This window comes from Grammomys surdaster, unplaced genomic scaffold, assembly GCF_004785775.1.
Source record: "Grammomys surdaster isolate TR1022 unplaced genomic scaffold, NIH_TR_1.0 205, whole genome shotgun sequence".
Classification (NCBI taxonomy): Eukaryota; Metazoa; Chordata; class Mammalia; order Rodentia; family Muridae; genus Grammomys; species Grammomys surdaster.
The window spans coordinates 6,297,981-6,362,842 of NW_021604650.1; the positions used below are offsets into that span (position 1 = coordinate 6,297,981).

Here is a 64,862-nt window from a genome sequence, read left to right on the forward strand (position 1 = left end):
AATATTAAACTTTGAGCCTTGATCGGAAAACTTTGTCTTAGCTTCATATTTTTTCTAGCCCTTCAGTCTCTTTTTCATTTCAGCCCTCCTTTCAGGTGAACCCAGTTCGTCCATGGCCACTGGTGGCTATAGGTGGTGCCCAAATGATGGGCCCGTTGTGATGGCAGCTGTTGCAGTGAACCTTGTCCTGGCCTCTGCTGAGGACAGAGCGACACAGCACGGGTCAGAGCCAGACCGGGATGAACAGTGGGGCCAAATCGGGAATGGGCGAGAGTGTCAATTATGAGCTGGCAAAAGCTGGTGAGGCTGGGCTTCAATGAAGCCTTGGCCAAGGGGACCTTCGGGACATTAGTATTAAGGGTACTTAGAAATCAAATTCTGAGGATGAAGTGGTGGTGGGGGAGGGGGGAGGAGCTTGGGCCGGCAGGAGAGAGGGAACGCGGAGGTGCTAAGTGAATGAATCTCACTCAACCTTTGGGGAAGAGGCAGGCCTGAGTGGGGCAGTCAGCCGCCTGAGGACAAAATAGGGTTTGTGGTAGAGGTGGGGCATGAAGGCAATGGCCATGGGAGTCAGGGGGCTGCATTGTTTGGGGAGGGGGTGAGAGGGGACTGTGTCTTGGAACCAGGAGCCTGGAAAGGAGGCTGGCTCCATACTTAACGCAGGGGTGTGGCATGTGTTACTAAACGTTGCATCAGTTGCAAGAAACAGCCTACCAGTACCTGTGAACCCAACAAGCTTGGTATTTTTTTGTTTTTGTTTTTGTTTTGTTTGTTTGTTTGTTTTCCTCCTCTAGCTAAGGTCACCTTCCTAGCAGGAAAAAAGTGCAAGTGGTTTACAAAAGGTTATTTGGGAATTTTTTTTCTATGTGATAATATTTTGTAATCAGTAGAAATGGCTATTTAAAAAGAATTCATAGCTTTTGACAAATTGTCTAATTAGACAAATCTAAAAAAAAATGCTAATCAGTACCTCATAAAATTTACTGCTTTCTGGGTTCCTATTTCTTTCTGAGTTGCTTCTCTTTTTTTTAAATTGTGAAAATAGTAAGATCTGCAAAGATTATAGTATAAACCGTTTTACATAAATTGATGGACATCCTGCTGAAAGAAATGGTTTGTATACTTCAAAAATGGCAAGGTCATGAAAGACATATGCTGAAGAACTGTTCCAGATCGAAGGAATTAATGCAGTTTAACAAGTCTATGTGACACGTGATCCTCATTTGGAACCTAGAATGGAAAAATAAATTATTTTTTAAAATGAAAAAAAAAGAAAAAAAATGGAAGAAGAGTATCCCTCACATGGTAAGCAACGAACAGCATTGATGCTAGTGAAGACCTCCGCAGAGGGGAGACCCTCTCTCAAGTCTCAGAAAGTCGCGACCACCCAGTAATCTGCTCGAGACACCGTGTACCGGAGCAATTGCGAGGTTGTTTATTAGGGCGTGACAACTAGCTGCCGGTCAATTCGTATGCCCACGCAGGAGCTGGCTGAATTGACCCCGACAGACAGTTTGAGAAGGGTTTTTAAGGGGAAAAACCACAAACCAAGGAACGGGGAGGGGGTGAGAGGTTGCTAGGGTGGTGTAACATGAAAATAGTGGAACATTCCAAAGGAACCCAACCTACGGGAGTCAGGGTCAGGTGAAAACTCTCTGTACGCTTATCTTTCTCAAGAATGTGGTCCTGCCCTGTTACTTCGGCCTTGCCCTGTCACTATGGTTCTCAGCTTGGTTCCACCTGGCTAAATTGCATTCTAGCCAGTCTGTCCACATTCTTAACTTGCTTCATGCCTCCATGTCTTTGTAAAGAAAGCCTAAAGAATATTTTATGTCTAAAAAGGATTCTATATACCCAGTATCTATAATTCTTCACTCTACACTAGCACTAGTTACCTTTTGGAGGCTGTATTGCAGGAAGTACATAAGGATACAGGCTAGGCTGAATAGGTGTTGACCCAATGCCAACTTCACCTAGGGGATGACAGCGAAATTTCGAGTGGGGGGAATCATAGGCTGTAAGACTCTTATGAGCCTCAGCTCACCAGAAACCCCGAGTGAACCACGTGCAGACATGAATTGATGCAAAAAGCAAGAGGAATTTTAATGATCCAATGCTTTGGGATCGTCCTGCACCCAAGGGAGGGGCAATGACCCCAGGCAGCCCATTTGGTAAGTTTTTATACAGTTTAAGGAGTAGATAGAGAAACAGTGACTAGCAAAATATGATTGGCAGAACAGTGTGACTTTTAAACTGATTGGTCTTTAGGGAATGAGGTGGCAGGGACTTCCCTTGTCTGCAGGTGGCAAGGGTTGGTCCTTCCTGAAGAGTGTTTCTACATGCTCTGGGCCTTCCTCACCCACAGGGTGAGGAAGTTCCCTCCCCTGTGGCCTGAGGAATGTTAATCAGCCTTTCCCATCTGGCAAGTGTCCCATGACCTTTCCAAAGTTCCTGAGCTAACCAGGAATGTTAATTAGCCTCTCTATTCCTGAGGGACAAGTGTTCCAAAGTTCTTGAGCTGACTACTTCAAGGCCTTCATTCACAGCCTAAGAGCTACCTCAGGTGAGAAAAGCAGGGTTAGAAGGAATTGGAAAGTTAAGAAAGCAGGGTGCTAAAAAGTAACTATCAGTAGCTGCCGCTGCACCTCCTAAGAAGAAGATAAAAAGTTAGACCTTGAATATGAGAGAGAGAAAGGGTTTCAGAAAAGCAGTTGTCCTCTCTCCAGCTGTGTTAGCAAAAGAGAAGGGAAATAAGCTATTTCAGAGAAATCCTAGGAACAGGAGAAAATCAGAATATGTCCTGCTTTCTCTCTGGCTCCTACTGGAGAAATCCTTAGTTCTGGTTTCTCTGTCTAGTGTCTGTCCTTGGAGAGTCAATCTGTCCACTTGTATCAATTGTCTGTTTTTTGTTTCATCATTTGAATGATTGTTGTTCTATGTTTCATGTTCAAAAGAAAAAAATGGTTAAAACTTTTGTTACATAGTTGGCTTATGAGAATGCTAACTACAGTCCAAGCCATGCTTTCACAGCGCCGAGGTGATAAGGGATGTTCTAAGTATGGGTGCATAGGTCATTTTAGGAAAGATTGTCCAAAAAAAAATAGAGGCATAGGCAGACAGCAAAATCACTCCCCTAGAATCTGTCCTCAGTTCAGAAAGGATAATCATTGGTCCAGGCCTCAGGAAATAGGCCCAGATTAAGAACATTTACATTTGAGTTAAAACAAAGCTCAGAGTGGGCTCAGCAGAAGCTTGTGTGGCATTCCTTTGTTTTGGTCATCCTGACCAGCCCTAGAAAGATGTTTTCTGGAATTTGTTTATTGCCTTGCTTGTTCCTTGGAGAGGAGGGGTCAGCCTCAGACCAAAAGACATTCACAACAGACAGCTTATGGGCCAGGAGTTAGAGATAATGATTGTGCTGGAGAAATTAAAATCATGTCTGCTTCCCTCCATGGCATTATAGCAGTGCCTGCTAATAAAAGAATTACTCAAAGAGTAAGAGAGGACAAGACTGGCCTTCAACTTGGCTTTTATCTGATACTCTCACTCAGCTACAAGGAATTGGATATTCCATTAATCCAAAACAAAGTTCAAACTTAAGATTTACAAAACTTGTGAGGCATTACAGCCTAACTTGCCTACTCCAGCTGCCATACCAGGAAATGCATATAGAATTATTATGGATTTAGAAGATTGTTTTTATACCATTCTTTTACATCCTTGTGAAGGTGGGAGGGTCGCATTTAGTAAGTTTGCTTGTAATTTTGGAGAGCCGATGAAGTGATATCATTGGAAAGTTTTACCTCAAGGAATAGCTATTGTCTTACATTATGTAAAAAATTTGTTGCTGCTTCAATACAAGAAGTTAGGAGTTTAAATCTCTCAGTGTATATTATTCATTGTATGATAATGATATTTTATTAGCTAATCCCTCTGAAGGAGTTTTACTGAAAGCTTTTGCTCTCATACAACGAGCTTTAAAATTTTGGGGAATGCTTGTTGCTCCAGAAAACATTCAAAGACAATATCTTTTCAATATTTGGGACCTCAGTTATAGCCTAAGCAGATTGTGGCACAGAAGATTCCAATAAGAAAAGATAGGTGGGGGTGGAGAGATGGCTCAACTGTTAAAGGCTAGCCTCACAACCAAAAATATAAGAGTTCAATTCCCAGCAACCACATGGTGGCTCACAACCATCTGTAATGGGATCTAGTGCCCTCTTCTGGCTGGCAGGTATGCATGCAAAAAAAATGGTTTACTTTTACTGATTTTCAAAGTTATTAGGAGATATTAATTAGCTAAGACCTCACCTTAAACTCACCATAGAAGGACTTAAACCTCTGTTTGATATTCTTAAGGGGAATGCAAATCCTAATTCCCCTGGACAATTAACTGATGAGGGATAAATAGCTTTACAAAAAGTAGAGGGAGCCATTATTAGCCAACAATAGATACATTATACAGACTAATCAATTGTTGGCTGTCCCACAGCAGTTCTTTGGCAAAAGGGACCATTCTAAAACTGTTGCCATGCTAATACAGAATTGTAGGTCAGGATCACAAAAGTATTTTGAGGAAGAACTTAATGAAATATTCCTTGTTCCAAACAACAATTAAATTGGTTATTGAAGAATACTGATATTTGGCCTATTGCATGGCAAACTTTTTAGGCAAAAATTGATAATTGATAATCATTATTCAAAAGACAAGTTGTTAGAATTCTCCTCTATGCATACTTTTGTATTTCCTGAAAATCTACGCATGCAGCCCATAGAAAAGGTATTTACTGTATTTAAAAACAGCTCATCTAATGGGAAGGTAGCATATGTAATTAGACATATTTATTCTCTTGACTTCTCCCTGCTTCAGCACAGATAATTGAATTGCGTGTTTTTGCCACTGTTTTTAAAATGTTGAAAAATCAAGTTTTTAATTTGTATACTGATAACCAATATATAGCTCATGATTGCTTGAAATTGTTACTTTTTTAGATACTACTAATTCTCAAATTTTACAGTTATTTATACAATTACAGCTTAGTTTAAGAAACATATACTGTTCCTTAACTTTATAAGACATTTAAGAGGTCACACTGAATTGCCTGGACACCAGGGCAATGCCACAGCAGATTTGTATACCAGGCAGATTATAAACCTTACAGGAACAATTGGCCATATGATCTCATTCTTTTATTATCAAAAATAGTAATAGCTTGAGACAACAATTTGGTACTTCTAGAGAATGTACATGTCAATTGTAAAAACTTGTTCTCAATGTCCTCAATTTCTTCACAATGGTGTTAATCCTTTCTGATTTGGGAAAATTAAAATATGTACATGTGACTTGACACCTTTTTAGACTTTCTAGTTGCAACTGCTTTAACAGAAGCAACTAAAAGTGTAATTAGTCATTGCCTACACTATTTTTCTATGGTTGGTGTTCCATAACAGATTAAGATAGATAATGGAACTGGCTATTGCAGTCAGGCATTTGAGATGGTTTGTTGACAATTTAATATTACTCGTGTTGCTGGGACTCCTTATAATCCTCAAGAACAAAGTATTGTGAAAAAGTATTGTGGAACTTTAAAATAATATCTTCATAACTCTGTAAGTGAGGGAGGATCAGCTACTGGCGCTTCTGCCCTGGTTTTACAAGGAACTCTGAAAAATTGGCTTTTAAAAACAAAAGAGGGGGAGTTATACCCTCCAAGGTCACCAAAAGCACACCTTACTTTTGTCTTTTTTTTTTTTTCAAACTGATGCTAAAGGTCAGTCTGCAGCAGATCGCCACTGGCATCCAGTCACTTCCAGCTCATTTGCCAGGGTTAAATGGAGAGACCCCCTAACTAATACATGGAATAGTCCTGACCCTGTTTTAATTTGGAGCCATGGTTCTGTTTGCATTTTTTCACAAAAAGAAAATGGAGCCCGATAGCTGCCCAAAAGATTGGCTCGTCAAGTGGACATGGATCCTGAGCCTAATGATTATGATACCAGTGATGAAGATGACTCAAAATCCCTATCAGCCAGCTGAGTTACCCTTGAGTATAGTCTCCACTCTTACTGAAGAGTAAGTGGTTTTTGTTGTTGTTGTTTTTAGATTTACTTATTTTATTTATGAGTACACTGTAGCTGTCTTCAGACACACCAGAAGAGGGCATCGAATCTCATTATGGGTGGTCGTGAGCCGCCATGTGGTTGCTGGGATTTGAACTCAGGACCTCTGGAAGAGCAGTCAGTGCTCTTAACCACTGAGCCATTTCTCCAGCCCCGAGTAAGTGTTTTTTATCAGTACTTAAAACCACCCACCATATACCTGATAGCCAAACTTTGTGTTTGATCCTTGCCAATTAGCAACTGAATTAGATACCTGGGACAATTCCCACTTACAACTTTATTTTCTACACTGTTTGAACCATTAATTATAATCTTGTTGCTTTTAGCTTTTGGACCTTCTATCTTAAACAGATTGGTTGCCTTCACACAGGATCGCCTTCAGCAAGCTCAGCTATTCACTATGGCAGTTATCCATCACTTTGAAGAAATGCATTGAGTGCATGCTCATAGGATGCTCATAGGTCCTTTGGTCTAAATTCATATTTGGCTTTGATCTGTATGGGAATGAGTGTGCCATAGAAGGCTGGTAGTCAGAGACAGATAAGAGTGTTCTTTATGCCGGGCAGTGGTGATACACACCTTTAATCCTAGCACTTGGGAGGCAGAGGCAGATAGATTTCTGAGTTTGAGGCCAGGCTGGCCTACAGAGTGAGTTCCAGGACAGTCAGGGCTATACAGAGAAACCCTGTCTTGAAAAACAGAAAAAAAAAAAAAAAAGAATGTTCTTGAGCTCCTATAGACCTAAGACAGAGGCATATATCAATACTGCTATGTATGTTCTCCACGACTGGTAATAAGGAGCAACATGGACACTGACCTAAGGCAGGCAAGGGCGCCTGGCCACTCTACTCTAGACGGAATGACGAAAAAAACAAGTAAATCTTATGGCCCCATCCAGTTATTGGTACTGCTCATTTTTAAAAAATTAATAAGGGGGAATTGTGCCCTCCCCTAGCCTTGAGCAAGCCAGAAAGTCCTTGTTTCCACAATAGACCTATTGTAATAGGACCTAGGTGGAGTCATCCACCTTGGCTTCAGGTACAACTTCCTACAGGAACTTAGATCCACTTGAGTTCAATACAACTTAGCCTGTGCTAGTTCAAACTTCTAGAGTCTGACCCGAGCAGTTTACTTTAGCTGTATTTAAGCACAGCACAATTCTGGGTAAAATTTTTTTGATGGTAATTAATTCAATCACTTGTGTACAGTAAAGCTTCAGACATGTTTACGTTGACTCATTTTACAAAGAACTTATGACCTCTTCCATAAAGATGGGATCTGTTAGCTTGGCATAGTGATGCATGTCTTCAATCCCAGCACTCAGGAGGCAGAGACAAGAAGATTTAATGAGTTTGAGGCCAGCCTGGTCTACAGAGTAAGTTCCAGGATATCCAGGGCTACACTGAGAAAAAACAAACAAACAAACAAACAAAAATAGATCATTACTCTGCCAGCCTTGGTATTTGTAGAGAACCCCAAATATCCTGACAACAGATAAAAACAAAACAACAATCACAACATATAGAACTATTCACTTCATAAAACTCAGTTCTCCACCAGTTCAAGTACTGTGAATGCTGTCATACACCTGAAGCCATAGCTGAGATTAACACTGTGCTGGGACACTTAACTCTTCCACTAGTGTGTCTGAAGACTTTATAACTTTTTGTTCTCTTCTACAAAACTCCATGGAGCCATGAAATTGGGGTACCTAAATCTATGTTTCTAGGGCCACAGCCACTCAAATTTGAGTCCAGAATAAAGTATTTGAAAACTGTGTTTTTGCCTCAACTTCAGGACTAGGGATGGTGACAGTCCCCAAGACCTGCTTATGTGCTTTGAGCCTTTTGAAATATTAATGCTACCAAGGTGGTGCTTTTGTCCAAAGTTGTACAATATCACAGTATGTGCTTTGATCATTTCCTTTTTCTTTACATAATGTGATGGTTAATTCATTAAATTAAAAACTATTTTACTCGATATGTATGGATGTGTTTTAGTTAGGTTTCTATTGCTGTGACAGACACCAAGACCAAAAGCAGCTTGGAAAAAAAAAGTTTGTTTCGTCTTATACCTTGTAGTCTACCATGAAGTAAAGTCAGAGCAGGAACTCAAGCATCAAATTCACTTATAATTGAGGATTTTTAAAAAAGATTTATTTTATTTTATTTTATTTTATTTTATTTATGTGAGTATACTGTAGCTGTCTTCAGACACACCAGAAGAGAATATTGGATCCTATTATGAATGGTTGTGAGCCACCATGTGGTTGCTGGGACTTAAACTAGAACCTCTGGAAAGTAATCAGTGCCCTTAATCTCTGAGCTATCATCTCTCTAGCCCCAGAGGATGATTTTAAATTCCTAAGCCTCCTGTCTCAATTTCTGGGGTTACAGGTGTTCACTACCATTTTCCCTGGCAAAAGTTACAGGTTCTTTTTGTTGTTGTTGGTAGTTGTTTTCATTTTTGTTTTGTTTTTAATTTATAAAACAGGGTCCTGCTCTTAGCTGATGCTAGCCTGGAACTATGTAGCCTAGGCTGCCTTCAAATTTGTGGTAATCCTTCTTCCTCAGTTTCCCATGTGCTAGGATTGCAAGCATGTGCCACCAGCCCACTCTCTGTTGTGGGATTCACCAGAGAAGACTGCTTAGACGTGGGTTTAAGACAATAGAGAATCTTTTTTTGTTTTGTTTTGTTTTGTTTTGTTTTTCAAGACAGGGGTTCTCTTTATAGCCCGGGCTGTCCTGGAACTCACTCTATAGACCAGGCTGGCCTCGAACTCAGAAATCCGCCTGCCTCTGCCTTCCAAGTGCTGGGATTAAAGGAGTGCACCACCACTGCCCGGCCCATAGAGAATCTTTATTAGCTGGCCAGCAACTACACTGGGTGTTCAGGATCCCAATGTAGCACTGAACCTTCCTCAGGGTAAGCTTTTACGCATAAAAACCATGTTTTCAATTGACATTCTTCAGGTAACAAGAACAGTTAGACAGAAGCAGAACTACAGAAGCCATAAATGAAGGTTAGTACATTTAGAGACTTTCCCAAACTTGTATGGACTTTGAGGCATTAGGTCCTTGTTTTAGTTTTGTCAGGTGTACTGTCTACATGCTGAGTTTTACAGCCTGAATGATACTTTTATCATGGAGTCATTTGTGCTAAGGTCTGGGGCTCTGTTACACTCTGGGCTTTACTTTTTAAAGTACTGGTGTTATAGGGTTGAAGAAACAGCTTAGCAGTTAAGAGTCTGGCTACAGGTCACAACCACTGGTATCTCTAGTTTCAGGTATTGGGGATCTGTTGCCCTCTTCTGGCCTCCTTGGGCACTAAACAGATGTTCATGCCAGCAAAACATTTCTACACATAAAATAAAAATAAATAAAATCTCAAAAACTTTAAAAAGAAAATAAAAGTACTGGCAGTAAAAATAGGATTTTTTGAGAAAGTTGTAAAAATAGCAATATATATTCTGATCAACTTAATATATATCTACATCATATACATATACATGTGATGGTTTGTATATGCTTGGCCCAGGGAGTGGCACTACTAGGAGATGTGGCCTTGTTGGAGTAGATGTGTCACCGTGGGTTTGGGCTTTAATACCCTCATCCTAGCTGCCTGGAAGCAGCTTCTAGCTGTCTTCTAGCAGCCTTTAGATGAAGAGGTTGAACTCTCAGCTCCTGCCTTGATGACACTGTACAGAACCTCCAAACCTGTAAGCCAACCCCTATTAAATGTTGTCCTTATAAGAGTTGCATTGGTCATGGTGTCTGTTCACAGCAGTAAAAGCCTAAGACCTATGTGATAGGTTATTTCTCTGCTGCCCATGAAATGAGCCAATTCAAGCCAGATTAGACCACATGTAGCCAGGTTTATTAGGAAGAAATGAGCCAATTCAAGCCAGATTAGACCATACAGAGGCAGGTTTATTAGGAAGCTGCTCTCAAGTGAGAGTTCACTGGCTCCAAGGACTGAGGCCAGGGCGGTCACCATGGCGGGGTTGAAGAGAAAAAGAGAAAGGGCACTAGCACACTGGAAGAAAAGAAGGAGAGATGGGGAAAGGGCAGCACAGCCCTTGGGCTGGAAAGTTCAGGGTTGGGGCAAGGGTATGCCAGGCAGGGACTGAGGGATTCTGGGAGAACCTGGAGGTCAGGTCTGCTTTGATATATAAAACTTGCACCTCAGTCCCTTTTCCCGAGGTCCATAACCAAACAATATATATTACCGTTTATCAGATTTATTTATTTATTTATTTATTTATTTATTTATTTATTTATTTATTTTGAGACAAAGTCTCCTTACATAGCCATGGCTGACCTAGAAGTCACTGAGAACTGCCTGTTTCTTCCTCCTGAGTTCCCAGAATTAAGACCATGATTGTCAGACATATATGATTTTTTGGCTTATTTATTTTTATTTATTCACATGCATGTAAAGCCCACGAAGGCCAAAAGAGGGTTAGGATGCCCTGGAACTGGAGTTACAACCGGTTGTGAGCAGTTGTGAGTGCTAGAAATAGAACCTGCGTCCTCCAGAAGAGCAGCCATGCTCTTAAACCACCGAACAGTTTTCCAACCTCAAAACAGAACTTTTTTAAAAACAAATATTTTGAGACAGAGTCTCACTATGTAGCTGGCTATGTTTTTAAAATAATACTTTTCATTTCTTTTCACAAACCTCCTTCTGGTGGTGTGACATCATACACACAGGAAAGAAAAGATTTAGGAGAGTGTGTAAACAGGAACCGCCTTTTTCCTGGCTTGTGCCTTTTGGAAAGTTGTCTCAGACAAGGCTATCTTTCTCGCCCCTCCCATTCTCTCGTTTCATCCCGCCCCCCGTCCCGCCCCTTCCAGACTTTTTCTGCAGCCCCGGTCAGCGCTTCTCAAGTTCCGCGCCGGCAAAAACCAAAGTATTCTCCCATCATGCCCCACGCTGGCGTCAGTTCGCTGTTGCCTAGCTACAGGACGTGCCCGGAAGACGACTGGTGGGGCGGGACTTCCGGCGCCGCGGTTGCATCAGATTCTGGAAAGCGTCTGCGGCGGTAGCCGCGGGTCTTGATTCCCAGTGATGGCAGGTTCCTCCGCGGAGCAGGGTGAGGTTTGCGGGATGATTGTGGGGCTCTGGGGACAGCATGGCCCGAGTAGGCAGTACCAGGCTAGGACTGTGTGGGCAGCATGGTCCAAGGAGGCAGTGTCCAGGCCGGTGCTGTGGTGACAGCAGTGGAACGAGTGGGTAATGCCAAGCGAGGCTGGGGTGGAACATGGCCCAGGGATGCAATGCCCAGGTCGAGTCTGTGGGGACAACTGTGGACTAAGTGGGCAGTGCCCAGACCATTGATCTGAGTATAACGATGGCCCAAATGGGCAGTGGCAGGCAAAGGCTGTTGGGCAGAGGATCCCTGGGCGGGAAGTGACCAGCTAGGGCTCTAGAGTGGAGGCTGTTTGTTTGGGCAGTGCCTAGGTCAGGGCTCTAGGACCAGTGCATGCCCAGGTGAGCAGTGGCAGGCTAGAGATCTGGATTTGGCCGTGGCTGGAGTGGGCAGAGATGGATCCTCAGGTGAGTAGTATCCATTCCAGGGCTCTGGGATAAAAAGTTCTCAGGTAAGACTGTGGATGCATCTGTGGCCCAAGTGGGCAGTGCCAAACCAAAGCCCTGGAGATGGCCAGCGTCTCAGTGGATAGTGGCAAGCCTGGACCTGGGGGTGGCTGCCATGACTCCCTGAAGCTAGAGTACTGCTTGGTGGGACCTGACTCCTGTTTTGTAAGCTCTTCTCTTCCTCAGCTTCAATTTCTTGATTGGGTTAAGGCTAAAGTTTCCTTGGATACTCAGCAGTAGGAGAGATGGTCCTGTGTCAAATTGCCTGTCTCCATCTGGTGCCTGGATGAGACCTCACCACTCCCCCTCCTGCCCTGGCTGGACTTTGGGGGTGAGGCAAAGGCCCAAAGATTGTTTTGGTCTTCTGCCCAAGCAGGTGGGCGGAAGGGCACGTAAGGTTGGTACTTAGGGAAGTAGGGCAGAGGAAGCAAGGACTCCATGTACACATACATGAAAGAGGTTGGGGTTTTATGAAGGCTTTAATCTCCAGTGTGGTCATCAGTCACCACAGGGACCTGTCCAGTCAGAGCATCACTGTCAGAGCATCATTGACAATCTACTTTATTGCCAACTGGGAGACTCCCTCAGAAGGCAGTCACTTATGTCACCCCAGGATAGACCTGGGCCTTGGCAGATCTTTTCTCATTGTCTTTTTAGCAAGTGGGTTCTAGAAAGAGCAGAGGCCTTGGCCTAGATCCTGAAAGGTCAGAAGCAAGCCTTCAAAGGCAGAATGCTTGCTATAGGTTTTAGTCTCTGTGATGCAGGCAGAAATTAGATGTGAGTTCTGAGTTCTCAGTTACCGGTCTCCAGTGTAGGGTATACTAAGACCTCTCAGGCATCCTGTGGTGCTCTGTGGTTCCTGTGGCCTTACTGGGTTTTAGGTAGGTGATTCTGATCACCTGAGTACCCAGATGACAAGACTACTTAGCATGTGCCTAGTGACAGTGATACCTAGTTTTGTATTCCAACATTCCACTCAACTGACTTGCCTAGATTCTAGCTGCTTCACCACCCACTGCAGCTTTTAGAAGCCTACCTAGACTACTCTAACACAGCAGCATGGCCAGCAGCTCCACCCTGAGCTGCCCAACAGGTCTAGGATCACATCCTCACAATACAGGAAATGGTTCCTGCCTCTGAGGGTGGTGTAAGCATGAATGAGTTCATAGGAAGAACTTGGTAAAGTGCCTGGTGTGTAAGGACCAGGTCTATCAAGAATGATGCTCTGTGATTCCATCCATCCATCCATCCATCCATCCATCCATCCAATTAAGACAGGGTTTCATATAGCCCAGGCTGGAATTCCTGATCCTTCTGTCTCCTGCAGGGATGGCAGGTATCACAACACCGTGTCTAGCTTCCTCTTTGGCTTTTAAATAAAAATATATATGATGTGCAGATCACAAGGGAAATCGCAAGTCCTGCAGGAAGAAGACCTAATAGTCAGAACTTTCATGAAAATCCAGGAATGGACAGTGGTGGATGTGGTGACATGTGGCTTTCATACAGTAATTTTAGTGCTCCAGAGGCAGAAGTAAGGGGATCTCTGGGAATTCATGGCCAGCCTGGTCTAAGTAGTAGGTTCCCCCTGCCAGTCATAGATACATAATGAAACTTTGTCTCAAACAAATTAACAAAAAAAGAAATAAAGAAAAAAGAGACTCAGGGAAGATAGCCACTTCCAACAAATCCAACAAAGCTGTGTGGGTACACATCAGTAAGTCTTACACTCTGGGAGACGAGGCAGGAGGATTACCAGTTTGAGACTAGCTTAGACTGCATGGGATCCTGTCTCAAACAACATAAAACCACTCAGGAACTGGAAAGCCACAGTACAGAGATGGTCTTTAGATAAAGCTCGAGGGCATTTGGGTGACTGCTTTTTACTTCCTGTTTCCTCAGAAGATGGCCAAAGCTCTGGGTGACATGGAGCACAATGTCACCCAAAGTATGGGATAGCAGGCTTATTTCAGGCCCTTTTAAGGTGGAGCTCATCTCAGATGATAGATTTTTCCCATTGTTTAACCATACAGTCTTCATAACCATACCTAACGTGTAGTCTGTCTCAGTACAAGTCCTAGTGCAACTGTAATGATGCCTGTGTTTCTTGTGACCCTTCCTGTGCAGATGAGAAAGCACCCTGAGGACTAGAGAAGTGAAGTGATTCCATCTGCCATTACCACAGCTAGAGCCAGGGCCAGGTTCCCCTTGGCACAGGGACTTCAGCCACCATGCAGCAATTCTTTTCTCAGAATCTCTTAGAATAACCAAGTTGGTTCCAGTTGCCAGGTACAGGAAGTAGAAAACAGCAAAAGACCTTTTTGAAGGATGCAGATATTTGCTCATCTGTGTTCCTGGGATGTCATTCATGACAGTAGCCTCTGAATGTATGAGTGCTTTCTAGCATCTTGAGCAGTAACTCTTGGTGGCAGTAGAGTGGGAGCCCCATAGGCAGCCTATTGGAAAGGAGAAACAGGAGCAGCTAGAGGGCCCGAGGGGTGCTTTTGCTGGGAGCAAACAGTTTGAAGGTGTGGTTACTGTTGGGACATCTTCAAGGTGAGGGCTTTGAGGGGCCCTTAGCAATAGTGACAGTAGTAGACAGACGGCCAAGAGCAAGTGATGGCGTAGCCCCCATCAAGTCAAGGCTTACCCTCTGGGAGCTTAGGGGGCTGCTCCAAGAAATGCTTTCCCTCAGTGTACTTGAAAGGGGACAGGGACAGGTGTGAATGCTGATGGAGAGAGCCAGGCAGAATGCTGCCTTCCACATATTAGGACTATGGGTCATTGGAAGTGACTTTTGCTTCTTCATTGTGCCGAATATTAGCTCCTGTGCAATCTCAGTGGCTGTTTGGCAAGGAGTCCATAGCTGTATCAGTTACTGTCCACCTTTGGGACAGTCCCATCATCAGAGGGCTCTGCTCTTTGTATATTCAGGGGATGAGCTGCAGATCTGCCCGTCTGTGGAGGCCGAGTAGTTTGGGCATGATGTGGGAAGGGTCCTGGTGACATCAAATTTTCAGAATGGGCCTGGGAGGAATTCTTCTGTTGTCAAGAAATGAACAGTTGGAGAATGGCTTAACCAACCACCTTGAGAAAGATGACTTGTTCTAGGCATTTCCTCCAGGAGTGTGTGCTCAGCTCCAGTTGGACCGCCTTATACATTCTCAGTTCCCCTTCTCACCTGCTCAGGCCTTGCTCCCTCACAGTGGTCTGGGCTGCTCTACACAGAGCCTTTGGGATCCTGTGGTCTGGCACATTCCTCCAGGGAGCCTCTGGAGTGCTTCAGTGATTACAATCATCGTAATGCAGGAGCAATTACAGTAATGACAGCAGCAAGCCTGGCACTGGCTTTTTGCCAGAGGTTTGTAAAGCATGTTAAGTGTAATTGCACTTAGTGCTCCAAGGCTTTATGAGGCTGCTGGTGTTAAGTGTGGTTCCTTCTGAAGAGGGCAGGTGCTTGGCCTACTGGCTAGGCCCATCTCCCAGAGCGCTCTGCAGCCTAGTGCTATTTCCAACACTGGCCACTACAGTTATCATTAGGGAACCTCGTGGGTACTTAGAAAGGAAAACAGCAGCGATGAAGTAAATATTTGGAGTTTCCCTGGGCATGGCTCACTGGTGCTCAGGGACTGCTAAGCAGGGGCTGCCTTCCATCTTGGGTAGCCTCTTTATCTGGGAAGAGATGTCCTGTTAATTTCACCCAAGTGGCCTAGAGACAATGTCATGAGAATGCAGTTGGAGTGCCCTCTTTGTAGAGCAGAAAGCCCGATCTAGCCCCCTCACCTTGGCCGAGGGGCTGGAATACGGAGCTATTATTCTTCAAAGCCCACAACTGGGTCCTGAGAGCCTCTGCTTAAAGAAGGAAAGGAAACTGGGAATTGTAAAAGTAACTTTTATTCTCCTGTACTAATTGTTACTGCCTCAGTCTGCTAACCCAGGCCTAGTCCTGGAAGCTCCTAGCCTCTGTACAATCTAATTTAGGCCTAGAATGTTTTCAGTCTGAGACTTACTGCTGAATAAGCTTGCCCTTTCTAGTTCCTTCTGAACTCTAGTTGGCTGGTTCCACTCAGCTGTTCTGGCTCAAACTCCTCTCCAAGCTGACTGATTCAATCTGCCTTTGTTTTCTTGGCCTCTCCTGAATTGCTCTGCTTGGCCCCATACTAACTTTGGCAATCTGTTCTAATCTTCTGGCTCCTTCTCATTCTCTGGCTCATTCTGTCTTCACCTGTGTCTGTAAAACTCTCCCGGTAAGGCTGCCTCCTCCCTTTTTCACTCTCAGTGCTATCCTTTAAGTAGCTTCCCTTTCCTCTTTCAAAGTTCTTGTGAGAGTTGGGCATCTCCTATTCTGTCAAATCTTTGTCTGCTTCATCACTGTGTCTGCCACACAATTAGACATCACTTTCAAACATGGGTGCTTCCTTCTACAAACTAACTTGACCTTCATTGTTTAGAATTAAAGGTGTGTATTAAGGGCTGAGTACTAAGGAAAAGATATAGGGCTTGCAGTATGTCCTAGGGTTTCTACTGCTGTGATAGAATACCATGACCAAAAACCACCCGGGAAAGAAAAGGTTTATTTCTTCAACTCTCAGGTGACATTCTATATTGCTGAAGGAAGTAGGGTAGGAACTCAAAACAGGGCAGGAGCCTGGAGGCAATTGGTGATGCAGTGACCATGGAGGAGTGCTGTTAACTGGCTTGCTTCTCATGACTTGCTCAGCCTTTCTTACACATCCCAGGACCACCTCTACCCAGGGATGGCACCACAATGGGCTAGCTCTCAATTACTAATTCAGAAAATATGCCACAGGCTTGCTCCTAGGCCATTCTGGTGGCAGAATGTTCGCAGCTGAGGATCCCTCTTCCTAAATGACTAGCTTACACTAAGCTGATATAAAACTAGCCAGGGCATGATGTAAAAGTCCAGCCATGATAGAAGCGTAGAGTTCTGTCCTCCTGGAGCTCATGTAGAACATTCCCTAGAGCCTGTCCACTCTCAGGGGTGTGAGTGATGGCAGTCATAGCTGTTATACCCTTTGTAGCAGGTGCCCCAGTGGAGGGGTCAAGTGTCCTCAGAACAGTTCCTCCTGGCATCCCTGAGCACTCTTAGTGGGTTTGGAAAACCTAGGCAGGGATGTGGTATTTTGCATCTGGAAGCCATGTTTGTTCCGTGCATGGCTTATGCATGGCTCTGTCATATGCTGAGGACTCTTCAGCTGCTCCCCTCTCTGTAGCATACAAGTAGTCATTTCATTAATTGATTAGTTTATTTTGTGGTGCTGGGCCTCAAACCCAGAGCATATATTTGGTGGTAAGTACTCTGAGCTACGTCACCCAGAGATCTGTCTGCCCCTACCTTTGCTGGGATTAAAGGTATACATCAAAATGCCTGACCCAAGTTAGCCAGTTTAAAGTACACAGTCCCTGGCATTACCATCACTCATGGCACTGCAGACCACCTCAGTATACAGGTGAAACCTTTCCAGAAAGCTCTAGGAGGAAACCTGACCTGCTCCACTGTCACCCTGCCTTCCTCCTGCCAGCCACTTCTCCGCATGCCCACCCTGTGGTTCTTCCTCTTCTGGATGTCTGACATGCAGGAAAGGGCTTTGACAAACTCAGCTGTCTGACTCTTATTCCTTGGCAGCTTTCTGTGCACATGCCTGACATCCTGTGACCTCTTCGTTTTTCTATCCCATGCCCTCTTGCCTGCCTGTCTGATGTTGTATCTCCCCTACTCAGTTGCCTGACATGTGCTCTTCTGCCTGCTTGCCTGCCTGCCTGATGTCATGGGTTGCCTGCCCTCTTGCCTGACATCCTGTGCCCTCTGTCTTTGCAGCTGCCGACTACAGGTCCATTCTGAGCATTAGTGACGAGGCAGCCAGGGTGCAGGCCCTGGACCAACACCTCAGCACGCGTAGCTATATCCAGGGGTACTCCCTATCCCAGGCAGATGTGGACGTGTTCAGGCAGCTCTCGGCCCCTCCCGCTGACTCAAGGCTCTTCCACGTGGCTCGGTGGTTCAGGCACATAGAAGCGCTCCTGGGTGGCCCCCAAAGCAGAGGCGAGCCCTGCAGGCTCCAAGCAAGTGAGTAACAGCAGTGAACCTCTGCTCCAAGGTCAAGGGCATGAGGTGCTGCAGGGCAGTGGATATCCTTCAAGGGACTCACCTCCACATTTCAGTCAAGTGTTCCCACCCTTGGGGCAGAAGCCATGCTTGTTGGGTCTGGAAGGGTGAAGTCATGTACCCAATGTGTTGTGGCTCAGAGCTACTTTGGGACCACTTCAGGGCCATACTAGATGCTGCTACAGGCCTGTCTTGGAGTTCACCTAATGCTTTGCTATCAGTGACTCTTGGTTCTTGTCTTTAATCCCAGAGGTTATGTTTGTTTCTCTTCAGGTACAATGTCACTAAATATTAGAGCTGTATTCATTGACATTGAACTTTCAAAAAACATGTAAGTCTCCTGTCTATGCTTTGAGATGAAATCAGTCATGCCTGTGGGTGTTGCTGGTGTCCCTGGGCATAGTTGTTAGGATGGGGAGGCACTACTGGAGAGGCTCTGGCTTAGGACTCAAATGGTTTGTCATCTCAATCTAGCCATATGGGAATGCTACCTTCTGTGAGTGCTCGTTTCTAAAGTTGCCTAAGACCCTTGAGCCCCAGATTCCCTTGGCTGTAATACACTTCTCCTTTATGTGGAGAGGACTGAGTGCTGATTTATGGTAGTCCCTGCTGGTGGCCTCCTTGGAGCTTTGCAGGCTTGGGAACTTGGAGCATGTTGAAGGGTCTCCTAGAGTCAGGAGATGTCTTGATTTTTCTAGATTATCCCAAGTAAAACCCTGCTGCAGCCTAGGTGGGAGGTGTGGCTGCATAGATAGTCTTCCCTGGACCTCTGCTGTTCCTGTGTCCAGCACTGTGTCCCAAGTATCAACTGTGTTCCAGATGTCATATGTAGCACCAGGTGTCTTCTCCAAAGGTCTCAGGAAGTCAGATTGAAAACTGTCCCAACTCCAAGTTATGGCAGTAGGAAGGAGATCAGGGATGGGCCCTGGTCTCAACAGCCACCCATCTAGGCTTCCTTTATGGTCCTGGGAAGAACCAAACAGACACTGCTATCTGTGCCAAAGGACACAGCAGAGCATTGCTTCTCAGGGTCCTCATGACCCATGAAGAGAAGGGTCTCCCACTACAGTCAGCCACTATCTACTGAGGCTTCTCTGGGGGATGCTGTTGAGTGGAAGATGGACCAGGACAGCACTGACAGGATTGTGCTGCTGCTGCTTGCACCACAGCTGCCCACAAGGCTGACAGAGCTATATAATCTTGTGAAGAAATTTTTTTTTTTTTTTGAGACAGAGTTTCTCCATGTAGCCCTGGCTGTCCTGGAACTCACTCTGTAGACCAGGCTGGCCTCGAACTCAGAAATCCACCTGCCTCTGCCTCCCAAGTGCTGGGATTAAAGGCATGCGCCACCACTGCCCGGCATGAAGAAAATGTATTAAGTCAGATCCCTTAAGTAAATATACACAAAAGTGTGGCTGGGGAAGAAGGAGGCCAGAGCTAGGCTGCCCGTAACCGTTTACTGGCTTTTGCATGCCCAGGCTCCAGAGTCCAGTGTCTGCATCATGTCTCTGGATTGACAGTAGTTCTGTCTGCCTCCACACAGCTATGAGGATTAGAATTCTCCCTGTCCTAGGTGTCTTCTAAAGCATGCTCTCCAAATGGACACTTCCTCACTTCAAGCCCACAACATAGCCCACTGCTCTACATAAACCATATCTCATCTTGTCTTCACTACCCTCGCCTACTCAAGGCTGAGGCCTTAGCAGCAAAGTGTCCTCTCATACATGGAAAATGTCTATGTTCTTTTTAGCCTTCGTGGTTCCCTTCCCAAGGAGCCAGCCCACTTGCCACCATCCTTCTCTCTGTCACCCTTGTGGCTCAGCATGGAGGTTCACTCCATCCTAGGGCTTTGAGCTTGTTTGGGCGCTCTCACCTGGACGTGAGGCTCAAGCTACCTGCACTACCTTACACTCTTGGGGCTGGCTGTTGCTTCCCAGAAGCTTCTCCATCTTTGGACCTCCAGCCTCTTGCATCCTATTTTCAAAGTGTGGCTGTCAGTGTTACAAAGCTGCTTGTTTTATAGTCAGTGACACTTTCAGTACCAGGACCCATGCCATCACAGGTGCCTAGCCTGGAGTGGGACTGTTTAGAAGAAACCTAAACAGGCTGACAACACCTAGGAAACTGCTGTGGGTCATTGAGTTGTGGGTTCAGGGAGAGCCTAAGAACCTCACCTGTGTGCACCCTGTTGACCCAGAGAACCTGCACAAGGCAGGCTGATGTGTATCTTGCTCTGTTCCACCCTTTTTCAATCCAGAATGTTTCTCTGTCGGATGAGCTTAAAGCCTGGGCTGTGGGGCTGTGGGGCTGTGGCAGCCTTCAGTATAGCAGCCCTTGGTAGTGTCTCTTCTTGTGAGAATACAGCAGCACCTCCATTTTTGGTGTCATATCTGAGTCTTTTGAGGAAGGACAGTTTCAGAATCCTCCATCACATTGAGATACTTTCTGGTCAGGTACTAGTGTGCTCAGGGTAAGCTGAGACCGAGCTTAGTGCCTGGTGAAGGTTTAGAGTTTCCCTCCATCCCAGCTTGTGTCCACCTGTGATGGGATCCCACACTTACCTGGAGGAAGGAACTGCTTGCTGCTGACCGATATCACCTCCCTCATCTACCCCCACACAGTGATGGTCCTCCCCTTTGTTCTTAGCCTGTTAATTACCAGCCTCCTCTATTCTGTCTGGCATGATCTGGCCAAGGATGGAGCCTGGAAATGGCCTGTGCCCATAACAAATTTCTCTGTAACTCTTAAAATGGAATCAACAGGTAGACCTGCTCAGGTGTGGTGACTTAAAGGCAGTGTTCCATAGGAGTCAGAGGTGGCCAGAGGCAAGAGGAGTGTCCATGATAAGGGAAGAACAGGACCAGGTTAGCTTAAGACTTTCTGCCTTGCTTAGCAGAGGTGAGGGGGGCTGAGGGACTGGACACCAAGGTGCATTACAGTCTACCACAGGTGGCTAAGTGAGATCCATACATGTAGACCTGCATAGGGGAGCAACACAGGGCCTGGCTCTGGGCAGGACTAAGGAGGAAGGCAGGTATGCTCGACAGAGCATGGGCAGGTTGTGGATGATCACATGGTTTCCTGTTGGGCTTCAGTCAGCTTTTCTGGACTGAGATTGTGAGGCTTGAAGTATCACCCTTGTGACATATCAGAGTACCCAGGAATGCAGATTAGGGATAACTTTTCTAGAAGCAGGTCTGTCTTCAGGGAAAGACCTTCAGGCCTCAGATACATGCTAAAGATTGATTATTCAGAGAGCAGGCACTGCCTGGGAGAAAGAACCTGGGCCACCAAGTCAGTGTGAACCAGCCTGGGTCAGGGTGGGGTGCAACAGACTTGTATTCAGAGGTTAGGGTCAGTCTAGCTGTGGGGCCAAGCCAGATTTGACGCCAGAGACAAGCAGGGGCTGGAGGCCATTCTTACCTTGATCTTTGTTGCACCTGGTGACTAGGAGGTGGCCTATGTATCACAAAGTGTCCACAGACTCTTACTTTGCCCAGGCAAAGGATCCTGAGAGCTGGGGGCATCCAGGGCTGCAGTGCCACTGCCAGTCAGAGCCTGTGGAGACCCAGAGGCATGGACAGCAGTGTGTGACTAGATGGGTGCATGACCAAAGGGTGGTAGGAGGTATGGGGCATGCCACGTGGGTATTCTTTGGAAGTTTTGTTTGTTGGGATGCAGCAGCAGTATGTGAACTGAAAATCACAAACCACATGCCTTTAAGCCCAGCACTGAGGAGGCTGAGGCCAAAGAATCCTTAGTTTGAGGCCAGCCTGAACTATATGTGAAATTCTAGAACAGCCTGGTTCGGGGCTACAAAGTGAGAATCTGTCTCAAAAGCACAAGTGCCATTGTTCGACCCTGGTGTTGAGAGCCAGAGGTGACCCGCTTGTACTACAGGATGCTGCCATATGACCCTTCTGCTCTTCTGCCTCCAGGTAAAGGCCGGCGAGTGCAGCCTCAGTGGTCCCCCCCAGCAGGGACTGAGCCCTGCAGGCTCCGTCTGTATAATAGCCTCACCCGGAACAAGGTAAGAAGGCTAGGGTGCCCTGTGCCCTTATAGGACAAACCATAGTCTGTTAACCACATAGCTCCCATGTTTCCTCAGTTTAAGCTCAGAGTCCTATTACTCTAGTGCTGTACTATGGCCTCTGCATCTTCTGTTACTCCTCTGCCTTAGCAACCCAGACAGAGCTGTGCTCTGAAACTAGGGCACAGATAACTTGTACATGATGCTTTGGGGAAGTCTGCCTGCTAGCTCCCTAGTGTTGGCCAGGCCTGAGTGTTCAAGGTCATAACAGCCAAGCCAAGTGCTGACTGCTTTCAGGAGGACTCATGGCTATCATACACTGTCCTGAGCCAAGCAGATTAGGCAAAATGGCAAACCAGCCAGGTGGTGTTGGAGCCCCAGCATGTGCCAGGAAGCCAGTACAGCCTTTTGACCTGATAGGCTCATCATAGTTTGTTATGCTTAGCTCACACCCGCAGGCTTCAGAAAGCTCTCCAGTTGTGGGGTTGTTACTATTATTATTATTTTTATGTTTTACTTCTGATTATGTATATATACATGTGTCTGTGTGGAGGTATGAGCATGTATTCATTCAGTGCCCACAGGGGCCAGAGGCTTTAGGTCCCTTAGAGCTGAACTTACAGATAGCTGTTAGCCACCCAGCATGGGTTCTGGGAACTGAATTCAGGTCCGTCAGAGCAGTATGCGCTCATCTCTCCATGACCCTGGCTGAATGCTTGATCATGTGCTCGGCAAGCAGGAGACACGTCTGGGACAGGTCCCATATGCTTCTGTAACTCACTGACAGTGACACCCCCAGAGAAGTCTGTGAGTATTTGGATGCTCTCACCACTTAGCCAGGCTCCTCTGGGAAGGTCAGACCTTGGCTAGCTGCTCTCAGTCTTTTGTTCTTTATCTGAAGAAGATGGCATCAGTGCCAACCTCCCCAGGTGGTTGTCTAGAGCAGTTAGGATTCAGGCTGGTATTTGTTAGCTGCAGTTTTTGCTAAGCAAACACTTTTACAACAGCAACTTTATTCCCTTTTCCATGAGGAGGAGGGGGAAGAGGAACAGGAAGATGAAGAGGAAGAAGAGGGCTCTAGGGAGGGAAGGGGTGAGGATGCCTCACCAGACTCTCACGACACAGCTTATTGACCGCCATGACTTTTATCAGCAGAACAGGAGACAGGAGGTTCTTGCTAGTTGTGGCTCAGACTTGTCATCCAAGTATTTAGGAGGTGGAGGTAGGTGGATTGTGAATTCAAAGCCAGGTTCTGGCTCATAAATAAATGGCCCTCAGCCATCAGTTAGCATGCTGTCTGTGGCTCCTCTTGCTGTCCTGTGGAGTGTCTTGAGTTTCTGGTGATGGCAATTCCTTGTTTTTTAACAAGGATGTATTTATACCTCAAGATGGGAAGAAGGTGACGTGGTACTGTTGCGGGCCGACTGTCTATGATGCGTCTCACATGGGACATGCCAGGTGGGTCCGATGGCTTGGGATCTGTACTGCTGGAGAATTAAAGGCAGCGCAAGGGGAAGTACACAGAGCCTGTGGTTGCCATCCTGGAATCTATTCAGACACTGTCTCTACCCCAGTGGACATATGATGTGTACACGACGTGCAGACCTTAGCTGTAGTGGGCTGTGACCCCTTCCCTTACACACACAGATACACACGTTAATGGGTGTGACTTTTCAGAGTTGCTGGGTGATGGGGTAAAAACCAAGGATCCTGCCCCTAACAAGCCTGATCTCCTTAGCCCAGGTGACTGGTCCAGAAGTGCTAAGGGCCACAGGTTTTCAGACTTTGGACTATTTTCATAAAAATGGGAGGTCTTGGAGATAGAACCCATACTAAAACATAGCATTACTTATTTCATGTTCATCTTATATATATAGTCTAAAGGTAATTTTAATTCTTAACAGTTTTGTTCATGAAACATTTCATAGCATGGAGGTTTGTCTTTGTGGCATCATGTGGGTGCTCAGAAAACTTGGGATTTGGGGGTGTTTTCAGTTTTAGGGTGCTCAGTCTGTTCATGTTGTTGCAGTATCAAACTTAACAGGCACTGTGTGCCAACTGGGGAACTGTGCTTTCCACTGCTTCAGGTCCTACATCTCTTTCGACATCCTGAGAAGGGTGCTGAAGGATTACTTCCAGTATGATGTCTTTTACTGCATGAACATCACCGACATTGATGATAAGGTAGGGGTGCCTGTGTTAACATTCAGACCTGATGGGTGACCTGAGAGGAAGCAGGACTTCAGCTAGAAATCCAGCTGCTGACCATTGCTTAGGAGGCTGAAACTGGACGGTTTGAGTGTGAGCCAGGATGGATTGCATAAGGAGTTGCAGGACTGCAGGGCTACATGGATGGACAGATGGGCTGGAGGGGAGGCAGGCGCATGTCTGAGCTAATAATCACTGAGTCCCTGCTGTGAACTGATACACAGTTTATGCAGATGTAGAGTCATTTGGACAGGCGCCTAGATGCTTCGAGAAATCTGCAGATTCTGGGCATTGGCTAAGTGTCCATAACTCCTGGTTCTTTGTGGAAGCAGGTCCACTCTATATCTTGCTAGCTGAGAAAGCTGGGGCCTCAGTGACCTGCCCTTAAACATTCAGATGGTCACCTCAGCCCCACTTTGCAGGTACAGAAGGAAGGGTGGTAATGGTGTCCCACAGTGCCACAGTGTTTAGGACCTGTGGCTGTCCTCATGCCTCTTGACCCTCACTCAGTTGCAGTGTAAGAACAGTTCTGCACATGGGAGGGAGTGGACTCTGTTCATAACCAGTCTCCCACCTCTACAGATCATCAGGCGGGCGCGGCAGAACTACCTGTTTGAGCAGTATCGGGAGCAGAAACCCCCAGCTGCCCAGCTCCTGAAGGATGTTCATGATGCCATGAAGGTAGAGGCCATGGATACCATCCTTGCCTCCTCCTAGTGCCTCTTAGGCCCTTTCTAGGACTCAACCCAGCTTCATAGGGGCCCCAAAGCCACAGCAAGTGTTGCCCCTTCCAGGCCTACGGGACAGTCACCAGGACAGAGTTCTATAGGCTCTATAGTGTCACTTAGGGGAAATACCTGATGCATCTCCATCCCTCTTGCTGTCTGGTCCTCAGTGTTAAGGTCACAAGCAATCTGATGCCCCATTCTGACCACAAGGCAGACCTTTGGTCTGTACGTCCTCATGGTATTCATGGTGCTGTGACTTCTACTGAGTACGTTCTCCCCACGTCCACACCTTTGCTCTGAACGAGCCTCCTTTCACTGTGGAGTTTCTAGATGTGTCTTAGTTATTTTCCTATTACTGTGATTCAACACTGACTGAGGCAACTTGCTGTTTATTCTGGCTTATGGCTCCAGAGTCATGAGCCCATCATGGCAGGGAGGCACAGTAGCAGGTGCAGAAAGCCAGGAGCTCACATCCTCAGACAGAAGCACAGTGCAGAGGGAGCAGACTGGAAGCAGTAGGGCATGACTTTAAGGTCCCAGAGCCTGTACCCTCTAAAGCTCCCCAGACAGCACCACCACCTTGAGACCAAGTGTTTAAATACCAGAGCCTACAGGAGATAGTTCTCTTTTAAACCATCACACCTACGGTGAGGCTGGATCAGTCTGTTTCCTGTCACACACCACCTTTAGCAACTACAGTAACAATCTGGTATGCTCATGGCATTGTCCCTGGGAAGAAATTAGACCTGAAGTTAGAGCATAGCTATCTTTGGTCTGACTGGACTGGGAACTCGGGGAATGGGGCACCTTTGACATGAAGGTGAGCTCCAGCTGTTGGGGTTTGCTGGCTGTACTGTTATGCCTATTTTGCATGGGACAACTTGCTCAATAAGCTTAAGCGTCCTAACTAGCTACATATGAGGAAAGGTAGCAGATGTACCTGAACTGGGAGCTAAAGTCTGAACAGTGGGGAACACAGTATTCTAATGCCTTGAGTCAGCTTTAGGATGCAGTGCTCTGCCCAGGCCTGACAGGTTTGATGTGTTCTTGTGGTTGTAGCCATTTTCAATCAAGTTAAGTGAGACAACAGATCCCGACAAGAGGCAGATGCTGGAGCGGATCCAGAACTCTGTGAAGCTTGCCACAGAACCACTGGAACAGGCTATGCATTCCAGCCCCTCTGGAGAGGAAGTAGGCAGCCATGTACAGGTGAGCTCTTCCAGGTCCTAGACAGCCCATTTGTATAGAACGTCATACTGTGCACAAGACTGATCCACGCTCAAGGTGACCCAGGCCTGTGGCTTTGCTCTTCGATGTTTAATCAGTGCCCCATCCCATCTGGGACCCTTAGGCCCTAGTCCCATTCTCCAGGCATGGAAGCTTAGCACCATCAGGCTTGAACCTGGTCTTACTTGAGAACCCGTATTGCAGCTACCTCTCCCCCATGCTCCCTCCTACCACTTCTACTTGGAATGCAGGAGAGCAGCCATCTGTTTTCCGGATTCCACAGTTATCCACTGGCTCCTCCCCTACATTTCTTGGTAGCAGAAAGCAGAGCCAGTAATTGAAGGTGAAGTGAGCAGCAAGTCATGGTTGGTGGTGCAGCTGGGGCTGTCCCTCCCTCTTGCCAACTCTCCAACTCCTGAAAATAACATCCTTGAGACAAAAGTGAGGGCATCATCCTGCTCTGTTGTTCCCCTTCCGGCCAGCACCCCTACTGGCTACTCTTTAGCTCAAGCAACTAGACACAAAGATCATGGCTGTAGGTCATTAAGTGGATGAAGGTGTACTCTGGAGGGGTTTGGGCTTTGGTGTTATAGATTGGGTCCCACCTTGCCCTGACCTTGGGCCCCTACTTGAACTGACTATTCTACCTTTGTTGTCTTTTTCTGTTCAGTTTTCTCTCTTTTGTGTTCTTTAGAATTGTTTTTTTTTTTAAGATTTATTATTTATTATATATGAATACACTGTACTCTTCAGACACACCAGAAGAAGGCATCAGATCTCATTACAGATGGTTGTGAGCCACCATGTGGTTGCTGGGATTTGAACTCAGGACCTCTGGAAGTGCAGTCAGTGCTCTTAACCACTGAGCCATCTCCCCAGCCCTCTTTTGTGTTCTTATAGGACAGACTCTGGTGTTTATGACAAGTCCATGAGTCCATGTGTATATTCTTGAGGGCCATGTTCTTTCCCTCAGCTGTGTTTTTGAGATGGATTCACATGAGGTCATTGCCATTCTTCTGGGTTAAGAACCTCTCTAATGCTTCTGAGGTGCCCAACAATCTCACCATATGAGGCACTGGTTGTCCCACCCTTTCCCTAGACTCTTGTACCATATCCTGCCTTTGTGTGTCTGATGGTTTAGGGACCTTGAATAAGTACATTTTTAGTGCTTGTGGTTGGCTTCTCTCAGCACAGTGTTTTCCAGGTTCATCCATGTTGCAACGTAGGCCAGCATTTCTGTCCTACATAAGGCAAATGACCTTCCATTGTGAGGTGGACCCTGGCTGTCCACTCCTGAGTCTGTGTCCATTTATGTTCTACTATTTGCTGTTGCAGTGCTGAGAACATGATATACAAGTCTCTGTATAAAAGACCCTGCTTTTACAAACTTTTTGCATATGCCAGAAGTGGAGTTGCAGGCTCCCCCGTTCTTTGTTCTGCATTCTGTTTACATTCGTGGCATTCTGCTGATAGAGCACATGCGCACGTTTTCACCAGCATTTGTGAATGCCGTCCCCGTGTGTGGAAGGCAGTCCTCCTGTGGCCTATGTTTGCATTTCCCGACTGCTAGTGCTACATCCATGTGTAAGCTGTGGCGTGGCATCTGTAGTGCAAGTTTCTAGGAGTTTCTTTAGGCCATATTCTAACATGGAATTGCTGCTGAGTGTTAGACCATGTATTTGGGTGACTCTTGGGAGTCCCCAACACTCACCATACATCCTCAAGTTCTCTGAAGGACCTGGGGGACTCAGTGCAGAGTTGTATTGTTGTCTGAGATTGCTCACAGTGACACAGGTAGGACACCCATGTTGAGAACAGGCAGATGCTGCAGGATTCCACACAGCTCTGAATCGTCTACACCCAGGACAGGGCATGAGCTGCCCTGGAAAGATCAGCCGTGTAAGGAAGCTCACAGGAGCCTCAGCAGTCAGGGATGTGGTTTCCCCACTCAGCACAGTCAACAGCTTAGACTCCAAGAAGCAAGGCGAGGGCTCCTTGCCCATAGTCTACAGTGTTAGAGTAGAGCCTGTGGGGCCTGCTGCAACAGGGCAAGGCACCAGCTGCTCAGGAGAAGGAAGGTTTCAACTCCCTGAGCTCCCTTCACCGAGGCAGCCTTGTTCCTTCTCACATTGGTGCTGCGATATCAGCCAGTGACCACACCCAGCGTAGGCACCTTCACCTGGCTCTCTGGCATCCCCTTCCTTCCTTTGTCAGTCAAGTGAATGTAGCGGGGTAACACCTGTGACTTGAATACCTCACCCAAGGTCCCCTAACATTCTGCTGCCTTTTTATAGTGAGTGCCTGTCTGGATACCTGTCCTGGCCCTTCCCCTGGGTTGTGGGCTTTTTTCTGAATGGTTTGTAAGTGTTCTCCCATCTTTGCCCACTTAAGCTTTTCACTTACCGGCATTGCTAACATTCCTGTCTTACAGCCATCCTGCTGCTGCCTTTCTGTGAGCAGAGACCCTTAGTTTTCACCGATTTATCCCTGTTCTTGGTTCGAGTCTGAGGTCTCACTGTATGTTCAAGCTAGCCCCAAAACTCTGTGGCCTGGAACTCATGATCTCCATGCCTCGCTTCCCAAGTGTTGGGACTGCAGGCCTGCTCCTCATTCCCAGCCCTTTCCTTCTTTGGCATTGAACGTTAATTTGTTTCAAGAAATCTGCCCACTGTTCCTCCTGTGTTTTCTTTCAAAGATTGTAATGTTTTATGATTCCCTGGAAGTCCTGCTCTTTGCTGGCTGAGTGGCTGAACGAGGCTTCTGCTCTCCCCTAGGTAGGGATACCCTCCTTTCTCAGGGTCTACAGGGCCAGGGCTCATCTGCATGTCTTCTGTGTGGACTTTGTCAGTTCCGCTGTCTAGCTCAGCAGGAGTACTTGCTGCCAGTCTGAGAGGAAGTGGATTTTGGTGTCCTGTGGCATGTGGAACATGTCAGACCAACCTGCTTCCTCTGTTGAGTCTCCAGATCTGTCCACCATCAGTCACCCAGTCTTGGTTGCTTCTTTCCTTCATTCTTTTCTTTTTTTCTGTTTAGGATTTATTGTTGTTGTTATTATTATTTTTATGTGTATGTGTGTGTGCACCTAGGTGAGTTTATAAGCAAACAGGAGTCTATGGAGGTCGAAAGTCAGTATTGGATCTCCTGGAACTGGAGTTACAGGTTGTCTCAAGCTGCCATGTCGGTGCTGGGAATTGAACCAAGGTAGTCTGGCAGAGCAGCTAGTGCTCTTAACCACCAAGCCATCTCTCCAGCCCCGGCCTTCATTCTTTGTTCAGGTTTGCTCTGCTCTGTTTTCTCTTACTCCTTAATGGGTAGACCTCATTTTCTGGTTCAATTGGGAGGAGGGGTTGTTTGTTTGTTTGTTTGTTTGTTTGTTTTAGAGACAGGCTCTCAGTATGTAGCTCAGGCTGTCCTGAAACTCACCATGTAGACCAGGCTGTCCTCAAAGTCATGGAGGTCTGCCAGCCTCTGCCTTCCAAGTGCTGAAATTGGAGGAGTGCTGGGATTCAAGCGCACACTATCCGTCGCTCCCAGTTTTGTCTGCTGACTCTGACAGCATGTGCTTGGAGCAACTTTTGATAACCTTTCTACCCTTTTGTGAAGTTTGTTTCTGTTTCCAAGTGGATTGTACTTTTCACATCAACTTGGTTCCTACTTGGGTGAGACTTATTCTTCCTGGTAGAGTGTGTCTGTCCTGTGAGTCTGTCCTGTGCATCTGAGCAGGAGGCTGAATTCTGGTGTCAGGTTGGGGACTCATGCTAGAGAAGATTCTGTATACCCCAGTCACTGGTGCAGGATTCTTTTTGATGTGTCTTTGTGGATTGCTGTCTATATGCAGGTAAGAGCAGGCACAAGATAAGGCTAGAGCCTGTGATTGGGCAATGGATAAAGAAGGTGGGCTGAGAGTTTTAGAGACTAGTACAGATAGGGACACACAGGGAGAAGGAAAGAAGATGAAGAAGGACAGACCCAATCCCCGTGGCTTTAAATAGCCCACAGGTAGCTATGAATATCATAGAAGGAGTGGATTAATACAGGACAATTTGTTCAATCTAGGTGGGCAGCTTATATCAATTGGCTCCTGAGTTCATTGTGTGGATGTTTTGTGGGTTGAAAGTTTACTGATATAAATCTGACTGATAAATTACAAGCCTCTAGAGTTTTGGTTTTACTGGATTACAGGGATTTGTGACAGCTAACTACAGGAGGTGGATGGCTAGGAATGGGAGCAGAATCTGCAACATGAGAAACACGAGTTGGGCGGTTGCTGCATGGGGTCCATGGAGACCTTGGGGGCAGGGAAACCATGTTACTAGAGCATAGCCTGAGCTAGCATGGAATGCCTTTTTAATATTTCATGCAACATGTCTCCTGTTCCTCAGCTGTTGTTGGGATTCTGTTTGTCTTTGCTAGTTCTTTTGACAATTCAGCCTATTGACAGAGTAGTTTAAAGTCAACTGAGAGGACAGTCCTTTGTGATGCTAGATCATTTGCCTCTCCTATTCTAACCAAATCTTCTTTCCCTCTCTGTCTTTTTCTCCCTTCTTCCCATTGCTGGGACCGAAACCCAGAGCCTTGTCAATGCTAGGTAAGCACCCTATTAGCCAACACCAGCCTTTTTTCCCTCCCGTTTTTGGGGGATGAGTCTCCTTGTATTATTCAGACTAGCCTTGAATGTTGTCATGATTGTAGATCTGTGCTACCAGGCAAGGTAGAAGAACATTCCTATTTCACATTAAAAGGTGAGAGATTTCCTGCCCCTCACCCCCACATTAAACACCACCACCACCACCAGTCCTCCAGAGACACCTGCTGGACGCCCTGCAGTTCACTCTATTCTGACACTCGGTGAAGGTAGCCTCAGAGCCTGAGGTGAAGGCTTCATGAAGGCCTCACAATTTCAGCTGCCAACCTGCCACCTAACTTGAGAGTAATCAGCACTGATTCCAGGGTCCCTTCAGTCCTCCTTAGCTTCAGTCAACTTGCCAGGACCACTCACAGAACTCGGGGAAACAGCTAAGATACATGATTAGTAAGGCATGCAGAGGACAAGGTCCAGCCAGGTCACACATTCCCACACATCCAACACATGTCGTCAGTGGAATACAAATTAAAACACAGCAGAGCCAGTCACCCTTAATCCCAGCATTGATAGCAAGCTTCAGCTATCCAGAGCTTCCCAGCCATGTCCTTTGGCTTTTTTGTGTTGGTTTTGTTTGTTTGTTTATTGAGATAGGGTCTTTTCACAGACTAGTCTAGCTTCAAGCCGATTTTCCTACTGTCTCAGCTTCCTAAATGCTGGCATTACACACATGACTACCACAGCCCACTTTCTTTGAGTTCTTGTGAGCCTTTCTGACACCAGTTTGATTAGACTGTTGATGGCCATCAGCTCGGCCTTATGTCCTCTCCCTTTGTAACCTTGGCAGCTGGAACTCTGTTGACAAGCAGACCCATTCCAAGGCTGTCCCCTTATGGAACAATAAATAGGTGCTCCTTCACCCAGGAAATTCCAAACAACTTAGAGGCTTTGTGTAAGGAACCAGGTGTCTGTAATTATTTCATAGTGCCACTGCTTCTTGTAGAAATGAGTGGTTTAGGTTTCCTCCATGCCTTTCCATGGCCTGATAGTGCCTGTCTTTTAGCACTGGCTAATACTCTATATCCCATTGTCTAGATAGACACTCATTTGTTTATCTGAAGGGTATCTTGCTTCCAGGTCTGGCAGTTACCAATAAAGCTGCTATAGACAGCTGTGTGTGGGCTTTGTGTGGACATACGTTTTCAGCTCTTTTGGCTAAATAATGAATGTAATTGCCAGATCATATGGCAAACGAATGCTTATTTCTTACTAAGCTGCCAACTGTTCTCTAAAGTCTCTGCACTGTTCTGTACTTCACAGGCCTTAAAGGAGTTCCCACTGCTGTGCCATCAGCAGAGTCCTGAAGACTCTGTCACTGTCATAAGTGTGGGGCTTTTGATAATTGGGTTGCCTTTATTTATTTGTTTGGTGTGTGCATGTGTGTGCAGAGGTCGGAAGAGAGTCAAATCCTTTGGATCTGCAGCTGTAGGTGGTTGTGTGTACTAGGATCCAAATTTACATTGCCATGGTTGAACATCAAATGCACTTAACCTCTGAGCCAACTCTCCAGCCCCTTTACTGTGTTTTATTTTATTTTACTTTACTTTATTTTATTTTGAGACAGGGTCTTTCTTTTAGCCCAGGCTGGCCTGGAACTCATGTAGACCAGGCTGACCTTGACTTCACAGAGGTCCCCCTGTCTCTGTCTCCTGAGCACAAGGATTAAAGGTGTGTGCCACTGTGCCTTGCTTTGCTGTGTTTTAATTTGTATTTCATTGATGGCTTGTGGTGTCAAGCACCTTTTTGTGACTGTTTTGGAGCTACTTTAAGGAACATTTTAAAAAATGTTAATCTTCAATTGTTCATTGCAACTTGTAACAGATATGTATCTGTTCCTGTGATAAAACTCCATGAATGCTGGGCAGTGGTGGCACACGCCTTTAATCCAGCACTTGGGAGGCAGAGGCAGGTGGATTTCTGAGTTCAAGGCCAGCCTGGTCTACAGTGTGAGTTCCAGGACAGCCAGGGCGACACAGAAAAACCCTGTCTCGAAAAACCAAAAAAAAAAAAAAAAACCAAAAGCAAAAAAACCAAAAAAACAACCCTCCATGAACAAAGGCAACTTAAGGAAGAAAAGGAGTTTGAGGAGGTGACTCCAGGGGATGGCTTATGGTTCCAGAAAATTCATAATGATGGAGGAAGCATGGCAGCAGGCAGTGGAGCAGGAAGTTGAATGAGCAAACAGGAAATGAGGGAAGCTATAAACTCTCAAAGCCCACCCCCACTGATGTACTTCCACCTAAAAAGTTCTACCACCGCCTCAAATAGCACCACTATCAGGGACCAAGTCTTCAAATACCTGTGCCTGTGGGGCTATCCTCCTCCTAACCAGCACACTGCTATACCGATTCATTGAGTGATTTTTTTAAATTATATTTTTATTCATTTGTCAGGGTGGGCGCACATACCACTACATGAGCAAGGAGGTCAGAGGACAACTTGCAAGGAGTTGCTTCTCTCATTCTACCATGTGGGTCCCAGTGATTGATCAGTCATCAACCTTGGTAGCAAGTGTCCTTATGTGCTGAGCCCTCTCACCAGCTCACACTGAGTAGATTTCTTTCTCTTCTTTCCTTCCCTCCCCTCCCTTCCTCTCCCCTTCCCTTCCCTCCCTTCCTTTCCCCTCCCCTCATGCTCGAGAACGCCCTCTCTCTCTCTCTCTCTCTCTCTCTCTCTCTCTCTCTCTCTCTCTCTCTCTTTCTCTCTCAAGGTTAGTTGTTTTATGGATTAGTTTTGTGTTACTATGACAAATTCCTGAGGCAGCCAACTTACAAGGAGAAGTGTCCTATTCGGTCAGCTTCAGGGGGGTTGGGGTCTTTGTCAGCCCTGATGCTTCGGCCTGGGGTGAGACTGCAGAGCATGACAGGAAAGTGGGATGGAGTCTGCTGCTCATTTTGTGGCTGTTGGAAAGCAGAGATGGGAAGGGCCCACCCTAGTGGCCTGACTTCTGCTAGGCTCCACCTCCTCCCTTCACAGCCTGTCAACACTGAGAGGCAACCCTGGGCCTCTTCTGTGATAGCTTCTGACATCTCTGCCTATACTGTGACCCTCACAAGCGGTCCTCAGTTTCCCTGCTTATCTGGAACGAGGTGATTGGAGCTGGCCAGGGTTGACCATTCCCTTCTCCAGGTATTCTCTGCTCTGATGAAGCTCTGGCAGGTTCCTCATTGGTTAAATAGCTTTCCTTAAATCAGTGTCATAGGTCACAGAGTGTGACTATACCAGAACATTTGAGTCTTGGTAAACTAAAAATTATAGAGATCTATTTCTTATAGTTTCTGAGGCTAGGAAGTTAAGGATCAAGGGATTCTCCATCACCCACTGTCAGATGGCTCTTACACAGTGCACACTAATCCGTTCATTGAAGGGTAGTAACCTAAACACCTATTAGCCTCACCGCCTCACACAGTATCAGCATTGAGTCTGCAGCTTCTGGGGAACATGAAGCCCAGGGCAGTTGGACAGGCAGGCCTTCTTTCTGTACTTCAGAAAGGCCCCTTCTCCTGTCCCACATGTGTCAACCGTGAGAACCTGGTAAAGCATGGTGACTGGCCCTCAGAGAGTTGACCCTGGCGAGTCCATCCAGGCTCTTTTGTTGTCTGTTACATTGCTGGCTTTGATGCCCACACTGGCTCCATGAGCTGTCAGCTCCTGCATCCTCTCCTGAACTCTGCTCTCCCGGCTGCTGTCAGGTCCTTACATTCCCTTAGAGCTAAGAAGAGCCTATGCTTTGGTTTCTGCTTCACTCCTGCTGTGTGAGTGGCACAGCATCTTCTACCCTCCGTGCGTGTCCTCACTGCTGGCATTGGAACAAAAACCCAGTCTTTTTCTCTTCCGAATTTATAGATTTGGAGGCCATCTGATTAGGAGTTTCAAGTTTAAGGTTAGTTTTTTTTCTGAGGTATTTCATCTCCTGTCATGTTGAAGACAACTTAGTCCCTAGATATACTCAAGCCCACTGGCCCCTTCACTGGATGGTCAGCATGGACTTGAGGGCCAGCCTACTTCTCTATCCCTCAGTGGCCAGTTTCTGGAGCAACTGTTGAAATCCAGCCTCCTGCTTCCTGTTTGCTAAGTGATCTCGGGCAGGTTACCTTAAAATCAGTGTAGCCCAGGCTAGCCTTTCTTCACGTTCCTTAGTTTCCCATGTGCTGGTACTGCAGGTGTGAGGCCCAGTGTCTTAATTCCTTTTGGCCTCTGGTTACTGCCTTATGGGCTCCTTCACTGGAAGTAGTCCAGTGGTACACACCTGTCCTTTCCCAGCTCTAGTTTGAAGCAGTGCTCAGTGGGTGTTATCACCCAACAGCACTTCAGAGTGGTCACTTCTGAAATAGTGCTGCACATTGTAACTGAATGGCCTAAATATAGTACATGCTCCCCCTCTTTTCCAGGTAACCCCAGGAGGTCAGAACACAGCTTCCCTCACAGCTTCCAGCTGCATGTTGTAGTCTCTTGTTTCTAAAGCTTCTGTTCTGTGTCTCAGCCCTCTGCCCTTTTCACTCCAGTCTCTTCTTGCTGAGGTCAGATTCACTTTCATGACTTCCATTTTCTGCCCTGTATTTCCTGAACATCCATTGGTCCTGTCACCTGTAGCCATTACATACAGGTTTCTGGGCTGGAGAGACAGCTCAGTAGTTAGAGCGAGTGATTCAAATGACCTGTGACTCTAGCTTCAGGGGATCTGATGTCCTCTTTTAGCCCCTGTTTATACATACACTGACATGGCAGACACATATGAATACACATGAATAAAAATCCTTTAAAAAAAATGTGCAGGACTACAGAACCCCACCCCTGCTGGTGGATGCTGGCTGGGCTCTGTAGCCTACTTTTCCAGAGTTCCCAAGAACACTCACAATATAGGCTTTAGGCTACTATGGCTTTGGTGACATGACCTTTGAATGGACTAGATTTTGATGGTACCCACTTTTCCTAGGGATGGGGTGCCCATGGAGCCAGCTTTCCCCTGGACAAGACAGTTCCTATTAGTCACACCTGGATGGGGTGTGACTAGTCTGAGTCTTCTCTCTTTGGCAGCTTTGAGAAGCACTGTTGAAAGTTCTTAGTGGGAAGTCCAGCTGTTGGCTGCTTAGAACAGTGTCCATTCCAGTGAGGTCTCAGGGGTGGTTTGCAGGATGTACTGCTTGGGTACACTTTTCTCCAAGCCCTTGGGCTGCCCTGCTGACTGCCAGCTCCCATTGTCAGCAATAGCTAAGGGTAGGATGCTGTCCTGTAAATCATCTTCTGTTTCTTCTGCCTAGCTCCTTCTAAAGACTCTCTTGTGGCTTCCTGCTGTCTCATAAGATGACCAGGTAGGCATGTGCTGCCAGCCTGTAGGCTGTCACCTGAGTTCTGAGAAGTCCTTGGGCTTCCTGGGTTATTCTCCTGGGTTCCTACTGCTTCCCTGCCTCCCTCTGGAATTTTTGTCAAAGGCCCAGCTCTGTTCCACCCTTCTGGTCAAATTCCATTTTAGGTGACTTCAAGTCCCAGTCACCATTCCTCTGAGCTACCCTGCCCTGTCTGGAGTGTATAGTGGTTAGTAGACTATATCTCAAAGTTTCGTTTATTCCTCTGTTCACACTTGCCTAGACTATCTCTATATCATCTTGTGGCTTGCTGTTGCCTGTCATCTAAAGGTTACATTTTTCTAAACATGATACTTGTAGATACTCAGTACTTATCTCTACACTACTTTTTTTTTTTTTTTTTTTTTTTTTTTTGAGATAGGGTCTCTCTATGTAGTCTGGGCTGTCCTAGAACTCACTGTGTAGACCAGGCAGGCCTCAGCCTCACAGAAATCTTCCAGCTTCTTCTACCTTTGCCTTCCAGGTGCTAAGATTAAAGGCATGCCACCACACCTGGCTTCCTTATTTATAGCCCGGACTGGCCTCAAATTCATAGCAGTGCTCCTGCCTCAGCCTCCTAAATGCTTCAAGTAAAAGCATGAGCCACCACACCCAGCTTCCTTTTGCCTTTTCTGTATCCCATACCCCTTCATGTGGGGAAGAATGTGAGTGCCCTGGAGAGGTCTGCCATGCTACTTCCAGGAATACTGACAGCAGTGCAGCCTGTCAGCTTCCCTGCATCCTTTCCTGCCAGTGTGCCCGACCTCCATGGTGCCCTTGCTGTGCTAGGTCATGCCATCTGCATGTTGTCCTCAGCCCTTGCTCTTGGCTTTGTGCTCCTGTGATGGAGTACAGACTGCCTGTGTGGCCTCTCAGCCCTGTACTGCTGAAGGTAACATGCTCAAAACATTCATCCTGGACGGCGAGGACAGGCATTTTCTCAGCCAGCAAGAGTACCGTTGGAACTTGTTTCACACTGACAGAGGAGATGGCCACTCATGATGCTGCTCTGCAAGGCTGTTTGTAACCTCAGGGCACTGATTGGCTCCTGGCATCTTGCTGGTTTTGCTTGCGTGAAACCTAGCCCATGTATGGGTATCCTTTCTCTTAGGTGTTGCTGGAGGAAGCAAAGGACTTGCTCTCTGACTGGCTGGATTCTACAGGTGGCAGTGAGGTGACTGACAACTCTATTTTCTCCAAACTGCCCAAGTTCTGGGAAGAAGAGTTCCACAAAGACATGGAAGCCCTGAATGTGAGTGTTTTGTATTGCCTGGTACTTGCTTTCTTAGACCAACCCTGTGTTCCAAGTTCTTATTCTGTTAAAGCCACAAAGCCTGTGGTCTACAGTATCTTCATTTTGCAAGCTCAGTGAGTGGTTGAGTAACTTGAATGAGAATCGAGGAGATGCTTCTTCTTGTTTTTGTGTTTTCATGTGTGTTGTTCCCATGCCTGGCACTTAGGACTTTCTTGAAAAGGAGTCAGAAACCCAGGGCAGAAGCTAGCACTCAGGAGGCAGAGGCAGGAGGATCACAAGTTCATGGCCAGTCTGAACTGTCTAGTGTGATACTGCCTCAAAAATCAATAGCCTTTAATCCCAGGTCTGGGAGGGCAGAGGCAATGTAGATCTCTGAATACCCTGTCTCCGAAAAAAAAAAAAAGAAGGAAGCAAGGAAAAGAAAAGGAAAGAGGGGAAAAAGATACACAAACAAATAATGAGCAGCTGGGATGGAGGACTCCTCGAAGACAGGACGAGTCTGTCATGGTCTTCATGACTGTGCAGAGATCATGCTCAGGTGTCAGCCACCTCCCCTGCAGGCCCCAGGCAGGGAAGGACCAGGTCTCTTGTCTACCTTGTGTCTCTTTTCCTGCTGAAACTTTTTTTTTTTTTTTGGCCCTCACCTTTTATTTTAAAACAGGGTTTCTATGGAACGTCCCTGCAGACCTTAAACTTGTGATCCTTCTAACACAGTCTCCCAAGTAGCAGGGATGACACTTCTTTGTGAGCAGTTCCAACAGTCGTATGCTTTTCAAGGAGTGTGCTTAGCAGAGGCTGAAGTTGTCACACTGGTCAGGAGAAGTGCTGAGACTCTTGTCTCTACAGGTTCTCCCTCCTGATGTCCTGACCCGTGTCAGTGAATATGTGCCAGAAATTGTGAACTTCGTCCAGAAGATTGTGGACAATGGTTATGGGTGAGCATGACACACCTCTCCTTCCATGGCATGGCACACAGCTTCATGGGGAGAGAGTCTGGGTGTGGGAGCCGCACCATCTCACCTCCTAGCCCCGCACCTGACCTAACTCCTCTTCACTCTAGCTGCCCTGCAAGAACTTGCATTACATTACGGATGAAGCCCTTGCTTCATACATACATAGTATGCCATTGTCACAAGCATTTAACTGGGAAAAATGCCACTTTGCTAATTGAGTCGGGAAGCAGGCTGGAAAGGCAGAACTAGCCACAAACTAGCCACCAGCCATTCTTTGGAAGCTCTGTTACAGTCTTCATGACTGCCCAGAGACCTGTGCTCAGCTGTCCTCAGCCTCCTCTTCCTGCTGACAGGGAAGAACCAGGTTTTTCTGTCCACTGTGTGTTTGTTTTTCTGCTAAACCAGCCAGTATGGGGGGGGGGGGTCATGCTAGGTGAGCAATGAGAAGTCTACCAAGTGGCCCAGTGGCCTCCCCTAGGTGTTATCAGGAAGACTTGGCCCAATATCTGTTTGGAAGCTTGACATGATGACCATAGGTCAGTTAGGGCCATGAGAGTAAGCTTGGACACTGCAGGGCCCCTTGAGACATTGGTACCATTCAAACACTTAAAGAGTGTGTGTCCTACTGCCTGGCTGTGATTCTATTGTAGACATTACCCAGCTCATGGCTTCTGCTTTACCATGTCTGACAATTGCAAACTTTCCCACGTCACTCAAGTTAGCCTTTTCAGAGGAGTCTTAACAGGGAGTTATGGATGGGACTCTGGAGCCCATCGGCTGACTGCACCACTGGACCTGGTCTCAAGTCTCTTCTCTGCTTGCTGGCTGCAGAAGAGAGGACTCTATGCACAGCATCTGCTGCCACTGCCTCTGTGCCATTTCACCCCACATGACAAATGGCTGCAGGCCAGCAGGAGACACTGGTCTAGCCAAGTGGCAAGCTAAGCCCAAGAGGACATTCCTCTGTGCTGAAATACAGTAGAGACACATGGAGAGCCGTGACAGGATTACACAGTAGAAAACAGCCAGAGTGGAGAAGGTGCCATGTGGGGTTATGCCATTGTTGTGGTGTTAAGTGGGGATGTAATCGAGTGGCTACATACACCAAGCTACATAGGGTACCCTGCCTCAGGGGGCATCCCTGTTGCTCCTACTCGGCCCATGAAACTTGCTTCTGATGAGCTGCGGAGAGCAGAGGATTGGTGGCCCCAGGCTTTGGCACTTCCTAGCCCTTCATGCTATTCAGTGCTCTGTGTGTGGCTGAGACTGCTTTCCTCTTGTTTTCAGCTATGCTTCAAATGGGTCTGTCTACTTTGACACAGCCAAGTTTGCGGCTAGTGAAAAGCACTCCTATGGGAAGCTGGTGCCTGAAGCCGTTGGGGATCAGAAGGCACTTCAGGAAGGGGAAGGTAAGAGCCCACGGAGCACATGTGGAAGTATAGCTAAGCTTGTCTTCCTCACTCATAGCCTGCACCAGGTCTCCATCTCTTGGTCATGGTAGGTGCCCATGTTCACTGCACAGGCACATGGAGACCTGTTTCCCCTAAAGGCATGCCAGGAGTTTTCTTCTCAAGACAGCATTGCTTAAGAAACAGAGAAGTCAGCACTGCACTGTCCTGACACAGAGCTTCTGGGCCTTCAACAGGCACTTGTCAGAGAGGGCCTGAGCCTGACTCTAACCTGTTCTGATGGAGCACCTGACACAGAGACCCCAGAGTCTGTGACAGAGTGTGTTGCTTAGATGTATGTGCAGAGATGTATGTTTGGTGATCTTGTTCTAAGTATTTTAAACATAGGTGTCAGGGTTTTCCTGGATCAGGAGGAACCACAAGAAAACACTTTTCCCAAGTGTTTAATCCCACAGTAAAGCTAAGGAAAGGCTTACAACATCCAAGGTTGGGAAAGCACACTGTCCCTAAAATGAGGAATTACTTTCATGCCTGGTACATCTCCCGATAACCCCCTTGTTTCTAGAAGTCAGTCTAGCCATTAAAATGTAGGCTTTATAAAAATACCAGCTTTGGGCTTCTATTCTAAAGAAATATCAGAAATAAAAAGCTCAACAAAATAACATGGGAACCTTGGCAAGAGAGAAACTAAGCCAGTTCATCACTGATATTAGGCCCAGTGGTGGATAGGTGAAATGTGTGCTGTTAAAGAGGTGACTTCACAGGAATAAAGCTGAGGGCTCCAACGCTACATGCTCACACGTAGCCTAGAGCCAGACTTGCATGCGTTACAGAATCAGAGAGGTTGGGTAGGCATTGGTCAACAGTGGACTCAAAGTCTTGAATATGCTAGATGTGCTTGAAGGAATCAAATAACACCTTTCCCCTTTGACATTTTTGTTTTAGTGTGTATAGTATTTGCTTGCATGTATGTCTGTGCACCATGTGTGTGCCTAGAGCCCGAGAAGGTCAGAAAGTAGGGGTTTCAGATCGTTTTTAGCCCCCATGTAGGTGCTGGGAAGTGAACCCAGGTCATCTCAAAGAGTAGCCAGTGCTCATAACCACTGACCCATCTCTCTAGCTTCTGGAATCTTTCCCTTTAATCCCCCAGACCACAAGCCAGGTGCATTAAGTTCTGAGCTACTCCCAAATAGTTCTCTCATTGTCTGACCAAGGTGTAGGTGTGCAAGGCTTTCATACTACAGGGATGCAAGAGTGGCAAGCTACCTGCGTCCCTCAGAGGAAGGGAGACCACGGAGGCACAGAGGCGGGTGTAATACTGACCGCCAGGTACATGTGGCTGGGACTAAGCACAGAGGAAGGAAATGAATGGCCAGTTAGGCAGGAAACTAGCAAAGAAAGAGCAGTTCATGGAGAGTTCAGAGGGGTGAAAGTAAAGGCAGGTGAGTGAATGACTTTACATGCTAGGAACTGGCTCTCTACACACACACAACACGGAAACCTGGGGGTAGCCTAGATTGGCTGAAAGAGGGTAACTGAAAGAGCATGTTGATAGCTGTGGTTCTGGATGCTTCTTGCTGGCAGAGGGATCGCAGAAAGGAACAGGAGCCAGGCTGAGGTCTCTCCTGGGTGCTGTGTGTATCTGCAGTTCTCATGAGAAGATTCTTTTCATTCTGCATATGAGCACACCAGACGTAAAATGATTGTCTCTGGGGTAGGAAGTGACAGCAGGAGTCCTGCTCCAAACATTCTGCATCCAGTGTGTGTCCCACATCTGGAGCTTGTTTCAGGATGCCCTTGCAGTGCTCCCCCTCCCACCACAACTGGGGGACATCAAGCCTGAGCATTTATTTTCTCAAAGATGGCTCCTCCGAGTTAGCTTCCTAGAATAGCAAGTGTTCTTCCTTTTCCAGGGCTTCCTGCAGGGCTCTATGGATGTAAGGATTGGGTAGACTCTTGTAGTCCAGGGCCTGAGCCTGAGGTAGAAGGAAGGCATTTACTCTATCCATTCATCTAATATAGACTTGATCCTTAGTGTGGGGTCCCTGTCTCCACAGCAGCTCTATCTGCAGGTCTTTTGTGTACTTGGAGACAGTGGGTCCTAGTCATCCTGTACCTGTGTGCTGCTTGTTCAAGTGCCTCTGGCCAGTGGTTCCCTCCACCACCGCTGAGAGCCTTTGGAAGCTGGCAGGAAAGGCACCTGGCAGGCACCCTCATCTCTCTCAGTTGTTTTACCTGCTGCTTTGTGAATTTAAGGAGGAGTGTGACCTCAGCTTCCACAGAGGGGTGCACAGCAGCTCAGCCACACATTTGCACCTCTGGGAAACAGCATGCTGGCAGCTGAATGCACTCTTGACCCTGGGCTCCCACCTGCATGGGCCAGGTTCCCTGAGCTGTGCCCCAGTGAGCCACACATCCACTTAGCTTCAGCCCAAAGTGCAGTGACCTCATACAGACATGGTGTTCACAGCTCAAGAGGCAAATGTGTCTCTAGAACCAACATAGTAGCTGAGACTCTGGCTCAGAGTCAGACTTAATTGCTGATAGGCAGTGATCGGTACTCGGGTCTGTCACGGATTAATTGACTAATTACAAGAAATGTTGACCATGGGCACATAGAGTGGCTTCAAGTGCTGACACTCCTTAGGCACCTGATACTAAATTACCCTGCCCAATGCCTTTAACCATTCACAGGTGATCTGAGCATCTCAGCAGACCGCCTTAGTGAGAAACGGTCTCCCAATGACTTCGCCTTGTGGAAGGCCTCCAAGCCAGGAGAGCCATCCTGGCCTTGCCCCTGGGGAAAGGTAAGTGAACCGCTGGTGGGAGAAGGGTCAGTGAGAAGAGATAGTGTCACAGGCTGCTAGCTTAGCTTCCTTAATCCTTCATAAGGCAGCTCTGTTGGTGGAGTTGGTACTGGGAAAGGGTGGGCAGTGCTACTGGGACGAGAACCTGGTTCTGGAGCAGTGAAGAGCTGCAGGGCCCATGGGTGCTGGGCCTCTGGGTGAGCAGCTTCTCTTCTCAGGTCTCGGCTTCCTGATCTGTTAGTGGGGTGCAGTCAGATTGGCTGCCTTGGAAGCTTCTGCTCTGGGTTTCTATGCATGTAAGTTGATGTTCTTGGCACTGGAGGTCCAGATGAGTATGTGACATCCCTGATTTGGGTATATGTGGCTATTTGCCACTTGTCAAGTGCTTGGGGACCTAGAAATAATTCCCAGGCTCCAGCTCAGTCACAACACAGACTGACTGAACCATATAAACAGATTTTCCCTTGGTTTATTCCTGTAAAGATTGTGAGCCGATGCATTGAGTTCTGAGGCATAAAAGGTTATTTGCTTCAGTAATAAAGGCCTGGGCAGGTTTGGAACAGTCAGCAGGACCCTTTCTGTCTCTCTAGGGTCGTCCGGGATGGCACATAGAGTGTTCTGCTATGGCAGGCACACTCCTGGGAGCCTCGATGGACATTCATGGTGGAGGGTTTGACCTCCGCTTCCCCCACCATGACAATGAGCTGGCACAGTCAGAGGTAGGTAAAGGCAGGTCGCCTTGATAGAAAGGGAGCATGATGTCCTCCTTCCTGCTCTACTGGAGAGACATCAGCAGTCCCCTCAGGAAGAGCCGCCTGATGAACTTGACATCCATTCCAGGAGCTGAGGGAGGGTTGAACCCTGCTCATTTTGTCTGAATCCCAATGATAAGAGCCTGACCTTCAGTAACAGGCAGGCTTTGGTTCAAGCGAGTTGTGCCCTGCTGGCAGGTCACCAGCACATTCCCTTCAGGCCTCAGGGGCTCCACTTAAGAGAGGTGGCACCTACCTCAAGTGTCCAGCACCTCTTGACAGGTAAGGTCTCACCACAGCCCCTAAGCCTTCCTTCTGTCTCTTTGTGCTCAGGCCTACTTTGAAAATGACTGCTGGGTCAGGTACTTCTTACACACGGGCCACTTGACAATAGCAGGCTGCAAGATGTCCAAGTCACTGAAAAATTTTATCACCATTAAAGATGCCTTGAAGAAGCACTCAGGTGAGCACAGCTGCTGTAGAAACCCATGGCAAGGGTACCAGCAGCTGCTCGGGAATAATGGCAGCCATGTGTCTGCTCCCCAGCACGGCAGCTGCGGCTGGCATTCCTCATGCACTCATGGAAAGACACACTGGACTATTCCAGCAACACTATGGAGTCTGCGCTTCAGTATGAAAAGTTCATGAACGTGAGTGCCCAGTTCTTGCCAGAGGTTTGGGGGCTGGGGCATTGTGAGTGGTGTGGGTCTTCTGATGTAAGCCAGGGCACAGTGATGGCCACTTGGTGCCACTTCTTGAAACTGATAGATGCAAGTGAAGGCCATGTTCACATGCAGGACATTTCATTCTGCCTTCTCAGGCTTCTTGCCCAGGGAGTATGTCACATTTCTGTCCCAAGGAATAAGTGTTCTTTTGGAACTCTGCATTGTGGTGACAGATCTCCCCTCAAGTAACATCATGTCAGTAGGATGACAAGTCTTTCTAGGTAGAAGCTTGTTCAAATGCCATTAACCTGACTTCCATAACTTCAGGAGTTTTTCTTAAACGTGAAAGACATCCTCCGAGCCCCTGTAGACATCACTGGCCAGTTTGAAAAGTGGGAAGCTGAAGAAGTGGAGCTCAATAAGAAGTAAGGTGGAGCCTTTTCCTCTGGGTCTGTGAGTGCGTGTGTGTGAGTGTGTGTGTGTGTGTGTGTGTGAGAGAGAGAGAGAGAGTGTGTGTGTGTGTGTGAGAGAGAGAGAGAGAGAGTGAGTGCGTGTGAGAGAGAGTTTGTGTGTGTGTGTGAGAGAGAGTGTGTGTGAGAGTGTCTGTGTGTGTGTGAGAAAGAGAATGTGTGTGAGTGTGTGTGTGTGTATGTGTGTGTGTGAGAGAGAGTTTGTGTGTGTGTGTGTGTGTGAGAGAGAGAGAGAGAGGAGAGAATGTGTGTGTGTGTGTGAGAGAGAGAGAGAGAAAGAGAGAGAGTGTGTATGTGTGTGTGTGAGAGAGAGAATGTGTGTGAGTGTGTGTGTGAGAGAGAGAATGTGTGTGAGTGTGTGTGTGTGAGAGAGAGAGGGAGACAGAGACAGAGAGAGAGAGAGAGTGTGGTGTGTGTGTGTGTGTGTGTGTGTGTGTGTCTCCATCATGGCCTGTCCTGGGTAGTTGGTGAGATCAGGCCCTGTCACATGTCAGAAGTACAATAATGGCAGTGGCTCTGGTTGCTGGGCCCCAGAGAGCTGTGCTGAAGCATCAGGCCTGACCGTTGCTTCCATTCTTCTTCCTTGCTCAGCTTCTATGACAAGAAGGCCGCAGTTCATGAAGCCCTGTGTGATAACATTGACACCCGTACTGTCATGGAAGAGATGCGGGCTTTGGTCAGTCAATGTAACCTCTACATGGCAGCCAGGAAGGCTGAAAGGAGGAGGCCCAACCGAGCTCTGCTGGAGAACATTGCCATGTACCTCACCCACATGCTGAAGGTGAGCCTGGCGACAGGTCCATGATGGGAACTTAGCTTCTGAGTGATACTTGGAAGCTGCTACTTGCTGACCAGGATGGTAATCCTGGTCGGAGGCCTCCCTGAAATATGCTTAGAGCCTCAGAGCCACCTATAGTCACAGCTGTTGGTCACTGCTCTTCTCCCATCTTGGAGTTTGAAAGCAAAAGCCAGTGAGTGACAAGACCTTGACTCTGAGCACACCTTGTGCAGAGTAGTTCTGGCTCCAAGCAACCTGCCCTACACCAGCTCTTCCCTCCTAGGCTAGTGGGAGTTTCCCTGCCTCACCCACCTGTCCTTGTTCTGGGCCTCCAGGGAGGTCCACCCTGGATAGATTCAGGCACCCTGCGATACGGTTAAAGGGCTTGATGTTGCTTTCCCACCTCTCCTCAGATAGTCAGGACCACCCACCTGGCTACCTATCCCCAGAGAAGTCAGGACAGTTCATGAGCTACTGGCCAGGGGTGTGACACCTCACCTCTGTATGTATCCTGTGCATCCTACACACCATTTGAGTCCCATCTGTTTCTTCCCTTAGATCTTTGGGGCCATAGAGGAGGAGAGCCCCCTGGGTTTCCCAGTTGGCGGGCCGGGAACCAACCTGAATGTAAGTAGAGCACACTGAAAGGATTTCCACATGTCAGCTGCTGTCACCATCTTTATGCCTTGAAGTAGTTCCTTTCACAGTAGTTCTCTGTCTGCATGCCTGCCTGTGTGCATGCATGCATGTGTGTCTCTCTGTGTGTGCAGAAAAATCAGAGATCAGCCTCAGAAGCCACCTGCCTTCTTTTTTGAGACGGGATCTCTCTTTGACCTGGGACTCTCTAATTAGGCTAGGCTGGCTAAATATCACACTCCAGGGATGCACCTGTCTCTGCACCCCCAGCACTGGGATCATAAGCATGTCTTATCACCCTGGCTTTTTTATGTAAGTCTTAGGGATCAAACTGAGGTCCTCATGCTTGTCCAATAGCACTTTATCAACAGCTATCTCCTCAGTGTCCCTTTATAAGTTTTAAGTCACCTCTAGGTTGTATATAATCCCCATATTATAAATGCTGTGCAGATGGTTACATTGTGGAGTTTGGGGAATGATGGTACATGTTCAATACAAACACATAATTTGTTTTTCCTCCAAATACTTCAACCTGAGTGTCTTAGTTAGGGTTTCTATTGCTGTGAAGAGACAACATGACCACAGCAACTCGTATAAAAGCAAATACTTAATTTGTGGCTGGCTTACAGTTTCAGAGGTTTGTCCATTATGATCATGACAGGAAAGCATGGCTGCGTGCAGGCAGATGTGGTGCTGGAGAAGGAGCTGAAAGTACTACATCTTGATCCACAGGCAGCAAAAGGGACCATGAGCCACACTGGGCATAGCTTAAGCATAGGAGACCTTGAAGCCTTCCCTCATGGTGACACATTTCCTTCATCCAACAAGGCCATATCTCCTAATAGTTCCCCTCTCTATGGGTCAAGCATTCAAACACATGAATGAGCTTATGGGAGCGATTCCTATTCAAACCATCACATTGAGAATATGGAGTGTGGACACTCTAATCAGTGGACTTTTTCCTAACGGTCATATGTTCACATACCACAGTGCTATCCTGGGGGAACTCTCACTATTTGTCTTTGCCCCACAGAGCTGGCCAGAACCTCGTGTCAGGACATGTCCAGCCCCTGTTCTAGCAGCCAGTGCCAAGAAAATGGAAAGTATCGGTCCCAAGGAGTATCTGTATGCCAGTCTAAGCATGCAAAGAAGCCCAGTTAGAACAGACCTCTGGTCCACAGCTGGCTTCAGTACTTGTAGGTCTAGTGGGCTGATGGACACACATGACAGTTATGTTCCTATGCTACATAAGGGCAGCTCGTTTAAGATTCCCCTCCACCTTTCTCCTGTGGAGAGCACTCTTTAATTATGAAACTAAGAAAGTGTATATAAATATTTAGATGGAGCATCTGCTATGCTAATGAAAACAGTAGCTCAATACAAATGGAAAGGCAAAGCTGTCTCAGGGCTGCTTCCTACTGATGAGCAACCCTAGAGGCCCCTCCTCCACACCAGGCTGTCAAATCTGAGCCAGCTCAGGTCAGTGAAGGAAGAAATTGTCAGCGCCAACCGTTGGTGTGGTGGCTTCTAGACTTTGCCAGATAGGAATCATTGCTGGGGCTTTTTAAAAATCCATACAAGGCTCCTCTGTCCTCTTAACAAAACACTGCCAGCTTTCTTGTTTTCTTTCTTTTTTAACGTTTTATTTTTAATTGTGTGTATCTGGGGGGAGGGGTATTTGCAATCAATGCAGGTGCTTTCAGAAGAAGGTATCAGATTCCCTGGAGCTGGAGTCACCTGATATAGATGCTAGGAACTGAATTTGGATCCTCTACAAAGCCACCAAGTGTTGAGCCATCTCTCCAGCCCTCCCTCTTTTCTTTAAAAAAAAAAAAGCCCACAACATAACTAGTAGGTGAAGGTCATTCTGCCTTTGAACTTAAAGGTAGCTTTTAGTCTTCAGCAGTGTTGTGGTCTTGGGGAGGCATCTTAAGATATATCACATCCTGCATCCCCAGATGGGCTCTTGAGCCCCTTGAAGTTGGCTTGTAGGAAGAAGCAGCCACAAATGAACATGGTAAGCCTGTGAGGCCAAGTATCCTCTATCCCACAGCTCCCATTATAAAGTTCAGGTGATGACTTCCAAGTTTAAAGGTCCTGTGTGAGCCAGAGGCAGACCTGAGCTTAACCTCTTGTGCCCAGGTAGAAGCCAGGCAGCAGGATTCCAGCCCCAGGACTCTTGGAGACAGATTCTGCATTCTACCAAGGAGCCTCCTTGAGTACTGAAGGCCAAGGTTGGCTGTATGGTGACCAGCCTATTTAAGTTGTCCAAAGGGGTTGAAAATAAGTTCACTCTGAAAGTCCAGAGCCTCTGCTGCTTTGAGACAGTGTTCCCTCAGTCTGTCTGGAGGAGGGACAGACCTAGTTAGCTCAGACTTCAGTACTCTCTAGCCTTTCAACCAATGCTTCTCCCACTTCCTTTTCTTGGCTCTCCAGCTACTGTGTAATTGAGACATAAGGAGAGCCTGCTCAGAAGTCCCAGACCTTTTTGGTCCCAGAGATAGAGAAATACACTGTAAGATAGTTCTAGATTCAGACTCCCGTTTGGGTCTGGCCCAGTGTGGTTTTGGGTCCCCTGGCTTTATCCTTACTGTCAATGTAGGTAGTGACCCTTTGTTCAGCTATTACTGTGAATGTAAGTTATAAGATGACTCAGCAGGCCCACATGTGACCACAAGTGGTCAGTGCATCCTGACAGCCCATTGGAAATAGTATGGACAAATTTCTGACAACTGTGTCTGTTCTGAGGAAAACACATCATGTCAGCAATGGACAGAGTAGTGTCTGCTGAAGTGTATACTACTAGAAACTCAAAAGTACCTTTTGCTTTCTGACCCACATCACCTTTATTAGGTACTTGGAGCTAAGGTTGGCAGTATTATGGCTAGCTGTTTCAAGCTGTCCAAGAAGTGTGGAGATAGGGTCTGTCTGCACTCCAGCACATGCTGTTCTCATACCACTTGGCATGAGGAGGACTTGTAGGCTTCAGGACACAGGGTTCAGCAGCATGTATCCTGTGGCATATCCACTGAACTGTTAGGTATTCAGTTACAAAACAGCAATGGCTCTTGTAACTCAAATCCGTTCTTTCCAACAGCTGGAGTCTACAGTCATGCCCTACCTCCAGGTGTTATCGGAATTCAGAGAGGGTGTGCGACAGATTGCCCGAGAGAAAAAAGGTAAGACCCCATGCTGGGTACCCCAGCCTTGCTGCTCGCCACCTGCTGGGTTACCTGTGATGGCTGTCCATGGAATGTAGGCGTATAAGCCCCATGCCAAATTGAACCTCCTCTGTTCCACAGGACTCTCAGGGCAGCATTGTATTGGGTCAGAGTTCCTTTTGACTTAGAACATCTCAGGCAGAACCTTCCTTAGGCAGAGGGCCAGGTATCTGCATAGCTCTTGTTCTGATAGAGGCAGGATAGAGGAGGGCCCAATGCACAGTCAGCATGCCCTTTGGATTTCACTGTATCTCCTTTCTGTTCCTGGTTACTTAGACTTGAGACACTGGAGAGTAGCTTGTCCTGCTGAAGTCTCAGGGTGCTTGAAGAAGCTCCTCCTGAGGCCAGAGCTAGAGTCACGTTAGTGCTCTGCCTTGTGCAGTGTGGTGCCAGGCTGCCTATGCACACCAGTTCCTCGTCCTCCAAAGCTAGGAGGTGTATGGTTTGAGATAGAGGATTACTTAGGGTGTGGAGAAAGACACCACGATTTGTGCCAGGTGGTTCTAGGGAATCCCCTGCTGCTAGCACAGGTATCCCCAGGAGGCACTCTGTCTTGGAACCTTGTTCAGGGAAGGTTTCTTTGCCTTACTAGGTGCCACACTGATTACAACATGGCTTGCTTCTCAGCAGGAATACTACTGGCCACGACAATGGTGGCCTCTGATTCAGAAGAGCCTCTCCTGCCCAATCCTCTAGTAGGCTTCCATCCTGGTCCCAGACCCAGCAGCTAGTTTCAGACCTAAACTTCCATGGCACTGGGGACCCCAGTAGCCTAGGCTATGTCCCCTGTGAGTCATGTAGGTGACAGTACCAGGCCTCTCCCAGTAGAAGACTAGGCTCAGGCAGGCATATAATTTATTGAAGTGGATAGTTGCAACAAAAGTAAACTTAAGGGCCAGAGAGATGGCTCAGAGGTTAGGGGCTCTGACTGCTCTTTCAGATGTCCTGAATCCAATTCCCAGCAACCACATGGTGGCTCACAACCATCACTAATGGGATCCGATGCCCTCTTCTATTGTGTCTGAAGACAGTTATAGTGTACTCATATACATAAAAATTATTCTTTTAAAAAAAGTAATCTTAAGATCAGCATTTGGTGCAGGACTCCTTGGATAGTGCCACTTCCTACCTCTCCACTGGCCCTCATTGTCACACAGTGCTTCTCCTGCAGCTGCAGACTGCCCTATTCTGGCCTTTCATGGAACATAGCATCTTTGAGGTCTGTCCATATAGTAGCCTACATTTGTTTTGTTCCTTCTCAAGGCTCAGTGGATTTCTGGCTCCTGTTTTAGAACTTGCTTTCTTTTCACTCCTCCTTTGATAGTAGTTGTGAATGGTGCTGCTAAGGACAGTAGCCAAGCACTCACTGGAAACAAATTTCAGGTTTTCTGGGCTTGCCCATGGGAGTGAGGATGTGGGTTTCCTATCTCCTCTACTTTCTGGATTATTCTCTATCTCTATCTCTCTCTGGTTCTACCTCTCTCACCTCCTCTCCCAGTTAAATAAAATGTGTGCGTGCCTTTTCATACATGTGTGTGGAGGCCAGAGGTCAAATTTGTTCCTCAGGATCCATCTACCTTATGAGGCAGATTCTCTCACTGGGACCTGGGATTCATTGACTCAACATGGCCAACTGGCCAGCCACTAGGGAGCCACCTGTTTCCATCTCTCCAAAGCTGGGATTGTAGCTCACAGCAGCACACCTTGCTTTTTCTATGGGTTCTGGAATTTGACTATGTTATGGGTCCTTATGCTTGTGTAGCAAGTGTTTTTACCCACTGAGCTCTTCTCTCTGTCTTCAGAGTAAGAACTGTCTCTCTGGCTCCAGCCTGGCATTTTAAATTTTTACTTATTTAGGTGGTAGTGATGGAGACTAGCTAAGGCCAATTTGGAAGGGAACCCACAGACTGCAGATGTTCATATTTCTAAGCAGAGTTTCCCTCTTATGGAGATCCTGAAAACACCTGCTCTATGCTCTTTGTGTTATGAGGTTGTGGCCATAGAGGGGCTAGCCTGATGCCTTCAGAAAAAAAAACAAAAAACAAAGCTTTTGTGTCCAGAAAAAAAAAATCTAGAATAAAAAACCAAACAAAAAGCCATCTATGATTAAAGCCTTTAGGACTCTTGATTCCCAGTGCAAGGGGAATTGGAGTTTCAGCCTGAGCAGTAGAGAATTTGTGTTGTATCTGATGTGGACCATGGTGCTGGCCTAGCTTTCCAGTATCTATCCCTTCATCCTCCACAGAGAAGGAGGATGCAGCTGGTCATTTTAGTACCAGCACCAACAGAGAAACCGACTCAGAGGTTAGGAATGTGCAAGCCTTCGGAGACTGACCACACCCATGGTCCTCTGATTCCTACCTGCTCTGTTGGTTCAGCTCAGCACCTCTGTCTCCTGCTCTCCTGTGTGTTCTTGCTCAGCCTTGGGGCAGCCACTTCTTGTGGTGACTAGGCCAGGTCTGACCAGGCTAATTTAGTGCCCTGTTAAGCCAGATCCAATGTCATCTCTGAGGTTGTGTGCAGGTTTTTCCCTGTCTGTGGCCCTTCCATATCTGCACCTGGTGGTCAGACTAGACTGACACCTCCAAGTGAGATAGGCAGCAACTGGAGGGCCATTTTAGCCACCAGACCCAGTCCAAACCCCAGAGATCCTTCACCTCAACTACATTCTGACTTGGCAGGGCATTCAGAGCTTGTTGGGGGTTGAGCAACTTGCTAGCAGCCAAGGAGCTCTTAGCTCTCAGACATATGAACAAGACTGCTGAGCTGGGCCTGTGGCAAGTGTGTGAAGTGACAATGTTAGGGAAGGGAGGAGTCCTTGAGGACATCAATATGACTCAGATAGAGTCCCTGAGTAAGTATAGCATTGGTCTGGAGACATACATGAAGGGGACATGGCCTCAGTACTGAGCCAGGTTGGCAATGACCATAGCTTTGGATATTGTGGAGCCTTGTCATTGTGTGATAAAGTTTGGCAGTACCACACTCTGGACAGCCTGATTTCTTCCTGCTCAGTGTCTCTAGGAACAGTCCACGAATGTTACAAGACAGATCGTGGCTCCCAGCACTGGTCTGCAGTGCTAGAACAGCCAATATTGGACCCTATGGGCTTGCCATAAGGGTGGCTGTGAGCCTGTGCTCTGCCTTGGACTTCTGTGGCTGTGGTGGCATGGGTAGCCTCCTGGCTTCCCTGGCTTCCTTCCTAATCCAGCAGCCAGCACCTACTCACCAGCACTATAGGAAGCACCGGTTCGGGGCCTAGACCTTCTCTACAGTCTAAAGGAGTTGTTCTTTCTTGCTCACAGTCCTTGAGGTTCTGCAGCTCAGTGATGCCCTCCGGGATGACATCTTGCCTGAGCTTGGGGTGAGGTTTGAAGACCATGAAGGTGGGTGATTCCTTGAGCTGCTACCTGGCAGCTGTTCTTTTCTACTTGCAGCAGACCTGCCTTTCCTCACACTCTTGGGGAGATACGCTGTGTGTACCCCAGTCTCACTGCAAGCTTTCTGACTTTGTGGAGCCTTTTGCTACACAGGAAAAAAAAATCCAACTCTTTAGTAGTCAAGGAGTTGCACAGGGTAGGAACAAAGAGCTCATCCAAGGCCTCCTGTGCCTGTCTGAAGGTAACTGACTTGAGCATGCTGCTCATTTCCTTCCAGAGGTTTGCTTAGCACACCAAAAGTATCTTTCTTCTTAATAAGGAAAAAGAAAATGGACAGTGCACTATTTTTAATACTGTCTTTTGAGACAGCATTTTTATTAGGTAGCCCAGGCTAGGTGTGAACACATGGCAGTTCTCCTGCCTAGCCTCCCAAGTACTGGGATTGTAGGTGTAAGCCACCACACCTGCTAAAATGACGGGCATTTGATAATTCCAGACAGACAAGGCCTTTCTATTTTACCAGGTTTTGTGTTTTTGTAGTGCTGGGATGGACTCTCGGGGTCTCAAAGCACAAGAAAGCATTCTACCCCTGAACTGCAGCCCAGCCCAGTTTTGTTATCTTTTTACTGGTTTACTTTTCCTGGTGATGATTTTTGTCTGTGTGAGCCAAAAGGCAGTGTTCTGGATCCCTGTGTGGGAGTGCTATTGGAGCCTCAGCTAACACACTCAGGGTTACAGCCTGAGCAGCAGGCAGGCAGGCTAGCCAGCCCATAGTCCCTGGGTCTCACCGACTGTCTGCTTTCAGGACTGCCAACAGTGGTGAAGTTGGTGGACAGAGACACCCTACTGAAAGAGAAGGAAGAAAAGAAAAGGGTAAGTCAACATGATGGAGCTTGAGCTTGCTAAAAAATGAAAACACTGTTGGATTTTTATGTTGTTTTAAGAATAGATGTTTGGATTGGAGAGTTGTGGCACGTGCCTTTAATACCAGCACTTGGGAGGCAGAGACAGGTGGATTTCTATGAGACCAGCCTGGTCTACAGAACACATTCCTGGCCACACAGAGAAACCCTATCTTGAAACCACATCCCCCCAAAAATCATAAAGATAACCTAACCAGGTAGGTAACTAATTCAGAAAAGAGACCCTTTGGCTGGGTGTGATACATTCTTTTAATCTCAACACTCAGGATGCAGACAAAGTGTATCTCTCTGAGTTTGAGACCAGCTGGGTTTACGTAGTTCATTCCAGGCTAGCCAAGGGTATATAGTGTGACCTTGTCTTCACAAAATACAAAGGGAGTGTAGTGGAGTTAGCCATTTATTCTGTTGTGTCTTGTTGAAATGGGGTCTCCTGTATCCCAAGCTCAGGATTTAGCTAATTGAACTCTTGATCCTACTGCTGTTACCTCCCAAGTGCTAGCATTACAGGGGTGCACCACCATCCCCCCCTTTTTTTTTTTAAATATTTATTTATTTTATGTATATGAGTACACTATAGCTATCTTCTAACACACCAGAAGAGGGCATCGGATCCTATTACAGATGGTTATGAGCCACCATGTGGTTGCTGGGAATTAAACTCAGGACCTCTGGAAGAGCAGTCAGTGCTCTTAACCACTGAGCCATCTCTCCAGCCCCCACCGTCCCCTTTCAAGTGTTGGGTTTTTTGTTTTTTTTTTTTTACTTTTTAAATGTTTTATCTATCTTAGTGTTAATATTTGTTGGGGGGTTAGCAGTAGGCAGGATGGTAGCATAGCCCTTGGTGCAGTTTTCTCATGGCTGCTGGTGTTGCTCAGCCCTTCCTGGTTTCTCTTGGTTTTACATCCCAACCTCTTAACATTTTTATTTATGTGTATGCATATATATGAGTGTATGTCACAGGAGTACAGGCACCTGTAGAGACCAGAAGTGGGCACTGGGTCCTAACAAGGGTGCTAGGAATCCTACATGGGTCCTCTGGAAGCACAGCAGGTGCTGTTCAGTACTGAGCCATCTTCCAGCCTCCATCCCTTTTGAAAGATTTGTATTCTTTTTTTTTTTTTTTTTTTTTTTGGTTTTTGGCTTTTTGAGACAGGATTTCTCTGTGTAGTCCTAGCTGTCCTGGAACTCACTCTGTAGACCAGGCTGGCCTCGAACTCAGAAATCCCACCTGCCTCTGCCTCCCAAGTGCTGGGATTAAAGGCGTGTGCCACCACTGCCCAGCAAGATTTGTATTCTTATTTATGTCTACGTGTGTGCGAGTGTGTGCCACATATGTGTGGGAACCCATGGAAGCCAGAAGAAGATACCAGGCCCTCATGGAGCTGGAGTTACAGGTTGTTGTGGCCTACCTGAACAGGGGTGCTAGGAAAAAACTCTGTTCCTTTGTAAGAGCAATGAGTTAACTCTACAGGACCCCATCCTCTTCTTGATTAATTTGAGTGCCCACTTGGCCTTGATTAGCTCCAGGGCATGAAGCTACACATCTCTAGATCATGGCCTGCATGAACTTGGTGTGTTCAGTGAGGTGCCAGCTAGGCCTCAGCTTGCTGGAGTTCTTTTGTCACCTTGTTAAGGCCCACAGCTATGGAATAGCAGAGTCATGGCTGTTGCCCTCAGTGGGAGCCATGACAGGAAGGTCAGTACTGCCTGGAACAAGTGGATCCCTCAGTTAAAGTGAAATTCATCACTTAGGAAGCATGTGTGGGCCACCTGGCTCCCACCTGATGCCAGGTGCCCTGGGTGCTGCATTTCCCCTACCATTTTGTCAGTGTATCCTCTTAAGTGTTTCTTTCCTTGTCCCCACTCTCAGCGATGGGGAGCATCCCTGCATGTAAGGACTTGGGTGTCAAAATAGGAAAAAGAACAGAAGTGTATTGTCATAGCAAGTGTAGTGATGCATGTCTATAACCAAGAGGCTGAGCCAGGGGAATTACTATGAGTTGCAGACTAACCTTAACTATACAGCAAGACACTGTTTTTTGTTGTTGTTGTCATTGTTTGGGTTTTTCTTGTTGTTGTTGTTCTTTTTTTTTTTTTTTTAAACTCACTATCACCATCTCTCTGCTCACTATCATAACTCTGGATGCAGTGAATGGGGAATGGGCACCTTGGAGTCATTGTGCTCATGGGCCAGGCACAGGCAGGCACTGTCTTGGGTGGACACCAGCTTGGAGAGTAGGCTCAGGGCAGCTTTCCCCTGGGGACCTCTGAGAAAAGAGCAACACTGATAGCTAACATTCAGGGCCATGGTTAAGCACCCTGGGATGAGTAGGGCCTGAAAGAACAGCAGGGTGGCTCAGGAATACTGAGTGTGCTGCTTCCCTAGGCTGAAGAAGAGAAGAGGAGAAAGAAAGAAGAGGCGGCCAGGAAGAAACAGGAGCAAGAAGTAACTATTTTACTTGTTTATTTAGAGTGCAGGGTCTCCTGGGCAAAAATCACACTTTGAACCCTACTGCACAGTTCTCTGTGTCTTCTTTGGGCTTAGACCAGGCACCTTTTGGAGCCTCTCAAAGGGAGCTGGCCTCTGCCTGTACACCTCAGATGGTGTCCTGGCATCAGCAATGGACAGTTTACCCTTAGTGGACCCCCAGCTCCACAGTCCTGCCACCTGAGGATTTCAGCAGTCCCCCCTCCCCCCCCCCCCCCCCCCGGGCTCTGGAGTAGATGCTTAGGTGGTCTTTCGCTCCCTGCTTTTGGTTTCCATCCCAGTTTTTCTGCTGGGTTTATGTTGAGTTTAAGGGCATGGAAGCCATGTGGTAGAGGAGGTAGAGTGGGGAGCATGGTTGGTGGCTGGTCTGTGTGCTACTCTGGCTGTGACATATATTTTGTCTATGTGTGTTGTGTGTTCCAGGCAGCAAAGCTGGCCAAGATGAAGACACCACCCAGTGAGATGTTCCTGTCAGAAATCAACAAGTATTCAAAGTTTGATGAGAATGTAAGACAACCCCTTGCTCTTCAGACTTTGGTAGCCCACATGTTCCAAACTGGAGTCTAAGGACTTTTGGCCTTGAGCCACTGGGGGTCTCCTGTTTGGAGTGGATCTCCTATAAGGACAGCTGGAATCATCCAACTCCTGTTGGGGCAAAGGCTAAGCTAGGCTGTCTCTGCCAGTTCTGTGGTGAGCTCTGGCCCCTAGCACTGTAAGCTCTGACCCCAGGCCCAGTTAAGGTGACAGAAAAAGGAATCTGTAGATTGTTCAGGGATCCTCCCAACTGCATCTGCCTGGTCACCTCTGAGCTGAGAAGTTATAGGCCCTAGTGGGACTCTGCTTCTCCCTCTAAGAAGAGTGCTCCAGACTTTTCTCTGTTCTCAGCTGCTAGAGCTCCACTGCCGTATCACTGGACTAGGGATAGTGAGTGACCAGACAACCACAGAAGTGTAGACTCACACCTGTGACCCCAGCACTCTGAGATCGAAGCAGGAGCAGCTCAAGCTTGAAGCCAGCCCTATCTTTTTGTTTTATTTTGGTTTTTGAGACAGGGTTTCTCTGTGTAGCCCTAGCTATCCTGGAACTCACTCTGTCCTTGAACTCAGAGATCTGCCTACCTCTATCTCCTAAGTGGCAGGATTAAAGGCATGTGCCACCACTGCACAGCCAGCCTCTATCTTGAGATCTGTCCCCCATCTCAAAAACACTAGATAAGGGTATGGATGCTGACCCTGAGTCAGCAGGGATGAGGACTGAAGGGCAGAGGGAACTGATGGCATCTGTGTGATCCTTGCAGGGTCTGCCTACCCACGACACTGAAGGCAAAGAGCTGAGCAAGGGCCAGACCAAGAAGCTCAAGAAGCTCTTTGAAGCCCAGGAGAAACTGTACAAGGAGTATCTGCAAATGTTGCAGAATGGCAGTGTCCAGTGATGCCACAGCAGCCCAGAAGGGGTATACCTGCCAGCCTGGCCACTATGGACTAGGCCACACCTACTCAGGCTCCGTGCCCTGATCATGTTTACAGCTGTTTTCACACCTGAATCAGGCAGAGTGGTAGCAGCTCTGGGACACTGATAATAAATTCTTCTGAACAGTGAGGCCTGGTCTGCCCTCTCAGCACTTGGAGAGCTGGCCTACAGGCGCCTGGTCAGCAGCTTGCGACTTAGGCCTCCTAGTCAATTGAGCCCCTTCAGCCAGCATGCCCGAGGAATTTCCCTCACATTGGTGAGCTGAGCTAATCTCTGCTGTGTTGGCACATTTGGTGGTATTGGAGTAGGAAAAAGGCCGACTCAGCCAACGGATCACCCTGAGCCCCAAACAAAAGCTACTCAGTTGGCTGTCTGGCTCTGATGAACACACACTGTGGGTTTCCCAGAGCAACTGCAGGGTGGCAGCAGGACAGTTGCCCTGTGGGGTGGGGCTCTGGCAAGCTGCCTGGGACTACCGTTATGACAGCAAGCCCAGATCAGTACCACTGGCTTGTAAAATAAGTGGTCTCTAGGTCCAACATCAAGTTGTTTCCTCTCCACCTACTCCTGGCTGTTTGCTCAGCCCTGCTAAGAATCAGCACCTATGCTGAATGTGTCTAGCCTTCTCTGATGATTTAAAAAAAAAAAAAAAAAAAGATATGCAGCAGCCAGAATCTGCCTGGCACCTGTAAAGGGTAGCTGCAGAGAGACCAGTGGCAGGCATGGATCCCAATTGCCACAGAGCCCGTGTGGCAAGTATGCTGATGTCTGCTGTAAGTATCCTGCCACTCTGTCCCTGTGACAGACTTTGTTGAGAACTATCCTGGAGACACCTGTACCAGCCTGGGGTACCATAGGCATGTATTGTAATAGTGTAGGACCAAAGGAGGCCATACAGTGTCTTTCAGATAGTCATCAGGCAGGATCTTCTGAGGTATGCAGCTTGTATCTCCTGTCTCATGAGGCTTCAGGGTGACTGCATCTCCAGTCTGGCAGCTGTGGCTCCATAGGTGCACTTCCCGAGAAGCCCCATAGGTCAGCGCGATCCCTCCTTGGGCTTCTGTTTAGAAGCATCTCAAGCCTCCCTATGTCACTGTGAGAAGATGAGACAGGTTCCCAGAGGGTGGAAGCTAGTGAAGCTACAAAGCCGTAAGTCAGCCTGTAAGAAGTAGTTAGCTGTGTGTCGGCTGCAGAAGTACAGAGGAATCAGCTTTGCTCTTAGCATCTACAGGTATTAAACATGTAGGCAAGACCACTGAGCAGAACCCCAGCTATTATCTGAAGCAAAGCAAATGGAGTGTTGGTGGCAATAGCCAAGAGTCTCGTGTAAGAGGTAAAATCCAAAAAGTAAAGGAACAGCAGTGCACTGTGGGTTGGACAGATCAGGACAGAGGTACTAACGTGGTCCCTCCAAGCAGTACAGATGGGCAAGCTGGCAGAATGCGGCAGCAGGGCATTCTGGGCCCTAAATGCCCTCCCTCTCCTACAGCAGTGGGCACATTCATGAAAAGCAGTCTGCCCACAAAGGATCGGGACAACCTAGAGAGACATAGCCATAATCTGGGTCTCATGGGTATTATGCTAAGGGAGAAAGTAGCAGATCTTCAAAGGTCCCACATGTCTGATTCCCAAGTGATATTTTCAAATCCAACCTGCAGAGATGGCAATAACAGGGCAACCCTGCCTGTGTAACATGATATAGAATATGATACAGTAACCAGGCTTACTGCCAAAGTCTGCCTCTGCCATTGACCTCATGTTCTGGTCATGCAGGATGGAACATTGTGGTATAACTCTGTTACAGCTGGTATTGCTGGAAGAAAAGACAGACACTCATACATGCAGAAATAGACATAGGAACACAGAGGCTTCTGGGGAGTGCCAGGCCCTGCCCCAACCCTGGTTCTACACAGCCATTGAAAATGTGTTTCTGGTAATGCAAGCTCCTGGTTTGTGATACTTCCTTACAGCAGCCACAGAAAGCAGACAGACAACCATTTGCTACCCCTGCTTTCTGTAGCAGAAAAACAGACATGAACTAGTGTTTTATTTAACAAGCAGAGTTCAGAAGTAATACAAGGGTCCAGCTAGTGTGTGGAAAACAACCAGGTAGCAAAACGTAGGCTGGGGAAGGTCAGTATTTCCATATGCCTAGTAGGACTGGAGAGACGGCTCAGCAGTTAAGAGCATTGTTTGGTCCTCCAGAGGTCCCACTTCAGGGGGCTCATAACTTTTTGTAAGTCCAGCTCCAGGGCATCTGATGCTTCTGACCTCCATGGGCACCAGCACACAGGTACATAAACCTACACACAGGCGTACAGATACAATTAAAAAGTGTTTAAAACAGTTAGGAGACAGGATTGTTAGATGCTCCCAAAACAAATATGTGGGGTAACAGATATGTTGGTCCAACTGCTACACAGTAAACATGCATAGAAATATCACTTTCTACCCTGTGTACAATTACCATGTCTATTAAAAATGAAAACACTATAAAGAATATGCTTAGCCAGGCAGTGGTGGCGCATGCCTTTAATCCCAGCACTTGGGAGACAGAGGCAGGTGGATTTCTGAGTTCGAGGCTAGCCTGGTCTATAGAGTGAGTTCCAGGACAGCCAGGACGACACAGAGAAACCCTATCTAAAAAAAAAAAAGAATATGCTTAAAACCAGGCATGGTAGCACACACATTTAGGATCTCTGTTTCAGGTCGAGAGCCAAATGGAGTTCACTGGGCTTGCAGGAGCGTGAGTAAAAGGAAACTAAAGAAGCATGGGCAGTCCCCAAACAGCTGCCATCACTGGCTCACTCCAGCAAGGCTTCTCCATACATGGAGGACATGGAGTCTCACCCTCCAACCCATCATTAACGTTCTACTTTCTGTAGACTAGCATCTGCCAAGCTGTGCAGCTGAAGCACAATTACATGAAGCAGGAAGGGAGGTGCAGGCAAAAGTGGTTGGACTCCCAACCATCATTAGACCTTCACCACATCTTATGAGGAAACAATAATCGACTCACTCCATCTGAGGCTCTTGAAGAAAATAACAGCCACTCTGTTGAAGATGGTTTTAGGCTGTATGTTGTAACTTGAGGCAGACATCTTGAGGGGTTCAAAGAACTGCCCTTTAGGGAGGTTGACATTACAGGGTTCTTCAAATTCCTGCTGGGATGTTCTAGGCCAGACACTCAAATTAGAAGATGCCAGAGCACCCAGAATCACTAGGTACCAGCATGATCCTTGCTAATGTTACAGCCCAAAATTACCTTCACATCCTAATCCCTGTCACATCAGTGGACCAGAAGCACCTACCCCTGAGGACACCTCCTTTGTGGGCTCCCCTGCACTGTGTAGGGACAAGAGCCAACCTGAGATAGTCATAGGACCTATGGTATGTTACACTGCTGCCTACTGTATGGCCTTAGCCATTATCCATTTTGGAATCCTTTCCTCCAAAAGCCTGACACTCCCAGATGCAGGGAGGTAAGGACAAAGCAGGTGTTGAGAACTGTGCCATCCAGTGACTTGAAGCAGACAGCAGCGATGGTGGGAGTTCTGGCTGGAAACAAAGGCCTCGGGAGGGGACTGTCAGCAAGACTTAAATCACAGGAGAAGGGTCTGAGGCAGACAGAAGGGATTTTGACATTATTCTCAACTTTATTTGAAACTCTTAAGAGGACTAGAGGAACAGCCAGGGCATGGGCAGCTCCAGATGCAGACAAGTGGACTTCAGATGGCATCTAAGTTTTAAGTAAACCTATAAACTCAACAGGTCCTTTTAGCCACTCAAAAGGCTGTTAGAAGCTGGGCAGTGGTGGTGCACGCCTTTAATCCCAGCACTTGGGAGGCAGAGGCAGGCGGATTTCTGAGTTCGAGGCCAGCCTGGTCTACAGAGTGAGTCCCAGGACAGCCAGGGCTACACAGAGAAACCCTGTCTCGAAAAACCAAATAAATAAATAAATAAATAAATAAATAAATAAATAAATTCCAAGTTGCATTACTACTGGCTCCCCTCGGCATTCGATTTCCTGAGCACAGGGCTTGTGTGTGACCAGATGTCCCCCATGGGCTTGGTGTGGTCTGAAGGGTGTGATTAAAGGGATCTGCTAGGCTGCAGCTTCTGACTGCTGGGACCTTGGGTGGTTGGATTCATTCTTTCGTTATTACTACATAAGCGGACAAAAGTCAATGAGAACAGCTAATACTGGCCTCAAGCTGACAACTCACCTGGTGCTGCTCTAAACCCACCCCCAAGCCTCTTGAAGTAGGCACATGGGAAAACAGAGGTACAGGCACTTACAGGTTCACCAGCTAGTTAGGAGTCTCACCCAGGAGTCCCTACCCTTTAACTTCTGATGATAGCATCCGCACAGCCACTAATACCTGCTTTGCTTTAACATCAGGTGAGATGCACAGGAGCCCTCATAGAAGAACCACTTCCTGGTGCCTGTGCACGTGACATCTAGAGAGGGCCCTAGATATGTAATCCCATCAGGGTGAAATCAGGAGGGTAGGACTAGGATTTGGACCTAAGGAGAGGCCATGTGCAGACAACAGTTAGGATTACAGTATTGCAATCATCAGCCAAGGAAAGCCTGGGCACAATGCAGTGGAGGATGTAAGGAGGGAGGCCCCATCCCAAACCTCACTGAAGTACAGCTGCCACATACTCACTTCACTCTTCTAATCTCCAAAGTGCATTTCTGGTTAGTAAGCTACCAACTTGGGCTGCTTGGTTGTAGCAACTCAGGAAAGCAGTACAGCATTCTTTTAAGTCCTTGCAAATGGGAGGTTTGGGGAGAATATTGCCTACCTGCTAGTCAAGTCACTGCAGGGGAAGACTTCACATACCTCCATCAGATTCAGGAACCAGCACCACTTCCCATGGTGCCTCCCACCTTGTTGCCACCTACACTAGCCCTCAGGTGGGGTAGATGCCATGACAGAAGTAGGCTTTGGACTATTTAATAGATTGGACTTGAATTTGAAAATGCTGACCAAAGCAACCTTTACCAGACAAAAGAATTAGTTCCTTTCTTTTTAGACTTTCATGTGCATCGATCTTTTGCCTGCATGTATGTCTGTGTTAGGGTGCCAGATCCTCTGGAACTGGAGTTAGAGACCGTTGTAAGTTGCCATGTGGGTGTTGACAATTGAACCTGGGTCCTCTGGAAAAGTGGCAGTGCTCTTAACCACTGAGCTATCTCGCCAGCCCTCCAAAAAAACTCATTTCTAAGAAATGAAGACAATTTGTTCATTCATTCCAGTTTGGGAACCTTATTTGCTAGCCAAACTGACATGGTGAGGCTGGGCTGGTACTGCACTCCCTGCTCCAGCCCCAGGCTACATAGAGGAAATACCTCCCTGGTACCCTTGTCAGCAGAAATGAGGGCACATAGCCCAGCATGATGCATTTCCTTCCTCCTTAGAGACCTCCACTCAGGTAAAACTGGATCCTTGACTATACCACAGTAAAGAATTTCAGAACAAGTCATAGTGAAGCAAAGTTAGCAAGCGTATTAAGCAGAGATAAAAAATGGGGCATGCTTTGGATTTACGTGTAGGCATGGAGTAAGAGACAGATGAAAGACAGTCCATATTTAAGACATGAGTGCATACTACTGATAGAAAGCCAGGCTAACCTACCTACCTTAAGATCAGCTGTTGATGTGACCCTGTGGCTAAGTCAGATTGCTCAAAGGATGTAATTTACAGCAATAGCTCAGCTTGCTCAGCTTGCTCTTTATATAACCCAGGACCACCAGCCCAGGCGTGACACCATCCACAGTGGACTGAGCCCTTCCTCATCAACCGCAAAATCAAGAAATGCCCCCAGCAACTTGCCTACAAGCCAATCTTACAGAAGCACATAGGAAATAAATAAATAAATAAATAAATAAAAATGAAAACCTCCATGTGTACATTCCACTGAAATTAACTGTACCACATGGTTTTAATGTTCTCTCTGTATCTAGCCACTGACATGTGACACATGGGGTACCCTAATGATTCCAAGTGAACACCTCTGAAAGAACACCACGTCACACACACACACACACACACACACACACACATTCTAGACATTATTTGTGCTAAAAATTAACTTTAAACTGGGTGATAGTGGCACATGATTTTAATCTCAGTTCTTGGGAGGCAGAAGTAAGTGCATCTCTGAGTTTGAGGCCAGCCTGGTCTACAGAACAAGTTCTGGGACAGCCAGAACTACCAGAAGATAAAAATAAACAATAAGACTAAACATTTTATTAACATTTAAAAATTAAGTTTTGTCATGCTGTAGACCCCCCCAAACCTTCTAAGGCCCTCTCTTAACTCCTATGCTTCAGCCTGTATTCAAATAGCTTTATTAACCCAGGCATGGTGGTGAACACCTTTAATCCTAGGAGGTAGAAGCAGACAGATCTCTATGAGTTCACAGCCTAGGGCTACGTAGACTCTGTCTCAAAGATAAATAATGAAATATTGTTATTAAACTTATTACTAGCTGTTGGGGTCTGAGCATTTTATTCAAGGGATTGAAATAAAGATACACACAGATTGTAAGGTAGCTAGGAAATTGTATCGAAAGGTGAATAGTACAGATCAGAAATACTCTGTGATAGACCCAGAGGCTGGCCTTAAATTTAGAGATCTGCTTGCCTCTGTCTCCTGAGTGCTGGGATTAAAGGTGTGTGCCACCACTGCCTGGTGTCTTTTTTTTTCTTTTTTAATATTAAAAAAAATAAGTTGGGTGAACTTTTACACTGCCCATAGCAATATTAGAAGAGGAGTGTGTGTGTAGTCCAAACCAAATGGAGTCTCTGGCTGCCAAACTATTTTCTATACTTGTCTGATTTAACCACATCCACTCCCCAAATAAAAATGAAGTAAAAACCCGGCGGTGATGCTGCACGGCTTTAATCCCAGCACCTGGGAGGCAGAGGCAGGTGGATTTCTGTGAGTTCAAGGCCATCCTGGTCTACAGAGCAAGTTCTAGAACAGCCAGGGCTTTTACACAGAGAAACCCTGTCTTGGAAAACCAGCCACCAACCAACCAAAAAACAACCTTGTATCTTGATGCATGTGAGAAAAATTTAAAGACATATGAGCTTAATTACTTTTCTTAATTTTGTAAATGAAACTGTTTATATATAGTCCCAATTTAAAGATGAGAGAGACTACAGTTTACAATGCTGTAAACCCTCTGGCGTTCAGTAACCACACTTCATTTTAACTTTTGTTTGTTTTTGAGACAGGGTTGGATGTTGCTCAGACTGGCCCTAAACTGGCTACATAGCTGAAAGTGACCAACTGCTCATTCTATCACCTGCATCTCTAATCTCACAGGTGCTGGGATGAAGACATGCATGCTGCACCACCATACCGAGCTTTGTTTTCAACTACCCAGTTTGTAGATTTTGTTAGGAAAGCACACATTATCTGCAAGCAAGCTATTTATTTAATCAGATAGTGTCTATTGCTTTCATGAAAACACCATGACCAAAAAGCAAGTTAGGGAGGAAAGGGTTTATTTAGCTTACATTTCTATATTGCTGTTCATTATTTGAGGAAGTCAGGATAGGAACTCAAGCAGGGCTGGAACCTGGAGGCAGATGCTGATGCACAGGCCATGG

At 47.0% G+C, this 64,862-nt stretch overlaps 2 protein-coding genes across 4 annotated transcripts in view; both read left to right on the plus strand.

Moving 5' to 3' along the window:
• Positions 1–30, plus strand: part of LOC114624343 (tumor necrosis factor receptor superfamily member 26-like) — a 20,913-nt gene extending 20,883 nt beyond the window's left edge. For both annotated transcript variants that reach the window (XM_028771282.1, XM_028771283.1), the window contains one exon: positions 1–30. This exon is cut by the window's left edge and continues 1,552 nt beyond it. The gene's annotated coding sequence lies outside the window, so the exon portion shown is untranslated.
• An 11,076-nt stretch (positions 31–11,106) lies between these two features.
• On the plus strand, positions 11,107–57,361 carry Cars (cysteinyl-tRNA synthetase). 2 transcript variants are annotated; one of them, XM_028770958.1, is made up of 23 exons: positions 11,107–11,215; positions 17,558–17,806; positions 21,784–21,875; positions 23,245–23,333; positions 23,963–24,059; positions 24,666–24,764; positions 25,871–26,020; positions 37,137–37,277; positions 38,127–38,215; positions 39,521–39,642; positions 42,337–42,449; positions 43,040–43,168; positions 43,535–43,664; positions 43,748–43,851; positions 44,194–44,291; positions 44,928–45,117; positions 45,673–45,741; positions 48,848–48,929; positions 52,277–52,357; positions 53,157–53,224; positions 55,661–55,720; positions 56,186–56,269; positions 57,060–57,361. In XM_028770958.1, the coding sequence occupies exons 1-23, from the start codon at positions 11,191–11,193 to the stop codon at positions 57,192–57,194; spliced, it is 2,496 nt and encodes an 831-aa protein (XP_028626791.1). In that variant the 5' UTR covers positions 11,107–11,190; the 3' UTR covers positions 57,195–57,361. The 2 variants fall into 2 exon arrangements, with proteins under 2 accessions (XP_028626791.1, XP_028626792.1); XM_028770959.1 differs by lacking the exon at positions 17,558–17,806.
• Positions 57,362–64,862: the final 7,501 nt, after the last annotated feature.

Bases quoted from the DNA above. Each gene is read 5' to 3' on its own strand.
- Cars (XM_028770958.1), top strand. From the start codon at position 11,191: ATGGCAGGTTCCTCCGCGGAGCAGG. The intron at 45,118-45,672 runs GTGAGCCTGGCG...TTCTTCCCTTAG, and splicing joins ACCTCACCCACATGCTGAAG to ATCTTTGGGGCCATAGAGGA. The intron at 52,358-53,156 runs GTGGGTGATTCC...GTCTGCTTTCAG, and splicing joins GAGGTTTGAAGACCATGAAG to GACTGCCAACAGTGGTGAAG.